Source organism: Bidens hawaiensis, unplaced genomic scaffold (assembly GCF_021521415.1).
Source record: "Bidens hawaiensis isolate Kalapana, Puna unplaced genomic scaffold, B.hawaiensis_p1.1 tig00023644_1, whole genome shotgun sequence".
Classification (NCBI taxonomy): domain Eukaryota; kingdom Viridiplantae; phylum Streptophyta; class Magnoliopsida; order Asterales; family Asteraceae; genus Bidens; species Bidens hawaiensis.
In genome coordinates, this window is record NW_027493714.1 from 86,248 (window position 1) to 158,336 (window position 72,089).

At 34.8% G+C, this 72,089-nt stretch overlaps 3 protein-coding genes, 2 non-coding genes and 2 pseudogenes across 7 annotated transcripts in view; 3 read left to right on the forward strand and 4 right to left on the reverse strand.

Annotated features, from left to right (window-relative positions):
- Nucleotides 1-19,791: 19,791 nt before the first annotated feature.
- On the reverse strand, nt 19,792-23,049 carry LOC143567828 (scarecrow-like protein 14 pseudogene; annotated as a pseudogene). Its single transcript, XR_013141475.1, has 3 exons — nt 20,985-23,049; nt 20,824-20,884; nt 19,792-19,929 (listed from the first exon to the last, which is right to left on the reverse strand). The product of XR_013141475.1 is annotated as a scarecrow-like protein 14 pseudogene (transcript).
- A 10,176-nt stretch (nt 23,050-33,225) lies between these two features.
- Nucleotides 33,226-36,945, reverse strand: LOC143567822 (telomere repeat-binding protein 4-like). The gene is made up of 10 exons (XM_077054131.1): nt 36,925-36,945; nt 35,664-35,770; nt 34,944-35,577; nt 34,695-34,856; nt 34,535-34,597; nt 34,377-34,456; nt 34,063-34,292; nt 33,695-33,982; nt 33,549-33,612; nt 33,226-33,475 (listed from the first exon to the last, which is right to left on the reverse strand). The coding sequence occupies exons 2-10, from the start codon at nt 35,745-35,747 to the stop codon at nt 33,284-33,286; spliced, it is 1,797 nt and encodes a 598-aa protein (XP_076910246.1). The 5' UTR covers nt 35,748-35,770; nt 36,925-36,945; the 3' UTR covers nt 33,226-33,283.
- A 4,984-nt stretch (nt 36,946-41,929) lies between these two features.
- Nucleotides 41,930-42,002, forward strand: TRNAR-CCG (transfer RNA arginine (anticodon CCG)). The gene has a single exon. It is a non-coding gene; the product is annotated as a tRNA-Arg (tRNA).
- A 17,238-nt stretch (nt 42,003-59,240) lies between these two features.
- On the forward strand, nt 59,241-61,645 carry LOC143567823 (expansin-A4-like). The gene is made up of 3 exons (XM_077054133.1): nt 59,241-59,402; nt 60,395-60,713; nt 61,336-61,645. Exons 1-3 carry the CDS (start codon nt 59,255-59,257, stop codon nt 61,643-61,645), a joined length of 777 nt encoding a protein of 258 aa, XP_076910248.1. The 5' UTR covers nt 59,241-59,254.
- Nucleotides 61,646-62,187: 542 nt separating this feature from the next.
- Nucleotides 62,188-66,473, reverse strand: LOC143567826 (uncharacterized; annotated as a pseudogene). The gene is made up of 7 exons (XR_013141474.1): nt 66,377-66,473; nt 65,285-65,401; nt 64,077-64,758; nt 63,359-63,458; nt 63,137-63,280; nt 62,607-62,714; nt 62,188-62,518 (listed from the first exon to the last, which is right to left on the reverse strand). The product of XR_013141474.1 is annotated as an uncharacterized LOC143567826 (transcript).
- Nucleotides 66,474-68,301: 1,828 nt separating this feature from the next.
- TRNAK-UUU (transfer RNA lysine (anticodon UUU)) lies at nt 68,302-68,374 on the reverse strand. The gene has a single exon. It is a non-coding gene; the product is annotated as a tRNA-Lys (tRNA).
- Nucleotides 68,375-70,690: 2,316 nt separating this feature from the next.
- LOC143567836 (uncharacterized) overlaps nt 70,691-72,089 on the forward strand; it is a 2,232-nt gene continuing 833 nt past the window's right edge. The window contains exon 1 of the mRNA XM_077054145.1: nt 70,691-72,089. This exon is cut by the window's right edge and continues 833 nt beyond it. Within this exon, the coding sequence (XP_076910260.1) occupies nt 70,691-72,089 (1,399 nt within the window).

Below are 72,089 nucleotides of genomic sequence, written 5' to 3' on the forward strand. Positions count from 1 at the left end.
ACATCAGAAAGTAGTCATGAACATACGGAAACTGGAAACATCAATCTAATCTAATGTTTCAAATTGTATAGTACAGCTTGTTCATCTATCCACTTAAAGATTCTCTCTCTATGAATGTGTGTGTGAGAGAGAGAGAGTCAAATCTCGAGTCTAGAACAGCTGGCAAGAAAATCAAGAAAATGCAAGGATAAAACAAATGATTCCAAGAACACTCTTGTTGGTCCGTACTGTGAAGAAAACCCTAATTAAGCTTAAGCATACCTTTTTTTTTTTTTTTTTTTAGCATACCTGCTCACACTTATCTAAGTTAGATATTAATTAGTTAATTTACACCAAAAGCAACAAACATATAAAGTCACCACTAAACAAGCAAACAAAAAATATATAGTAATATACATATGGCATAAGAACTAATTTAATTCTCTCTTATAAAATAGTAAAAATTGAAGCTTTGCTTACCATCATCCACTTGGAAGATAAACATTCAACAAAATAATATTAAATGGAACATTAGCCATTAACTGCTGCTGCAGCATCATCAAGATTCTCAAACAATACTCACCACCATAAATATCAAAGATTTGGTTTAAACAACCATAATATTATGATGGTTCTTTTTTGTGAATCTTGAGGATGCTCCAACGGCAAGAACTGACTGTTAAACTTGACTTGAGATCTGTGATGAGGAAGCCAAAAGAAGCAAATCTGTAGTGAGATAAGATGGAAAGAAAAGGAACCCTAGAAGATCTAAAAAGATTAAAAAAGGAATAACTTTTGGACTTTTGGTCAACTATATGATGATGAAAATGAACAAAACAAACAAAGGGATTGAGATATTGTATACAGGAGAAAGATAAATAATGCATATATCATGTCTTGATCAAAGTAGATGAATATGGGGATTAGATTTATAGATCTTGGGAGGTTATTTTAGGAAGAAAAAGTTTAGGATTTATTGTAAGACCATGCAGGTATATATAGAGAAAAATATGAAAGAATACCTCCCTCTCTTTGTATGTAGATTTGATGAGATAATACCGTTGATGCAACAGAAGTTTATCTCCTTGTATGTGGTTTTTCTCAAGTCTTTATAAGTAATGTATTCATTCTTTATATAATATAGACATAGATATAGTTAACTAGCATATATCACTCTTTAATTAGGAAGGAATTACCTTAATTACTTTTTAGGTTAAATGATCCAATATAATAATCCTTTATCATAAAATAGGTAAGTGACCTCATACACCATTGATTTTAAGAAACCATAAATCACCCTCTCCTCTGCCAACGAACTCCTCTTTAGAATGACGATCTATGCTCAAGCCATCCCCACCTCCACCACTCGCGGGCGCCACCAACACTCCATCACCATCAATGGCGTCGACAACGATCTCGTTGGAAAAACGGATAACATCACTCCCCGTTGTTTATAGGTTTGTTTAGCAATTGATCAATTAAACTTTGCAATTGATCCAATTAATCATCCATTCATCCAAACAAATACATCTTAATCTTCAATAGAAAATTTTTTTGACTTAAATATAATTGGTTTTAACCTTGAAAGTAACAGGTTTTAAGCTTTAACGTTTTTAGGTTTTAACCTTGAACGTTTTTAGGTTTTAACTATGAAAATATCAGGCTTTAACCTTGAACGTTTTGTTGTTTTTAACCTTGAACGTATTCGTATACGTAATATACGTTCAACGATTATTGTACGTTACCCCCCTTACTTTTTAGTAAAAGATAAATTTAAGCAAATAGTGGAATTTACACATTCAACCCGCATTAACATTACATCGTTCATGACGTGTTGTAATAAATATTACAAACACAAAAACAAACCAATATATCGGAATTTCACAAACTCAAAAACTTTCTTAATAGAGGCATTTACATATACTCCTTTGCTAAGTTACTTTATTACATATTTATCCATCCTTTAAAAATCAATTGCATATTTCCTCTCCCTAAACCATACATATTACATATCTCTCAATTTCATTAAAATTAACCAATTAAATGATTGTTTTACCCTTAATGACATAATTAAATAAGTATTTACATATATTCCCTTCTTAGGACATCAATTACATATCTCCTCATGTAATTCAAACCGAGTCGATGTAAAGACCAACATATTGAACACTAATAAACCAACTGACATCGTAATTTTTAATCAATAATTAATATAAAAAAGTTTTGAATTAATTTTTTTTTACCAACAAAAACAACTCAAGTATAATCAAAAGGTGTACATGAGACGGCATGATTCAGAGGGAAAAAAATGGTGGTAGTCATTTATGGCGGTTATGAGATGGCTAGAAGCTTGTCAGAAAAATCGAGCTTGCCGGAAATTGGTTAGAGAAGATGATTTGATAGTGTGGGTTTAACTCTATAATTACCAATATAACTTTGTTTTTAATTAATTTATTAATGATAAGAGATATGGGTAACTTGATAATTTGATATGAAAAGGGGAAATATGTAATTGTTTGTTTAGATGTGGGAAAATATATAATTAAGGGTGTTAAGTAAGGAAAAATATGCAAAAATCCCTTCTTAATAATACGAAGGATGTACGGGGCCAATCAAAGAACTAGTGGAGTCTAACATGGAGAAAATAGACGTAAAGAAACGAGGCATAAGATGAACTTCTCCCTTTTAAAGGTAGGCTCTTACCCGTTGAAACCTCCTTAATGTAGGCTTAGCTAATACACTTGCTAAAGAGTAAAGAGTTGAGTGCTAAATCTAATTAAGGATTAGATTTATACGTTGATTTCTAAAAAAATGATAGAATCATAATATATTTTGAATTCAGATTTATGTTTTCTTAATTATCGTGCTTATTTAAGAGGTATAGCTTCGTTTTATTTGATATCTTATTTTCCATTGAACTATGTATCTATTTTTCTCCGTGAGATTAATTTGTCAGCTTAGCTCGTATGATACTTGATAGATTGATCGATTTAACACTTCGATCATGTGTTAGAATCTTTAGCATTAATCGTGATATTTTGAAAAGACAATAAGGTTATCACAATGCTCATCTTCTACTGTTAAGAGTAGTCGTGACAATGTGACATATTGGTAAGTCGGTACTACAAGTTAACTTATCGAATAATCAATCTAGATAATAATGTATACAAAATCGTGAAGTGAAATGCAAATTATATATTTATTATTTATATCTGATGCCTTAGTCAGAAAATCTCTTTGAATACTTAAAAATTGGATTTACGCCACGAGATGAAATTTTGATTTCTTTAATTAATCATCATATGCTCATTAATTTGTGCCCTATTGGCCGAAGGTTTGTGTTCTCAAATGAAGACCCGTGGCCTGCTTATTTCTTTAACTTAAATAAGATGTTATTACATATTTAAATGTTATCCGGGTTAGATTAAATCCATAACCTGTGAATATTATTATTTGATTACGAAAGGGTTTCACGAAGTATGGATTGTAGAAAAAACTTACTCATTTAGTCATAACATACACAACTAAACGACTTAGACTAATGTAATAAGAGACATCATATTTGTTTATAACTGGTTTGAGTATGTACGCCTTGCTTGTGGTGCCCCTATATAATTTATGTATGCGTGAATTTTTGGGTGGACAAAAGTGAAATTTCACTAATTTTGACGTTATTTTACTAATCTCGTGAAAATAACGTTAAAAGTGGCGGAAGGTTAATCAGGCATCATGTGGTGGTGTTGATAGCCAAAAGACAATGGTGTATGCACCAATCGGCCAGTGTCCCGGTGGTTGAGTGTTATGTGCCTTATGTCCAAGGCTTGATGCAAAATTACTATCGAGCCGGGGGTCTCACCGAAAGTAGTCTCTCTATTCCTACGGGGTAGACGCAAGGTTGTCTACATCTTACCCTCCTCAGAACTTATCATAGCTTTTGCTATTGGTGGGATTTACTAAGTACGATGATGATGATGAACTGGTTTGGGTATGTATTTGGTATTGTTTACGCATAGATTCAGATATGTATTACAATTATTATTCACGTATAAAATGACAATATTAAGGTTTACATGAGTAGAATTAGATACACACATGAAACATTCATGTATCTAGCTAATTACTATATGGATGATTTTTTTTAAAATAATCATAAACTCATAACATACTAAAAAATTACTACTTTCGCTATTTTCATATAATTTCAACCGTCGGTTCGAGATCTTTTTAAGCTTCACAAGCTAATCCCGAGAGAAGACCATTGCAAAGAAGTTGTTCATGGCATTTCGAGATTACTTGGTTTATTTGAAAGGTTAGAAATGAGCTTTACTTCTCTAATAAGGAGGCTAATCCTAGGAAGATATTGGAAGTTGTCAAGACCATCGGTCCCCTTGTTCTAGTAATAAATTCAAACAACAATAATCTCTTTATTAGATTAGTATAACTTCAAATTTATGGAATAACTTCAACTTCAAACGAACTTTATGTAATATGTTATAGCTGTTGCCAACCGGAGGCGCCACTTTTTGCATGGACAGTTCTAGGGGTCAGTTCGTCACATTCTAACTTGTACCTGCAACACTGAAGAACTCGTTAGAAGGGAACCAGATCAGGTCTCTGGACCACCCTGACGCTCAACACTAGTGATGCATCTTAGAGATAAAAGAATATATAAGGAGATGATGGTTGAGACCCGACGGTTAGTAAGTAGCTAAGGTGATTTCAGGTTGCTTAACTAATAACTGGTCGTTGGGATTGGAGTAGTTATGAACTGATGGTGTTATGTCGTAGTAGCTCGTGGACTTAGCAACTCAGAGGCTTAACAACTCACTTGATGAGAGTAATGCTCTAGAGTGAGCAACCTATTCGAGAGTAACGTTCTAGAGTGAGAGAATTGGAATGAGAAATACCAAGTGCGTGGGACTCCATTTATATGCAGATTGGGAGCTTCCCCAGGTTAGCGTGACTTCTATAAGCAACAAAGAGTCAACTCCTTAACTAAGCTCCTTTTCCATGAAGGTGCAATCTACTTTGCGCCTGCATAGATGCTTTCTTGCAAGCATTTGCTTTATCTTATCTATAGCGAGATGCTACCAAGCTTCTCAGTCTAGAAGCTATGGTGATGAGGTTTCAAACTTGTCAGCGTGGTAACTAATGCTTGTAGCTTCTTAACTCATAAGCTTTTGGGTTTATGAAAGGGTAACGATACCCGCGTCATTAGCGTGGTTAGCCCTTTTTGAAGTATGTGTTTATAAAGTTAAAACTTTTAAATAAAAAAAAAGACCGTCTTGTCATTGATCATTTGATCTTACTTTTGAGAATTAGATTTGCACATCAAATAAATATATGAAAAAAAGGAAGTTGATTAACACAAAGATGATGGCAATAATTAATAAGTGGAGGAGCGTCCAACACGGACTAGTGGTTGTTCTACATCCATCACTCTACTCTTCGCTCTCCCCCACCTCGTACGAAACTCTTTTTTATTTTCTTCCTCTCTTATTTATATTTATATAACCAATACTTATATCATCGTCTCGTGTCTTTTTTTCATGTGTCTTTTCATATGGAATCTTTTGTAAATTATTGACTGTATTAGTTTTTATTAATTATAATATCAGTTTTGTTTTATGTCGGTCTCAACTAATGAATTGGCTGTTGACGGTCTTAATTTTTAACGTATTTGTTCCCAACGGTCCGCAACTAACACAATTCTAATGTCGTTACTTGTAGGTCAAAAACGATTTTGACCAGAAAAGTTACATATTTTGCCGGTAAACTCAACCTGAACACCACCAACTGACTCACGACCAACCAACCACTACCATTTGAGCACCACCAATCAATTCTGACAATGATTCTAGGATTTTGGCGAGCTGAATAATCAAGGCTTTTACTAGAAAAAGGGTCTTAAATGTTCGATCTAAGGCTACAAATTAGATGCTTGGGACGAAAACGTTGAGTTTTACGGAAAAATGTGAGTTTTCCAGCTAAAAACGTTTTTCCGGCGACCTGCAAGTAACGACGTTAGGATTCTATTAGTCGCGGACCGTTGGGAACAAATAGATTAAAAGTTGGGGCCATCAGTAGCCAATTCGTTAGTTGAGACCGACAGTGAACAAAAGATAATGTGACTATTTATTTATGTTTTATATTCATTATGTCTATATAAATTTCTAATAAATACATAAGGAGTTATATTAAAATTAGTTAATATAAACATGTAAGAGGCTCGTTTAAACCACTAGTCATGATGGACATTTTGAATGAATCATGTATATTTAAATCAACTAATTTGGATGTGTTTTTGGATAAATTGTGATGTATTAGACTTGTTTATTTATGTTTGTTAAAGTATGCTCAATTACGTTTATTTCTGTTGATTATGTTTGTTTAAGTACGTTTGTTTTTGTTTGCAAATTCATTTAGGTTTCAAACGAACGAACATAAACAAACACGAGCATGACCTTTCTTAATAAAGAAACGTGAACAGATAAAAAGTGTTTGATATTATATGCTCGTGTAGTTGTGTTAAATAAACGAACCCAAACATGCTTTTTTTCCTATTTGTCAGGTAAGTTTGCACGCCTATCATAGTATCATGAGGTGATATATGTATTTGGAACTTAGTCACTATTTTCTAAGATGATGTAATATATTACTTTATTTTATTAAGGAAAAGTTAAAATATAAAGAGAGATAAAAATGAGAAGAGTGAGAAGGGTTTGTGGTCACGCAAAAAACCCTTCAAAAAATTTTTTAAAACATTAATAAAAAAAATCACAACTCAAAATATAAATAAAAAAATTAAAAAAACAAAAATGTTTCCCTCATCATTCTCGTTCAAAAAGAAAAAAGAAAAAACCAGAAAAGACACAATGCAGAGACAAAAGACACAATAACGAAAATGAAAAAAACACACAATTATAACTAAAAAATACACAATAAATCGTAAAATATAATACAATGCCGAACAAAATATGACACAATATTGACTAATATAATACAATATCAAGAAAAAAAGACATAATGTCAAGGAAAAAAATACAATAAATGACGAAAATAAACACAAAAAACAATGATAAACAAAAAGACACAATGGTCTTTTTCACTCAACATTGTGTCTTTTTCGAGGTTTTTTTTAAGAACGAGGAAGACGGTGGAAACATTTTTTGGTTTTTACTTTTTTTGTTTTTTTATTAAATTTATAGTTATGATTTTTTATTTATTTATTTTTAAATTTTTTTAAAAGGTTTTTTTGTATGAATATAAATCTCTCATTCTTCTAATTTTTGTCTCTCTTTGTAGAATAACTTGACCCATTTTTTATATATGTTAAATATAACAAATAAAATGTTAATGATATCTCTAACCAGGTAAAGCCCATAGCACAAAGCCACAGACCCACAGGTTGTGGTTGGGACCGAACAATTTATGTGAGACGCAGGTAATATTTATATAAAATCCACCAGAGGAAACATATAGTGATAACTTAAACTGTTAGGACTAAGGATCAATCGTGTATTCCTGTAATTATTAAACCTTGAAAACCAACGGTCCAATACCTGTAAAGCACAAAAACCAGCCAAGCGATTTAACTCATCTAAATATTTTGCGTCGTTATATGTTAAACTAGAGGTGAAAAAAAAAATCCGAACCTAAAATAGGATCCGGAAAAAAAAACCGAAACCGGTTTTTCTATGCCCGAGTATTTAATGGCCGAACCGTACCCGACCTACCCGTAGGGTACGGATAGGTTATGCATTTTAGTACCAAAAGCCGGACCCGATTTGTACCCGGTAATACTAGAAATCAGAACCGGTTCCATACCCGTAACCGGTTTTTCTAATACCCGAAAAATACTCCTACAAAAGTGCAACCGCTTAAAAATCCAATCTATACCTGAAAATACCCGGAAAAAACCCGAATATAGGTTTTTTCAATACCTAAAAATAGGTTATTCATATACCCGGTTTTATAATGCCCGGTTTCTATACGACCCGAAGCCGATATATAGGGTATGGTTTTTAGAGGCAATACCCGGACCCGAACCTGGTATTACCAATACTCGATTTTCCAATACCCGATTATACCCAAACCCTATTCCTTACCCGAAACCGGGTATTTGAAAAACCTGATTTGTGCACCCTATATTAAACCGTACAAATAAAAATATTAATGATGTTGAAGTTTATCTCTAACCAGGTCAAGCCCATAGCAATATAGCATACATAGGCCACTGGTTGGGGCTGGGCCACCCATTGGGTTAATGGTACTATAAGGAGAAACAAGAGATTGACCGAAAGTATAAAATATGTAGTGTATCTTTATTTATTTTATTTGATTCAGTAATTGCCTAATTGGTGTTTATCAATATTTTTTGTTTTTCTGTGGGGCTTTAAACCATTTATTAACTTTTATTTTTGTAGGAATGCATATGTTAGTTAGGCTAACCGGTATTCCTCAGCCTAGGATGGAGAATGAACCAACGTGGTTATGACCATCATTCGGCCATTATTTAAGAAGAGAGAAAATTACTGTTTGAGTTCATGTGGTTTAAGGCAGAGACACAATGAGTCCCTGAAAAATCTTTTGAGTTGGTTGAGTCCCCGTGATTTTAGAAACGAACCATTTGAGTCACTGCCCTTACTTAACTTTCAGGGTAAAACTTTTATTTTACAGAAACCACAGGGACTCAAATTGTTCGTTTCTGAAACCACGGGGATTCAACCAGTTCAAAAAAATTTCGAGGACTCATTGTGTTTCCGCCCTAAAACCACAGGGACGCAAAAAGTAATTTTCTCTTAACAAGATGGATGATGTTAGAGGTGTACAAAACCGGTTTTAAACGCAAACCGAACCGGTTTGTTCAACGGCTGGTCAAAACCGGTTTGACTTAAACCGGTTCGGTTTATAAACCGGTTTAGATACAAGATAGGCTGACCTGGTCACGTCGGTTCGGTTCGGTTTATAAACCGGTTTAACCGGTTTTAACAGGATGGATAATGTTAGAGGTGTACAAAACCGGTTTAAAACCGGTTTCAGCCGGTTTTAAACCGGTTTTTCTCAAACCGGTTCGGTTTTAAAATCGGTTTGGTAGATCTTAAGGGGAACCGGTTCTGAAACTGGCGGTTTGGGTCAGTTTGGGAACCAGTTTGGGTGAAACCGGTTTTAAACCCAAATCGATTCGGTTCGGTTTGCCTAAAACCGGTCACAAACCGGCTTTTTTTGTACACCTCTAGATAATGTAGTGACTTGTATTTTGATTTGTGAAGACCAGGTATCTTTCTGGGCCCAAAATTATTGGGCTAACAATGTGGACTAGGCCCATCTGTTCAGCTTGCGGATAACTGGATATTACAAATGACAAGGTCGACAAATTACACCAAAACTATGAATAATAGAAACACAAGCATTATTTCATCTAGTAATTTGTTTTTATAACGTTTATAATCCACTTATGCTTGGGTTGTAGAATTGTACCTTATGTGCTCTCTATTACCCCAAGTGTGACTACTACTAGCCTACTACCACTCTAGCAACCACAACCACAATCACCATAAAAATGCAATGTCGTTACGAACAGCATGCTCAAACTGCCACAATGACGCTCGAAACCAAAACGTTATCCATTCATTTACTGATACCCGCAAATTGACACCCTAAATAAGTAGTCAAAAACTAAATCGATACCATCAAATTATCAGACATAATGCATATATCGTTACCATATCTACACAATATGAGTTAAGTGGATTTTAATTTTTTTTTGTAATTATCATCATTTTACTTTTAGAATTAGTTGATTAATAATCTACAATAGCTTACGCAGTTTTAATTATTTTATATGATATCAAAGTTAGTTTTGGCTTTATTTTTTCTCCATCTTATCAATATCTGCACCATCTCTCATCATCTACGTCCAGTGTGACTAACTTTCTTTCTCTTTTTATCCCTCTCATCATGCCACATGGACACTTAATGCAAAATCAATCTCATGTAAAGTATTGTTGGCCGCTTGTTTTCTGTTTCGATGTAATCACAACATTGCTTGTTACAATTAAAGTTTTAATGAAAAAGTAATTTCTATTTTGCTGAAAAATAAAAATTTGTAAGAATTGAATGACGTAGTTGTCAACTTGTCATATGCTACATTGTCAAAACTAAAGACAGGTGGTTTGCAAGTACTATTCGTGATATGTACGTGTCACAATTAAAACTAGTATATGTGTTTATACAATCTTGTAACTGTTTACTAAAAACAGGTAAGACCACTCGCTATCGGGCACGTGGAGGAGGGAGAAGGGCGGTGTGGAGGAGGGAAAACCGTGGTGGCGCGGTGGAGGCGGGCGCGGAGGGGGGAGTGGCCATTCAGATGACCGACGCGGAAAGAAGCTCTCTCTCTTCTCTCTCACATTTCACACATACATGTATATGCATATATATATTGGGGCTCCAAGAGGCATTAAACCATAGCGTAACGGACTTCGATGCCCCTTTTTTACGAGACGATGACGTGGTGTTGGCATGGTATTGTTGGGGGGCTTCTTAGCCCCCAGATAGCCTTATGAATCTGACCGTGTATGTATGTTGCATATGATTTATGCCATCACATTTACAACTTCAATATAACTCATTCATGGGTTGACTTGGATGACTTATCTTTATGGGTTCCTTTTCATCTGCCTACTCAAAATACAATGAGTAAAAATCGATCACTTTTGGTCACTTTTATACAAATCACTTTTGAAGTTAAACCAATCACTGAAAATGTGAAAATCGAAAGCAAACCTTTAAAAGATGTTAAAACCGAACTGCAAAACCCTTTGAAAGCTAGCGAAAACAAAAACAAAAACGACCCACAATTTAAGCAAAACTCATCAAACCGAACATCCTTTGTTTCCACTTCCTTTTGTTATAAAAACAAAAACATGATTTCACAAAAATAGCAAGACAATCTTTTAAACTTTTGTTAACAACATTTTCACCCTCCTTTTTACTTTACTTTTTTTGGAACCAAATTATTCTTTAATTTCACCTAAAAACAGCTAAAATACATACTCTAAAATAAAGTAAACAAAGAGGTGTTACCATTCCATGCAGAAACTGAAATAACTATACAAAATACAATCACAAAAAGAATAAAATTTCAAGATAATAATACTTATAATAATAATACTTATAATAATAATACCTAGAGTCACACACAAGCTCCTGTTCTAAAAGCCATAGCAAAAAACATCTCAATATCCGGTGACTTAAAGTACCCATTCACCGGTGGCTTCTACTGCTTTGATTGCACCGTTTTCTTCCTAGGCGCCGCCGGACACGTCATCGGACCACGATAACCTTGTTTGGGTGTCCGACAACCTTCCTCACCCGACAAATAACCACTGTCAACATCCATGTTATTTTAACAAACAAACAACAATAATATTAGAAAGAGTACCTAATATATGAGTATAGCTTGTTAAGATAATAATAATAATAATAAGATTGTAAGAAAGAAAGTGGTTTGGTTTATATGGTGGTTTGATGTTGTGGCTTGTTCCGGAAGCTGCTATTTAGAACTAGCATAATCCTACGTGGAATAAAAAAGGTAAATATATTCGATGATGGTGACACGTGTCGGAAGGAAGGCAGTGGGATGGTAGACGGAATTTATTCGAATCTGGGCCACACGTTTCTTTCCCGCCACTTTTTTCCTTTTTATATATCTTTTTTTTCTTTTCTTTTTTTTTTTGTAAAATTACTTTACCTTGTAAAACAAGTTTTTTTTTACTTAAAGATGTCATGTTTTTTTTTTTAGTTTTAGGACGAATTTGGACGGAAAATATCTTTTTATGTTTTTTTTGCTTCATGAAAAGTGGTGTGGTATCCATTTTTATGTTTATTGATCATATGGTGAAAATTTGTAACACTTTACCAGATTATCGATAGACTTAATGGAGTTTAAATTTAAGAAAAACGGGTTATATGTTTTTTCGAGTTGAACCTGGGAAGATGTTTAGCTGATCGGGTCGCGCTTTGTGCTAACCTCAAGTTGACCCGTTTAACATATTTTATTTTTTAATATGCTTTGTGTACATTATAAATTAAATTGATCGAAAAATTTTACATGTAAGTTTAACATTAAAAGATAAATTACCTAAGTTTTTATACTTAAAGTTTACAATTTTTTATGTACAATTGTATATTTAAAGTATTAAATATGTTATAGATAAATAAAATTTTGAATTAAACCGGTCGTGTTTGTGGTTGTATATATATCCATATAGTGCCCTAGTTCATATGACACGTTCAGGTAGGAATGAGCAGGTACCGATATCGATTTCCCAAAAAATATTGATACCGGTATCGATATCAAAATGTTCAGTTTAATACTAATACTTCTTTTGCTCATCCCTACGTTCAAGTTTGTGTCGGGTTGAACCTGTTATCAAGTGAACACAAGTACACAACTCATTTAGCACCATAATTATTTTATTGAAGATTTGATCCTTTAAAAAAATAGATTTGCAAATTATAATCGTCACTTGAAAAACATAAGCTTTCTTAAAATAAATAATAATAATAATATTATTATTATTAATATTAATTTTGAACAGAATATAGAAAAGAGAAGGTGGATAAATTATTTATTGAGTTGCTTTATTTTATTCCATTATTTGATGCTTATTCTGTATTGGTGTGACCCATGCATTGTGTGGTTTGGGCCCTGGACGGTGACTGTAGCTTTGTCTGGTTTACCCTCCCGCATCCGTCGGTACAGATAAGTGTTCACTAAATCCATATCCTGTTTGGTTATTTATTAATTAAACAGGAATATATTTTGGCATGCATGACATGTTTCTATGCTTGGTTTAATTAAAAAAAATAACCACAAATCAGTAATTCAAAATCTTCTTACGATCTCTATAGGTAGGTCATGTCAACATATGTCGACTTAGAGTATCGTATTATTTTTAAGTTAGTTCATGAGATATGTCATGCTTGTCGCAAGACGTGTTTGGACTTTTATGGGGAGCATGCAATACATTGTAGAGAACTCTCCGGGTTTAAGTACCGGCACGATTGGTTAGTGATGTGTCATTTGACATATTCAGGCGTGCTGAGATTTATAATAAGAAAGAACACTTGTGAATTTCTTAACCGGCCTGTTTAATGGATGGCTGACTCTTAGATTGGACAGCACACATTTTGGTCTTTGAATTGATAGGAAGGAAACACACATGTGTAGATCTGACATGTGTTTATCCTGTTGTGGGCTTGGGTAATAGGTTTACACGGTGGGTCAGATTGCGTTGAAAACTGTTTCATACAAGGTGACCAAACATTGATAAAGCGTGCTTAATTTGACAACCAACACGTGTTTATACCCTTCGCATTTAATATTTTTGGTTTCCTAGTGCCTGAGGCTAAAGAGCTATTTAGTCGTGTCCAACAGGTCAAGCATAGTAATATTGTGACCCACGATCTAAAATTGTCTTAGTTTTTCTATTCAAAAAGTCTGGTGTTGCAACTTGTTGCCTAGTTGTTTGCTATAACGATGTAAACACTACTTTGTTTTCATGAAGTTCTAACCAGGTTCTCAAATATAGATTTGAACTGCTTGAATAACATTAAGTCATCATGTTATGTTTCTTTAATTACAGGCATCTTGTGTCCTTTGGTCATATGTATAATTCGAATTAATTACGACATTTGAACTACAAATAGTTTTTTTTAAGAACAACAACCTTGTTGTGTTTAGACGACTGCATTCTCCAAATTTGAAAAATCATATTGTCTCACTCTGGTCGGACTATATATATTGTCTAACCAGACCCAACAAGAGCAGACAATATAGCGTAACAAACAGTGAAACTAAAACCCGAGCAGGCTCAAGATTCAAACTGACAACATTGCATAAGGTCTAGCTCAAATCCTTCATTACCTTAATTCATCAAAAAATAACACTGATAATAATCAAACTTGGTCTCTATTGAAAAACCCAAACATCATGTAATTAGACCACAAATGATGTTTGGGTCCTTATTAAAACAATGTAACATATGTTGTATTTAAAAAAAATATTATAAAGATAAATAAAAGCACGTGAAAAGTTATTTTTTTAATATTCTCTTGCAAGTTTATTTGCTTTACTTGGCAAAGATATATTCGATAATTCGAATAACCCACTTAGCGGGCCCGCAATTGTTCATCTAGAAGCGTGGTTTTAATGAGGAAGATTGGGGCAAAGAAATAGGATTCAAAATTTCAAACTCAATTGTAAGATTCTTTTTAAAAATCCATTAATTTGTCAATTTCACTCGTCTAAGTTTAATAATTTGGTCAAATGTAATAAAATAATAGCTAGTTTTAATAAAAGAGGGCATTTCGAGAATATGTTTATCTGTCTTTTGATATAAATTTAATTGAATTCGTTTTCATCATTATGAGGTGAACTGAACTTATTTAGCTATTATAATAAATTAATTTAAAAATGCAAAATTTTAGTTATAGTTTCTTGAAATGCTAAATTAGACATGCTACACCACACACACCGTTTACTATTACTAATGACGGTACCGTAACAAACCGAACCAATATCGACGGAGTTCTCATTGCGTCCGTGTCACAAAGTACGGGTTTAAAACTACTAGTTATAGTATAAAAGTGGAATGCAATACCGTTTCGTTGAAAGTAAATTATTTTATTATCTAATTTCAGTTTCAATCACTTGTCACTAGACATCATGTAGTCGTCTATTTTCGTTTCTCAATGTGACAGAAATCAAATATATATTTTCTTAACCTAATCACTATTATCATCAAAACATCACGAGTTCACAACTCATTTTTTTGTGATAAACATATATAATTGTAGCAATAATCATAATGCAAACATAATGATTAATGATTAGATAGTTAAAGCATATGAAAAATAATAAAAGAAATGACGTGTTTGTAAACTAGGATAAAAGAGAAGATGCCATTCCTTACTATTGTCCCATTAATCAAATAGGGCCGCAACTGCAACCATTTTTTTTAGTTATAAAAAAAAAGCATTGATGTGATAATTTGGATCAATTTGTTTTAAGTTAAATGACTTTGGTTTTACCTTTTCACTCACCTCTTTGATTTTAATAAAAACTAGGCAAAACATCCGCCGCGTTGCGGCGGCGAGTCGGTATCGGTTGAGTTCGTTAAGATACCGGCACCAGAACAAAAAAAGTAAACCTATAAAAGCCCAAAAAATCAGCATGCATACAACATATGACCGAAGCAACACAAATTCAATCGACATCGGTTAGATTGTTACGCTACTGACACAAAACCTTAAAAATAAGTTAGCAAACTATTAGAATAGTAACGATACTCGTATAGCCGATACTCAAAAATGTAATATTTTTAAAGCGACGTTTAATCGCGCTAAAACTTGAGTGTTAGTAAAATCCGATTGGTGTAGCAACGAGTCGACGTGAATTTGGTCTAATTGTCTAAACAAACATGCCTAAAATAAAAAGAAATAAAAATAATAATAATAATAAAGGAAAAACAAACTTGTGCATTTTAGGGGTGAACGGAAGCGAATTTAACGTTACTGACACTTAATCGTCTTAAACGTAAATTAATAAGCTCAAAAAAGAATGACTTAAAAAACAATAAAAGAAAATAGGAAAATAAAATTTCACAACCAAATTAAAACATATAGCTGCATGGAATCGAACATGCGCTTGCATAAGCAAAAGGAGTTGGGTACACTTCACAGGACCACCGAACCACTTACAACACAACACAGTGATAGCCAATTATATTACCTAAATAGTCAAATTTATGACACAATGATTATGTGGCACGGAGCTTCAATATTTATCTATACAAGGTTTAAACCCGCCGCATTGCGTCGGTGACATGACACAAATTCGGTTGGTATCGGTTAAGTTCGTCACGACACATGCACTAAATCAAAAAAATTATTTGTGAATGCCCAGAATAGTGTCAACACACGTACAACTTATGATGAAAGCGGCACATATACGGTCGGTATCTGATAGAAAAATAATTAGTAAACGTATAGCTTATGATACAAAAAATAATACAAGTAAAACGACGTTTATTCGGTTGGCAAATTACAGGCACTGTGACGAAAATTCAGTCGGTATTATAGGTTCGCCACAACACTGGAACTAAACTCAAAATATAATTTCAAAAAATTGACATATTTAAAACAAAAACAAAAGGCAAAATAAACACCGGCATTGCAGCTACATTTGGTCGGTAACGATTAGGCTTGTTATCGTACGAGAAGTAAACATAAAAAATAATTCCGTTATTGGCTAGGTTTGTTACGGTACCGAAACTAAATAAACAATAACATGAGTGTTACGGCGACGCAACATTGTGTTTTTAGTTAGTGTCGCTTAAATTCGTTACGATACCGAAACTAAATCCAAAACTCAATTTCCTTAAATTATTGTACTTAAAAAAACTTTAAAAATAATCTAGGTTGAAAGGCTTTTCGATAACATGATCTCAAACCACACCACGAATAAATAGGGCGAAAAAAAGCCACCAAAATTACAAGAACAAGCAGATAAAAAATTAAATGATGCATATGACAGCAAAGGGATTCAAACCTGGAAAGTTAACCACAAAGAAGTTAGCAGAAATCAATTTAGTCAATACACCAACACTACAAACTTGTTTAAATGATGAAACTAAAACGCTAAATATAATGGGTTTCTAAAAAAGAGTTGTGGCACCACCATTTGATCTTATATATATATATATATATATATATATAAGGGTTAGGTTATAACAGGAAGTACAGTTTTTGTAGGAAGGATATAAAGTAATCTTGTTCATTGATTTTGAACATGGAGGGTTGAGATTATTTTAGGTGGAAATCATGTGTGAAAACAAGGGGAAGGGCATAAAAGGAATAACACATTTGTTAACTTTCTCTCTCCACATGCAAGGCACATGTCAAATTTTCTCATCATTTTAAGGCGTCCATAACTTTTTTTTACGACGTTTTTATTGAAAAATAAATTCACCATAATAACGAGTGTCTTTTTATCTTTTATATGAGTACCATATTGTTATATAAAAATTAAAAAAAAATTAGTGGGTTTTTTTACATATTGTGTTTTACCAAAATTGTGTTATACAATTCTATTTATCATTGTGTTTTTTTTTCTCATTGTGTTTTTTATATTGTGCCATACAATTGTGTTTTTTATTGTGTTTTTATCATTGTGTTTTTTTTCATTGTGTTTTTTTCAATTGTATTTTTTACATTGTGTTTTTTAAATTGTGTTTTTCATAGTGTTTTTTTCGACGGCCGTTTTCCGATGACTTTTTTTCGGCGACTTTTTGGTGAATTTTTCGGTGATTTTTCCGCCAAAATTTCTCGAGGATTGTTTTCCGGTGACTTTCCGACGAATTTTCCCGTGAAATTTTCCGGCGGAATTTTCATAGACTTTTCTGGCGAGGCGGCGGCGGTGGGTGATGGTTGTGGTGGCGGTGGGCGGTGGAGTGGTGGTGGATGTAGGAGATGAGTGAAAATGTAAGCGGGTTTTATATAAGTTGGTTTTTGAAATTAATTTAAGTGGGTTTTGATATAAAAGTGTTAAGACTAAAATACCCTCCTTCCTAGCCTTTTTAAAAAAATCAAACTTTTTATTTGAATCTAACCCATATATATAATAAAAACATTGATGTGATAATTTGGATCAATTTATTTCAAGTTAAATGACTTTGATTTTACCTTTTCACTTACTACTCACCAGTGCTTCTTCAAATAAACCAAATAAAATATGTTGTCAGTTATATAATGGATCAGTAAAATAAAAATTAATACATAATCCGTTGACAAGGTAAAACATTTAAGCACCTAAGTTTGAAAGACAAGATAAAACCTTTAAGCACGTGAGTTTGTAAGGAGAGGCTTTGGATTCCAATCTGACTATCCAAAACTGATTGAAGCAAGATGAACAACTCACATCTACCTAAATTTCTGAAACTTATTATTATAATAAATGCATTTATTCGTTTACTCTTAAAATCAGGGATGAGCAAATTCGATACGAAATTGGTACTGATTTGGTATCGAATCAGTACAAAATTTTGAGTTTCGGGATCGGTCGAAATTTTACCTTCAATACCGGCACCGAACTGAATATTTCGTTACCGGTGCCGGTACCAAGAATTTGTAAATTTCAGGATCAGTATTTTCGGTAGCGATACCAGTCGGTACCGAGCTCGTCCCTACTTAAAATTATCCATACATTTTGGTTACAAAGTTTAACTTTTCACACTAATAGTTTTGTAACATTTAGTCTTGTGTACCATCAATATTTTTTGTTTTATTTACAAAAAGCTTACGAATTTACATTTTAGTTACTAGCGAGAAAACTTCCCAGGACGTCATCTATTCTGCTATTATTCCCACTTGTGCAAACATGATGGTAATAGTTGAAGTCGGGTATTTTATATGAACTCAACATTCTCAAGGTCAATCTGCATCATTTCTTTTGACGGAACCGGTTCCACATTTACCCGGTCAAAACCCGACCTGATCATACCCAAGAAAAACCCAGAAAACCCGGCGGTCAAATACCTGACTATATCCAGAAACGGTTCATACCCGACTATTCCCAGAACCGATTTCAACAAAATACTCGTGCACCTCTAAATATAGATAACATATATTGTGGACAGAGAAACAAAACAAGAATCAATAAAGATTACTGATACTAATGTTCTTCTAGGATCATATTAAATTTTAGACTGATACCGATCTGTTAACCGTGACTTATTATGCTAAGAGGGTGTTTGGGATTGCTTATTTAACTCTAAAAGTGTTTTTTTGTCAAAAGTGTTTATTGGTTTCTGGTTTTTTGAAAATGAGTTTTTAAAAAAGCGTTTGAATTAGCTTATGTGATTGGAAAAGCCATAAGCATTTTTTAAAAAATGTTTGGCTTAGCTTATTTACATAAAATGACCAAAAAGGGTAAAGGGTGAGTAGATTAGTAAAAATCCAATAAAAAAGACAAAAACATTTTTGAAAAGCCCCAAATTGAGGTTTTGGAAAAGTGTTTTTTCAAGCCAATCAAAAAAACAAAACAAAAGAGGCTTTTACATTTACCAAACACCTTTTTTGCTTATTGACTTCTTAAAAAGCCAATAAGCCAATAAGCATTTTTCAAACTCAATCCCAAACACCCTCTAAGCAGTTAGCGGAAAAATATCGGATATCGGTCAAATACCGATATCTGAGATATCGGTTACGACGGTGAGATATTGGTGGGATATCTGTAATTTTAATATCATGTAAAATTCATATATAGAAATTTAACATTAATAATTCAGTATACTCACTCACCAGTAACAAATTAACCTTTTTCAACTTGCAAAACAAAACATAGCAAGTAGGAATTAATTAAGATTTAAAACACTAACATTGAACACTAAAAATTGATAATTAAGACTTAAAACATTGATATCGGGAATACTGGTGATATATCGGTCAAATATCGACCCAACATCGGTTAAATATCAACCCAATATCGGATATCACCGATATTATCGGTACCGATATTCTGACCAATATTTTTACCGATATTTTACCAAATGACTGATAATCGATACGACGATATCTTATGCAAATCTCTTCTATAGCAATACTAAGTTCAAATTAGCTATTTCACCCATCCCAAAATTTTCCAAAACCATAACTAGTCGCGAATGTCTTAAAAGGTTTACAAATATTAGAGCCGTCCACACGGTAAACTTTCCAAAATCAAAACAGTTCAAAACTTTCACTACAAATATTAGAGCTGTTAATGCGGTAAACTTTGTCAATGTGCACTGGTAGTTGGCGGTCAATCATATGCAGTTCAGTCCCCGTTATGCCTGATTTGCATCTTCCATGTTAGAGCGAGAGCGATGAATAAGGCCAGGTCACCTTCAATAATAACTACAAAAAAGACCAGATACATTTAGGTAACTTACTAACTTTGTAAATTATGCAATTATTGATTAAACCAAAAAAATGTCCCCTAATTTTGTTAACATAATGGATAAAAATAATTTAACCAATGACAAATAAAATGCAATTAACATGATCCTAAAAACTTATGTATATATGTGCATCTGTCTATGAACATAGAATCAAATCATCCTAAAAAACCTCAACTGGTATTAGTATAATATTGTAATAAGTCAGAGTAAAGATCTTATAGAACAAATATAATAATAATAATTATTAATAATAATAATAATAATAATAAAGAATTAAAGATTTTGTCTATTGAAACTTGAAAGGGCATCCAATAATAAGATACTGGCTGACTATAAATAAACAATACATATTCTTCAAGTCCCAATACATCCAGATACATTCAACTGATACCTAAAATTAGTAACCCATAGCGTTGCCTACCGTATGAATCGCTCCATGTGACATTATTAATAAATGCACCCTCGCCTCACATCTGCTAGCCGCTCAACCGCGAGCTATGATTCAAGTCTTCGAAATTAATTATAACGTCTAAAGATATTTCTCATTGCTTCACCCCATGTGATGTTATTAATAAATGCACCCTCAACTTACATCTGCTACCCGCTCAACCACGGGCTCTGATTCAAGTTTTCGAAATTTATAATAACGTCTAAAAATATTTTTCAAAATATTTTTCGTAAATTCACCCCATGTGTATTATTAATAAATGCACCCTCAGGCCTCAACTCACATCTACTACCCGCTCAACCACGAGCTATGACTCAAGTTTACGATTAATAATAACGTCTAAAAATATCTTTCGTATATTCAATGTATCGAATAAAGTTAATATCTTACCTCAAAAGAAAAGCAAGACTTAATTTGTCAAATGCCCAACAAATTCTTCTCACTTATCCTGCTTGCCAAACACATAATAAATTAATAATATAATGCTAATTCCACATTAATAATAATAAAAAATGTAATTAAAATTTAAAAAACAAAATGATAAAGAGTACCATGACTGACAAAAGATGTATTTGATGAGAACCAATTCATAATCCCACAAATAAGCATACGTTTATTATTAAGCGGGTTTCCACGAAGATAGCGCGTATATGATACGTCCTTTCCAGCCTTGCAGCAACCAATGGCCGTCTTCATCGATCCCGAAATCTCTATGGTAGCACGACTTCACTCTCTCTTTAGCCAATTTCAATATCTCTCGATTAAGCGGTATCTGACGAAACCCGGCTCTTAAATTACGAACCTGCCACTGCTTATACGTTTCCGGTCTCTCAATTCTCTCACCGCCTTCACACGCAATAACGTTCATTGCTTCACGCCCCCAAAAGTTTTTCTCAATAAGTGTTCTCTCGGGTGTCTCACGTGTCGTGGTAGCCTCAATCATATCAAACATAGACGAGAAGAAAAACAAAGCTTCCCGAAACCTTGTGATAAAGAACGGGGCGTTGTAAGACCCGTTTATAACGCCTTGAATAAACAAGTCGGGTTTCATTTTCCTAATAAGGTTTACAACCTTACTCCTCGGACTATCCACCATCACCGTCTCATCAAGCAAGTACCTAAACCTATACGCGCAATTCACAATTAACGTCTCGTCACTATCGAGCTCGAGATCATCGATCGTGATCGTTTCCCACTTTTGAGCTATCGCTTTGAACTTAAACGGTACGTTAAATGTTTCAGCATAATTTGCTAACCGAGACCCCGTCTCCTCGACCCGTTCAGACGGTCTAAAACCAGGACACTGAAAATCAATACCCGTGATCCTAAGCTCCGGGGGCCCACCGGGCCGTTTAGATAAACGTTGAATAAAACACGGCCATTGAAACCCATAAAGTATACCAAAATCCACAATATGCAGCTTTTTCTTATTCTCAGCCGCATTGAAAATCGTTTTATTCGATAAAAAGTTCGATATTTTCAAAAACGGGCAGCAAGTGAGAAACAAATGGTACGCTTTCAATACATCTACAGCAGACGGGTGTCGGTTAAGCAGAGCTTTATATATCTCCGTTCCCGACCCTGCCATCCGTGCTTCCAGCCCGGAACAAAAATAATGCGCCATTCTCTGCATACCGTCACCTGTCGGTGACGAGTGTTCTCTTATCTGTTTAATCAAATCAACCGCACTTCTTTGATCATTACCCGCAACCGCTTGCGCGCATAAACTCAAAAGCGTCCTCAAATCCACCACATCCCTTTTCACACCCTTTTTACCGCGCCCCTTCGTACTACTCTTCGGTTGACTTTTATTGACCCCACTATGCACAAAACCGCCTTGAGGCAACTTTTTCCCATTACAAAGCAACACATCATCGAACATTTTCGACCTCACGGTCGGGTCATTATAAACCGCAGACTGCTTAAAAATCCTCCCGTCTTCGTTAACATCTTCAGAGTAATAATGGTTTTTCTTTCCTCTCGATTCAATAACAATCGAACTGGTTTCGTGTGACTTCTCGGTTTTTAAAACCGCACCGTTTTGAAAGTGCGTAACCGGTACATGTCCGCTTTGAACACTCACGGGCGAATCAGCAACACAATCTGTAACACAACTATTACTACTTCTCGAGAACCCGGGCTGCGAGTCAATATTCAAATACACCTCTGGTCCAATACCCGAACCGTAATCACTAACATCACAGCTAAATCCCGCACTCCCATTACTATCAAGCATCGGCTCGTTGACCATAAGCGCATCGTAAAACGACTTCTCGGCCGCTTGAAGCGCAGCGGGCTCGTGCAGCATGGAAGTCTTCTCCTCTATGTTTTCTTCCATAAGCATCTGGTTTATGTACTTGAAAACGACGTCGCTTAAGTCAAAATCTTCGTGATTCAAAGTCGAGCTAGAGGACGGACTAGACCTTCTAATATTATTAACCGAATTTCGACATAATAACGGTTCGTTGAGATTCATGGAACTAAGTAAATTTGGATCTGATAAGACCGTTGAAGATCCATTGAACTTAAAGGTGTTCGGGTTCGGGTTCAATAAGGCGTAATCATCAGTCCATATCCCATCCATGAACATCTATGATCTATGTATCTATCAACCACACAAAAATATAATTTAAGTTAAATATCAAATGATTCAAATAACCTAATTACCTAAATCTCTTAAAAATTAAGGCATACCAAGCAAAGTATATATGATAAATAAAGTTATTGTGGGATCTAATAACATGGATAAAGAGGGGTGTGATTGTACTGTACCTGATAAACAACAAGCCCTAAGAAAGAACGCTGTAACAGAGGAGTAAGAAGTGTGTGGAATAAAAGAATATGAGGAAAGACTTTGATGAGTCTTCACGGGTTTTAAGGTACCACAAGGGAAATCTCCACCGTTCAAATGTTACAAAATGAGATACAGACTTGCTTATAATAGAGTGATAAAAGTGAAACTCAACAGAGTTGAACAAATAAATCGGTTAACTGAACTGACCTAAATATTAAATAAAAAATAAATCGGTTTAAAATTGATTATGTAGAAACTAGTTTGGGACTGATTGAAACCGTTTTTAATTTTCTCCACCAAAACCGGTTCCAAACCAGTTAACCGACCGAAAGCGGTCAAAACCCGAACCAAAACCGATCAAAACCCGAACCGAAACCGATCGTAATATTGCAAAAAACCGGTTGCAACCCGAACTGAAACCGATCATAAATCGGTTTTGACTTTTGTTGACCAAACCAAGCAGGTTTTAACCCAAACCGGTTTTGAAATTTAAACCTGTGCACCTCTAGTTTATAATAAAAAAAAATAATAGGAAGGTGAATACAGTGTGGTTAGACGTCTAAATTTATACGATAAGCTTTTCAAAACTACGTAGTTTTGAGTAAAACTGATTAAAATTTTATTTAGTATTTTAGTATTTCTAAAACTAAGACCACCGACTTCTCCAAAAAGTCGTGTATCATTCTTCAAGCTCTGCCTAATAATATATTCATGTTATCCCATTTATGATTAATCTCAATGCTTTGTAAATTGATTTCCCTAATCAATAAAAATCTTTAATTTACTTAATAGTGGGGATTACTTATTGTAGTTTGATATTAACCGTATTATTATAATTATATTGATATATTGTATTATTATAATTTGATAATTTCTAATCAATGAAAATCTTTAATTTAGTTATAATAGTGAAGATTACTTATTTTAGTTTGATATTCACCATATTATTATAATTATATTGATTTACTGTATAATTATAATTTAATAATTTGCATCATGACGCTTATCACAGGTGACATAATTTTAGTTTGAAGACCTTGAAGCAAGTAAACATAAACTTACAAAATATTCAATGAATCTTCAAATGAAGTGTGATTATTTATTTATTTATTTTTTTGGCGTGTTGTGAACTCGATGAGGTCCAGTGACTTTTTACGAAAACATGAAAGGATATTTAGTCTTCAACGGGGACTATAATCTAGTTTTAATGATTGGGGGAAGCATTGCATTTAAACAAAATAATGACGAAAATGGAAATTATTTTAATTGAATAGTGAATTTCTATTCAAAACTCATATTTTTGATAGATTTAGCGTACACGTTTATATGATAACACCATTATATTCACTTTCCCAAAAAAATAATATATTATAAAAGAAAAATGTGTGGCAGGTAAAAGTGGGTTGGGTTGATTACTTATTAGTTAAATGAGTTAACTTTGATATATTTAACTCGTTTTATTGAATAGATTGATTTCTTATTTGTGTGTTTAAACATGTTGGCTTGTTAAAGTGTTTTAACTTTTTTTATTGTAACATGCCAACGTGTTCACAACTGTATTGCAACTTGTAAGTAGTATTTAAGTTTAATAGATTGATGTTTTTTTGAACGGATAATACGTAAGTAGTGTTTGAGTTTAATGGTTCACCTTATCAACTTGACATGGTTACCATCTCATAATACGCATACATGTACTACTTGAGTATTTGATATTTAAATTAAGTGTGAGAACATAAATTGTCTACAAATCTTTATATGATGGCTGGTGAAGACCAGGTTCTCACACTATGGCGAACTCTTTCCCGTGTAAGAAAGGCTCCTTTATGTTCACATACCTAGTTTTACTCATAGGTGCGAATATGAAGCTCATAAGCCATCAACGACATATTTTTGACCTTTCAAAACCTAGGACCGGTTTGGAAAACTTATTCTCTTTGTTTTGGTGGTAAATGAACATTTTTAAATTTTGTTTAATAGTTTGCCACTTTACTATTACTTAATAATGAAAAGTTATTATGAGATTTTTAAGATGTTACATTGAAGATATATTTGGTGGCATGGGAACATATGTTAACTACTAAAGCGAAAGGAGCCATCGATGTTGGATCATCAACACATTCAAATATCGCCCTTTCGGCCAAATGATGGTAGAAGATCAAGTTAATAAAGAAGTACGGTGTTTTGTGTCCTCCTTGCTAAATTTTACTTTTTAAAAATTAAAAATTTATTTGTAATATTTTGTACTTCCGATTGGTGTTGCTTTGATTTAAATTGGTTTGACCGGTGTAGTTTTGATTTAAACAATTTTTAAAATATTTTCTAGCTCCTTTTTCTTGCTACCTTTTTAATATATGCCGTTGTTCAAAAAAACTATATATATAATGAAATAATAATAAATTAAAGAGTGAACACTTAAAATTTAATTTAATGTAAATATTTATTCATAAACTTCTAAACAAATCTAAAATCAAATACTTATTAAAAATTATTATTTGTAGTAGTTTGGTTTCGAAAACTCAAACCGACTCATTTTTCTATTAGCTTTTCTTTGAACAGCTAATATCTTTTTCCACATATGTTTTTAAGTGAGACTATAATCTAAAATTTTTTGATTAAAAATCATACATCTTTGTCACTAAACTAAGTTAGTGGTTGTAGTTTTCTATTAACTAAATATATAAATACTATTTTGTTTAAAACCATGGTGGCTACTAAAATATAAATAATGTGAATATAGAATGTATTAGTTTGCAGTGGTAGATACTAAACGATTTAAAAAATCACAGAATTATACGATTGGATCTTAAAAAGAGTTGTTTATATGAGGTAGTCGCTATAGTGCTAAAGTCTTCTAACTATAAGCGATTGATGTTAATGTTCTTTTGTATTATCCTGTGGCGTTATATGTTATTATCTGAATTGACAAGATTGTATTTGTTTGATGAAATTAAATACAACGTTATGTTGGTGATCGAGTTATTTAAGATCTAATCATAAATTAAGCTCAACTGTGAATTAACATTTGTATAATAAAGGGTTCAACTCTTAGTTTAATGACGAACTTGACTAGGCTCGGGAATCCAAATAAGTATTTTGTTTGCGTATCTATACTATAAAATAAATAAAGGTTTCTCATATGGCATCACATAAGATATTTGTTTACAAAATTTTCTCATATCTCTCTTATAAAATACATTTCTTTTTCTTATTAATAGTTTATATTTAACTATTTTTTTTCTTTTTAATCTATTAATTTCTTTGCAAATAATTATTTTTTGATTTAATAAATTTAATACCAACATAAATATATTATTTAGTTTTATATAAATATATTGTATTAGTATTAATATTAAGTTTTTATAAGTATCGATTTTTCACGCTAATTTAGATAAAATAATTAATTTCAAGTTTTAAAGAAAGAAAATTTCACTTTATGTTTATTTTGTAGATGGTTGATTTGTTTTTGAGACAAAATGTTTTAACGCAAGGTAAGTTATGTGTTTTGTTATAAAAAATTGAAAGCAAAACCAAAACAAAACTACTAATTTTGATATGGAAGTTAAATTACAAATATTATATAAAAAAAAATATTTAGAGAATTATGATTTTTCAACAACTTTTTATTTTCATATTGTGTAATATGTAATTTATTCTACCATATATTATATCTTTATGTCTTTTGAAAATATTTATTGTATTTCACATTTGTTACTATTTAAATTAATTTATTTATTATAACACATGTTCTACACGGGTCTTAATGTCATACGCTATTACACACGAGTGATTCTTACAAAATTTTTCCACCTTTCTCTTATATTAAATATATACTCCTTTTTCTTATTAATGGTTTCATATTTTATTATTTTTCTATTTGATCTGTTATTTTCTCTTTTTAATAACTATTTACTGGTTTAAAAAACTTAATACCAACATATATATATTATTTAGTTTTATATAAATATATTATATTAGTTATTAATATTAAGCTTTTATAAGTAACAAATTTTCACATTGATTTAGATTAAATAATTAATTTCAAATTTCAAAAAAAAATTCACTTAATGTTTGTTTTGCAATGAAAATTAATAAAAGTTAAGGCCGATCGTTTTAGATGGTTTGTTTGTTTTTGAGACAAATTGTTTTAACACATGATCAGTACGTGTTCCATTATCTAGAGTTGAAACAAAAAATAAAATGAAACTGCTAATTTTATTATGAAGGATAAAGTTACAAATTAAATTACAAATATTGTGTATAAAGAAATATTTAAATATTTATGAATTTCAACCTCTTATTTTCATATTATGTATTGTATGTTTATTCTACCATTTATTATACTTTTATATGTTTTGAACATATTTTTTATATTTCACATTATGTTATTTTTTAAATAAATTTATTGATTATAACCCGTGTTCTACACGAACACCTAGCATAGTATTATAATACATAAAAGGATGTAATGACACATGCGAAATAGTGTCACGAACTAATTTATGTTTTCTTTTCGGAAATATAATATTTTCAGCAATTAGACTTAAATGAGATATTATCTATCTATACGTTTATGTTTGATGATTATTAAATGATTATCCAGATACCTGACTTCAATAATTTTGATTTTGACGTTTAAACGTATTTAGTGGCTCTCAAAAGGCATTTAATTTACTTCGTTCTATATTTCCACAACACTTTCAAAATAAAAAGTGTATTTATTATTTAAGAACTAACTAGGGGAGTAGGGGGCATATTATAGGACGTGTTCAGGTATGGAATCGGTTTTGGTTTCGGGTATTACCGGGTACAAATCGGGTCATTATTCGTATCTTACGGGTAGGTACGGGTATAAAAAACTCGGTTTTAGGTTTTTTTTGGTTCCCTAGTTGTCATATACCAATCAATCATGGCACAAGAAGAAATCATCTTAAATTAAAATCGAGGTCATAAAATCACCCGCTTTCTAAAAAGTTTTGCTTTAGAAAAAATCGTTAACTTTTCAAATTTGGTCAAACTCAAACCTTTCGAACTTTTTTTTTACTTAGTGAATTTACTATTTTTATAATCAAAATGCATTGATGCATCGAAGGTAAAATGGTTATTCTTACCGGTGACATAAAGTTCAAATTAGGAACTTTATATAACAATTAAATTTTTTTTTTCAAAACCTATTAAATGTTATAATAATTGTGATCAAGGCCAGCTCAATCTCTTTGGTGACCTAAAACGATATTTAAAAACGAGATATTGTAAAAAAAATATCTTGCTTCTCTTCAAATAAATTAAGATGTTGCCATCATTTTTTGTATATACATGAAAATGCTATTCCTCACATCTTCTAAGACCTAATTCAGTTTAAGCGCCGCTCAAATCACACATTAATCCAAATCCCATATCCCAAATTAAAATGTATAATTATATAAGTTTTGATTTAAAAATTGAAGGCCTTAAAAAGTAGAAGCCTAAATCCCTAACTTCATTTCGCTGTTTATTGAGACGAACAGAAATAAATTGAAAAATGTTGGCCTCATATTTTGGGAGGGACCAAAGTGGTTGCGCCTACGTATAGCTCTTTGTTGGGCCCTTTCAAATCCGTGTTTATTTCACATACGGCTCACATTAATTGGGCCCATTCTTATGATTTGATGGCCACTATTTGCAATTTAATACGTACGTTTGTGATTTGTGAAAAGTCAGTTTATATTAAAATTCAAAATGGTTAGAATTAATAATTATGATGTGTTTATGATGGAAAATTATTTTTCATACTAACAGACTATGGAGTTATGATTTTAATGACATGTGTAATTTCTAAACACTTATTAGTTATCTAGTTCAAATATAATCTTATCTACTAAGTACTAACAATAAACCTTATGTCAGGGCTGACATATCGTGTATACCCGTACATGATAGGACACGAACACGAAATGTGTATACTTGTACACGACATGAAAACTTATCGTGTACCTGTATCCCAAACACAAACACGAACATGCTGCTAACTGGTATACATGATAAAACACGATAAACAATAAAGATCTAAAACTAAATGAAGAATAGATAGGTAGTAAATTTGATTCCAAGTAGAGAGATTAATAACTTACTAAGTAGGGTTAACGATGAGACAGCAAGCTGTAACAACCTGAGAAGCACCGGCGGCTACGGGGCCGGAGGAAGCACCGGCGGCGGTGTTGATGGCCGGAGAGGGAATGTTGTGAGTTGTGATGGCTGAGAAATAGAGAGTGAGAATATTTTAGGAATTTAGGGTTTAGGATAACTTATTACACACACACACACACACATATTTAATTATAAAAATCTAATAAGGTACTTAACATATACGTAACAGATAAACAAGTATTTTATCTGCTCAGTACACGATACATGTTAAGGTCTTACCTGTTATATGTTAAAGTCGTGTAGGTACGGGTCGTGTATTGGCGTCTCTTGTATAAATTGCCAGCTATATCTTATGTACATCTCGATCATGCATATGAGAAATGTCACATTACATGGAGTGGACCACTTTATCATGCATGGTACGTTTGAGGCGGAAATGCGCATCGAATCTTATCACATTTTATGATTAATATTGCTTGTTAAAGAGTAATAGTATAGGATATGGCCCTCATGAGAAAGTTTAGGTTCATAAGCACTTTGTAGTTTAACATGTTTAGGTAACACATGTACAGTTGTACCATTTTACCAAGATGAGTGTGTGTTCTTGTAAGTTTTAGTATGGTCCCCTAAAAACAAAACAATGAGCAAGGGGACACAGAACACCGCAACACAAGACTGTATTGTATGCTTTATTCTAATGGCTCGCGATTAGGTGTGAGAATTCATGACTAATTTGATAGGGTAACACAATGTATCTCATCTGACATCTATTATGCTTATGGCCTGAGTGAGACTGACTTTGTTGCTACAAACAAATTCGGAAAAACACGCATTGCCTTAAAATACCTTAATTGATGAGGTCACAATGTATTAAGACCTCATTAAATATGATCTAATTTATAAAGAAAAAAAAAAGGTAAAATTAAGTATTATCCAACATGTTTTTCTTTATTATATAAATGATACAAATGTTGACTTTGTTAATTGAATGTCTAAATTGTTATTAATGTGTTTTGGGTCACTCAAAAGTTTGTTTTTTACTCAACTATACACATGTTTTTTAGGTCTAAAGTTGCAGGTCTGTAATCTAGATCTAGATCTGTAAATCAGATCTAGGTAGATCTGAAGCTCGGAGCAGATTTAAAACCATCACAGATCCGGAGACCTGATCATTCGAATCAGGCTGTTTCTTTTTGCACAGATCTGGAAGCCTCTTTTAGATCTATGGATCTTTTTGAGCTTTAATAGAACAAGCCTTGAAGCCTTTTTCTGTAAACTTCCAGATCTGGGTTTTTCTTGGGAGAGATCTGACAGCCGAGATGAAGATCGAAGGGTAGTTCGTTGCCGTCCCACGGATGGCGCCAATGTCGAAGCACGAAATGAATCTGACCTGATCCATGACGATGTTTCCACGGATTTTCGAGATGAACGAACCACGTCTTGATCTTCTTCATCAGCTGTTGGTGACCTGCGATGGCTTTTTGGGGGTGTGGAGGTGACTGCTAAGAAATCCTAAGATCTCTTGTTTACAGACACAAAAAAGTGGTGGTGGCTCTTATTGAGCATCCCCCTAATAAGGAGGTGGAGACCTCCTTATATAGAGAGCCTCATGGCCACCATCATGATACCCTAATGTGCCTAGCCCAGTTAGGGTTACCTCCACAAAACCCCCTCAGCCCAATAACATTGTATTAGTCCATGTAATAAAATAAGCCAAACATAATAGATTTAGGGTCGTAGAACCGGGTTTTAGTACCATACCCCTACACACATAATGCTAGTTTATATGTGTTTTGTTTTGCATATATTGATGTTAAAATTTATTGGAATAATTTTATCCGTTTCATTGTTTTCTTTATATTTATTAAACACATAATAATTTATCGAAAGAATTGAAGTGCTGATCATTTATTAAAGTAAAAGAAGTTTTACATTTATTTAAAGAAAAGTGAAAATGTAGAAGGCAAAGGATGAGCTGGCGTGTAGAATTGGACAAACAGAAATGCTAAGGAGTATTTAAACTTTACAGAAATAAATAAATAAATAAATAAATTTAAAGCCTTTTAATAATTATTAAATTACCAATTAATCTTCACAAGATTTATTCCCCTCTTTTAAGGTTGGATCTATGGATAATTAGTTAATTACAACTTTGAGAATTTTGGGCGATGTTCGGCGGCAACAACACCCCCCTCCGCCAACCCCCCAATATGTAAGGCGACAAAGGGGGGGGGGGTGGATTTATCGTCTGTGTGTGTATGTTAAAAATAATAAAAAAGGACTACAGCATCACTACACTCATAAGGTGAAAATTGTCCCTCAACTAACGTAGCTTCACGTACCAAAAATTACTTCGATTTTGTAAGCATTTCACTGCACATAGCCTAATTGGCTAGACTTCTGTATAATACATTTATACGCTTCATATATTCGCTTCATATATTCATTTAAAGTAGATCAGTGGATCCTATATTAGTATATTTTATCTAGTAATATTTTATGGGAATAGAAAAAGTTAAAAGAGAATCTTAATTATGACGTATTCTAATTTCACAAAATGAAAGAGACCCAAACAACCCAGTTCACATGCTCATGCCTCATCCATCTAGTTTTCTATTTCATTATCTTAGCAACGGGATCTACGTTGCGAATAATAATATTCCTGCCACCCTGTTTATTTTTGTAACATTTTATTCACCTAAATAAATATAGTTTTCACTAAAGTTAACATTGATTATCAGGTTTACATGTGTAGAGGAATGTTAACGTATAAATGAAATTAACGTGCTAATTGTGAGAATCAAACAGAGTAATTACGTAATCACATCGTAGAGTAATTATGTAATTACTCTACGTTACATAATTACTCTACTTATATATATAATAATAATAACTCTATTTGATTATCACAATTAGTACGTTAATTTCATTTGTATTTAATCCAAACCCTAAATATATAAACATTAACCAAAGCGACCAATCATGATTTGACATCTTGTACAAACAACACAAGGTGAATGAGACCCGCTCAAAACGGTGGGGACCACACTTATGAAAGGTTTGATCCTAATCGGGTTTGATTTTTCAAGTGGGTTCGAGATAAATCAAAATGTTAAATATAAAGTCAGTTTTGGTTTAATTTTCGAGTTGTTAGGTCTAGATAATTATTAGTATTTTATTTAAATGAGTTATGCTTATCTAGTTGGGTTTGATATTTATTTAAATAGGTGTTTAGAGTTTTAAACAAATAGGATTTTATATATATATTTTTTCGTGTGCTTTTGTTGATTAATAATAATAAAAAATTGAACAAGTTGTTCAAGCTTGTGTTTGTGTGTTCAATCAAGGGCCTGATTTCTAACCTTAAAGGTCAGTAGAAACGTACGTCGGTGTGATGAGCTGGCGTGATGTGCCTATGTGGTGTATTTTTATCGGTCAATAATGATCCTCGCTATTTTTATCGGCCAATGTTTAGAAACGAAAACTAAAAAGTCAATGTTTATATCGGTAAATCTGACCGAATGGTCATATGCCAATTTTGATCATATGCCAATTTTGATGATTTTCTAATTAATGCAGCATATGTAATTAGTCAATTAAGTCAGTGTTATCTATAAAATCTTATCAAAATCCTTTTGATTTTCTGCAAACAAACCAGAAACTTGATGAGATAAAAAGAAGCACAACCAAGAAAGAAAACAAGAATCAATTACATTAAGGAAAAAAAATGTTTACAAATTGCATACAAACATTACAATGTGCAAAAGAATGGTATAATAAACTGACAATTTCTAAAACATGTTAAAAACACCCTTATATCCTCTCCATCAGCCCTTTTTAGAGAAGACTCTTTAGTAAGTAAATATATTAAATATTACAGTAATTTAAACAAGTTAAAACTTTGTACTCACCATCCCAAACTCATTTCAGCCATCAAACTTTAACCGCTTGTGGAGTTTGAACCTGAATGGGTTCGGTCTGATGCTTCCCATGTGGCTTAGATTGGTTCCGAGACCAGAAAGAATGCGCAGCCAAGACTCGGTCCAGTAGACCTTGTGGTACTGGTTCGCCTCTTCTTTGCTGTGGGGATATACTAGCAGTGTGAACCAATGTTTTCCATTTATCCTGTATATTGTATACATAATTATATATAAATACTTCAAAGATACGAAATTTATGTTAAACTTGAAATGTTTACCTTCAAGTCGACATAAGTTCGGTGGTTTGCATCATCAAATGCGCGGATTTTAACGTCACGCCATCTGCAAAATTTAATAAAAGAAAAACCTCAAAACTATCGTTCAGTAATATTTAAAAATGTGTGGGATTTAGTGATTTACACACCTTCCGGTTCCGAGTGTTTCAACTGCTTCCACGAGTGCTTCCACTTCATTAACAGAAAACGGTCTTCTAGTCCTACGCTGTGAAAGTTCAGATCTTTTGCTCACTTTATGGTTCAATGGGACCATTGCGAGCGCCTCGGGATTCACTTGTCTGATTGGAACAATAGCTTTAGTTTCAACTATATCTTCTGTTGACTCTTTTTGACTTTCTTGATTATTATTCTCAGTTCGGTTGTCCACGCAAGTTACTTCCGGAATATCTACATCCACAATGGGACTAGCTGGAGAACTGAATACATACATTAACAAAAAAAGTCAAATGCTAATATTAATAAAAGTCAACTAATAAGTCAAAGGGGAATTTATTACATGGGTGATGGTAGTGGTGGTTGTTCATGATTGTCACATGGTGATGGTTGTTCATTTTGAGAAGCTTGAGGAATATTAGGCTCTAATATAAATCCCAAAGTGTCGGTGTTTAATGAAATGCCTGTTTGTTGTAGTGTTGTATTGTCATCTTTAATCTTCTTGCCTTGAAGAAGTACTCCTACATGTAATTCACCGCCTAGAATTGCTGTTACGGCTTCCACAACCGCACTCTAAAATTCAACCATAACTTGTAAATAATAATTGATCAACAAGAATGAAGAAACATAATGTTTGTGCTAAAAGCGAAAATGTACCTTTAAAGAACCTATTGTAGATGTTTCTGGCATCTCAATGTATAGTTCCGGAACTTTAAACGAGTTTATGCTAAATTTCACTGAAAGAAGAAACATCATGTGAGAAATTTGCCATATGAAAAAAATAGTAATTTATACATGAGAGACAGGAGGCGTACGGTGATCATCTTTAGATTCATAGTAACTTTTATGGTTGATAACCGAAGACGTCACTGATTTTGCTGTATGACAATATATAACACAATTGGTTAATTAAATGCATAAATAGTTATACAATCCACAAGCTATTTTACAATAAAAGTGGAGAAAATTGAAGACCTTTAGGTATATTAGATATACTATCACTGCTCGTCTCGTGAACATAATCAGGTTTTGCGTTATGATGAAGCAGCCGCCTTCTTTTAGAATCAGTCTGCGCTTGACAACGCTCTCGCGCGTATATGTTTTTCCTGTTTTGGTCAAAGGCTTTGACTCCACAATCTAAAAGAACGACATAACAACCAAATAAGAAAAATAATCACATGGCATGAAATTACAGAAACAGTGTTAACAAAGCTCTTCACTTACTGATAGACGGTTCATAATCTTTCAGCTTAGGAATTGATTTCCAGTGCCTAGTAGTATGCAGCATCTTCCGCATTCTTTTATATCCGGCACGTGACTGCAATCTATACGTCCTCATTTTGGCGATATGCTGATTAAAACTAAAATAATTTTCGTTATCATCTCTAATACCTATTTTTACATTATTACATGATTTAACTGCAGTAAAATCTTCACTTGGTCTTTCTACTGCATTTGTTTCTACTTTCATTTCCATGTTAGCATCACATAAATCGGCGTCAATTCCAGTCTTGCCATTTGAGCCTTCTAACTTCACATTAGTGCTAATTACAGAAGCATGTTCTAAAGCAGAATCGCTATCAGATTGTGGCAAATCCTTCACTGGCGGTGTTAGCTTTAACTCTAGATTCGAGTGTTCGGGAACAAACTCACTCTCATCACAACATCCCTCAAGGTAATCTAACTTTAAAGGATTGACTTTGACTTTGACTTCAAGTGGTTCCTGCTTAACATCTTTCTCCGGACCAGTTGAAGAAGCCGAACTTCCACTCTCCTGCAATAACTTGCCAGCTACAGCTGCCAGTAACTCAAAGGGGCAAATTTCGCTACTCGTTGACGATTTCTTATGTGACACCCTCTAGGAAAATGAAGTATAAATGTCAATCATAAATTCTCATAAATCAAGAGCATACTTTGAGTAAGGAAACTTGATAATTCACTCACTCGTAAGGACCTCGGAGCCTTAGGTACCACTGGGGCGACGAACCCATCAAATCCTCCATTATACAGTCTTCTCTTTGACACCATCTTTTATGCATACATGCTTAATCCTGATGTTGGATAACAAAAGAATCAGAAGCTTTATATAACATGCCATCTCTTCAAAGTACAGACAAGACTTCACATCACAATAAGAGCAATAACACAACATAATGCACATATTGCTGATCCAAATTCCAAAAATTGATTTTCCTTCCTTTTTCATTCGAAACCGAATCAATTTACAACGTATCAATTCAGCCATTTAAGGAAAATAAGCAGATAACTAGATAACTGACAATCCTGTTAAAATCAAAGTGGCAATACGGAAGCGACGCAACAAAAATAATAAACGACACAAGAATTTAACGTGGTTCTGTCCTGGTGCGGGACCTACGTCCACGAAGTGCAAACCAGTGTTTAAGGTAGAAAAATAACAATAGTAATAATAATAACATATGCTGAGACAGATCTACAGAAAGCTGGGCTATAAGTCCCCACATAGAAATCACCGCCTTGGTTAGTCAGACCAAATACTTTCAACTAAATTATAAACAAAACAAATATGGACAACAAGATGTAAAAAAGTTAAAGCACTCACCAGTCACCACCATGCAATATATCAAAATTACTATAACATAAAAAACCTCATCCACAATAAACCTTATAAACCTCATAATTATTTCAAAATTCCTAATAAAAAAATAAAATAAATCTTATAATTTTTTAATTGACATTTAGTTATATTATATCATTTCACCTTGAATTAGATCTTAAACTTGATAATTACACAAGTTATACAACCATAAACCTCATAATTATTTCAAAATTCATAATAAAAAAATAAAATAAATCTCATAATTATTTAATTGACATTTAATTATTTCACCTTGCATTAGATCTTAAACTCGACAATTACACACAGACGACAAGGATTAAAAAAAAAACTCTATAATAATGAAATTACAACACAAATATCCACATAAGTTGATAATTTGAAACAATTAGACGTAGAAACACAAAATATCCGAATCCGAAGGCGATCGGATCAAATCGGCAACAGCTGAGCCTAAATTCCGGTGGCGATCGGACAAAATCTCACAAATTCAGGCGAATCGGAATACATATATTCATTCTATTCTATAATCAATACTCAATGAATTCAAAATCATGAAAATAATAATAATAATAATAATAATAATAACAGATCGATGGAGAAAACTACCTGCGTTAATTGTAATGTTTTACACGTAACTGCAATCCGTATGTTATAATCTGTGCAATTATAAACAGCGAATTGTATTGTAATTGTAATTGTAATAATAACAAGAAATGTGATTATTATTATTATTATTATGGAGGGAGAGGCTTAGATGAAGAAAAGTGGTTTTGAAGAGAGAGAGAGATGGGGGGTTAAACTTAAACCCATGGTTTTTATATTTACAGGTGAAGGGTAAAAGGGTAATTTGAGAGAGGTGTGGGATGAAAGAGCAGGTGACCATAAACCTCTCTAATCAGTTGGAGACGGTTTTTAGGACCACTTTAGCCTTTGCCTTCTTTTCTCTTCCCAGGTTTGCGTGGATATGTGGATAGCTTTTGACACGTGGTCGGGTTTCGTTTTTGTTATACGATGAATTTCTTGAATTTATGCTACTGTATTTGAAGAGTCTCGTTTTCTTATTTTAACCAGACTATTTTGTTTTAACTGAATTTACGTTGCATTCAGATTTTGATTTGGAAGATTCTTTGGAAAATATACCGCTGGCTGCCAATTGCACTCGTTGTGCCACCACAGAAACAGAACTCTGAAGCCAGCGTAGGCAGGTTGGCAGTCGACGGTATGTTTTCACCCGAGGAACGCCCAAGTCAAACTTTGAAGCGTGGGCCGGTTAAGATAGCGTAATCTGACTAGAGTGAGACAACGAGACTATCCAAATTGGAGGGTGCGATTGTCTAACATATAAGAAAGTTGTCGATATTAAAAAGTTAAAAAAATATAGTATTACAAACACATTATTAGTCTATGGTATAAATATAAAAATTGTTTAATAAAACATGACGAATTTTAGGGAGTTGTAGACGAGTAAGGAAAACATGTTGTTGATGTTATAAACAGTGTTGTAAAAATCGCTAGTCGGACGGTGTGGTGGGGATTAGCGATTAATCAGGATTAATCAACATTAATCATGATTAATCGAATTGGACTTTAATGTATATTTTTCAGTTTTATATATACACGCACACAATTTTATATGTAATTTTCAGTTTTATACATACACAATCATATTTTGCTTGGAAAGTGGCTGCACTCTCGCTAAAAACCTCTGGGTTTTGCTGGAATCTCGCCATAAACCGCTGATTTTGGTCGGAATTTTGCCGGAAACCGCCGATAATGGCTGGATTTGACCATTGACCGATTAATTAGCATACTAGCCCAAAATTAATCAGAGATTAATCAGTGCCTAGTTAGAATTTTCGCCACACTGGTTATAAATAAGCTTTGCTTATTCTCAGCAATTTGGATTCTGAAATTTAGAATTCGTTCAAGGCAAATAAAAACAAAACTTAAGTATAGTAATGTGTTTACTGAAAGTAATTATTTTTTTTCCATAAACATGACATGTTAACTCGTAACAATTTTCAAACTTCAATCAATATGTTCACAAGAAAATAATGAAGATTTAATTCTATCAACACACAACATGCTTCATATAACTGAGCCTCTCATATACAACATTAAGGATGCTCACTTTGTCAAGATGCTTACCTTACAAGTCAAGTAACTTATGCTAAAACAACTTTTTTAATGCTCTACTTAAAAGTTTGTGACATTATTATAAGTCATTTGATATGATTGGTCATTTGTAACGACAAACATATAACTTATTTCATAAAAATTGTTTTGCCATAAGTCGACTTCATAGTTAGCTACATAAAATTAATGCATTATCTAAAATAGCCGGTAAGTTCTAAAATTCTCTTTATCACGACTTATGGCAAAACCTTCTGACCACCAAACCTGAAATGGCTAAAATTCACGACTTGAACTGCATTTTACTTGCTTTTCTTGTTTTGGAAATATCATTTTATGTGAATAAGAATTATTTATTTATTTTCCAGAAAATTAATTCTACAAATAAGGAGCCTTTATTTAAGTTTAAGAACTTTAAACGGTTGTAACTTGGAATGACTTTATAAAATCCTAAAAGCATTCCCGGCCCGTTCCATATATTTTTCCCTTTAATTTAGCTAAAATACATCATTTTATAAATTTATCTATCATTTTTAAAAGTCTTCCACGTTCTATTCCCTATACCTATTCATAAATTCTTTTATTATATATTTTTTTCTCTTTTGTCTTGTTATATAGTAAATGATGATACAGAGAGACAGTGGATATATTTAGGTGAGTCCCTATATTTAGTATTTTTTTTTTACTTAGTTGTCATATAACCCATCTATATAATGGGGAATGGATTGGATATGTGATTTTGAATTTTTGATGGCTTTCTCAAAATTTACACTAAATTTTATGGGTTTGACAACTTTAGAGAATGGGCTAAGAATGCTCTAATGCATGTCTTAGTATTAACTAAAGAAGTTTTGCTAACGCATTTAATATTATCAAGTTCTCTAACACTCTTCACGGTCTCTCTTTTAGCGTTGATAACATGATGCGCACCCAAACCAAAAACACAAAAGTACATATGAGCATGACGGTATGTGTAGATCGTGGATATAAGAAGCAGGTGTTTACTTTGTGCATAGCAGTTAAATCCGTTCTTTCCTTCATGCAATGGACTGTATCTTAGTAGCAAGTCTACAACTAGTACGTAGCGGGTAGTTTCTTGTTAGTAGAAGCTTGACCGGCTCAATCTTTTAGGCCCAAAACGGGTGATAAAATCAGGCCCTTTTCGTGAAGTGAACCTTTTAGAATTTGAGGCATTATAAACATAGAGGTTTAAACCGTACTTTATTTCACTCCTCCTTAGACCACCCCTAAGTAGGATCAGTGAAGTATGAACGAAATGAGGAATTAAGCTCGTAATCGCTCCACATAGCTTATAATTTCTCTCATTAATCTTTTGAAGCGGTACATAACACATGCATCCTTGTAATTTACTTTATATGTTACGAAACGTTTAAGAAAAGATGTTCGAGGGAAGTAATTGTTTTATAAGAGTAACGTTGCTAACGAATATTATATTAATAGTCTTATAGTTAATATTATAAACTAATGACATGTTTTGGTTCGGTGAATTAAAAATATTTGTTAGTATAAAATAATAGTTAAAGACAATGATTACTGCATTTCCATGTGAGTGTTTCAATAAGATCTAAATGAAGATGTCATGTGAGCTTTATTTGTAAAAAAATCCTTTTTTTTCTAACAAGATTAAGAAACCAATATAAAAATCAACCGTATCATTCCAATATAAATGTACAAGGTAGTAGGATAATATGTATTAGTTAAGAGTATCACATAATATATCAGTTATGATTTGGCTACGTTCATTTGTTATTTTTTTGATTATTCTTCTATAAACAAAGTTGATGTGTATGGTTTTTGAATTTTGAATCGAAAGGTTTATGAGCTTAAAACAAAGAAGACGATCTATATGTTCCATCTCTACTCAGTTTATTCAACTTCGTCAAAATCAAGGGGAACTATAGGAGATAATAATGATTTGTCGTTTGATAGCATGTGTCAACTCCTGTCAACTCAACTCTATTAACATATATTTCACGTTTTGACTTATTTAATAATTTATACAAAAGTCCTAATGAAAATTAGGGTTTTTAAAAGTTGCACAGGCAGTATTTAGTGAATAATAGTAGTGAAATTGAAACATATGAGTTTAAAAAGAATAGAAAATCATTATTTCTTTAAAGAAAAAAAGAGTTCAACTTTTAATCTTATTTTAACCTCGTCTTCATGAAAAAAAAAAAGACGTTACGGATATAAACGAATTAGAAGATCTAGCGTAACTTACCAACCTGTACCGGACCTACTGGTGATCAAGTACGTCATGGTTTAGGTCGGACTGGTTTGACTTTATTTAAACCTGTTTCCAAACCGATTTGATTTTACCCAAAATTGAATTTGGTTTAGTACACAACTAAAGCATTAAGTTAAGGACGTGACCACGTGTCTAGCAATGTTTTATATTTTTGGGCTTATTGAGCTAGCATGGTGAGCCTATTATATATCCTTTTATTGGGCCAACAATCCCATAATCTTATTTCATATGTTTTTAATTAAATTTCATTTGCTCCCTAAATTTACAGGTAAGATTAGTAGATAACTTACCTTTTAGATGAATAACTTTTTTTAATGATTAATTATTTAGATAACATATGGCAAAGTTTCAACGCAAGTTGAGTCAAAATCTTCCGGCTGAGGGCACGTCTGTCTGAGCGTAATGCATCGCGTCGAAATGAAAAAGAAGAAGAAGCTAAGTTAGGTTAAAAGTTAAAATTTAAGTTAATTTTGAGCAAAGATTTGAAATATAGTAAGTTTCATTTTCATGCATTGTGTTCTCTCAAAAGTCACAATTTTTATAAATAATTTTTATTAAAAATGCGTAATTAAAGATAAAGATGATGAAAAAAACCATAACTATTTTGCAACAAGCCTACTAGCAAGAATATGAGAAGAGAATTAGGGAGAGAATAAGAGTTTATATTATTAATTGGTGTATCATACAACGAAATACCAATAGGTATTTATAAGGGGAGGTAAACTTAAGGAATAAGCTAATACAGAGTATGTATTTAGTAGTTGATAATCATAATAATATCTATATTCATAACAATAACCTATTAGTCACAACTTTTGTTTACATTTTATGTTATATTTTATTAATAACGAAACTGCTTATTCAACAAGACGTACCTAAGTCGACAATCTATATAGTCTTAACTTCTTATTAGCTATTTACAATATACCTTTGTCATACTTACTCCTTACAGCATCAACTAATTACAAAACAATGTAGATAATACACAAATTTTAAATTGTATATAACTTTTCATTTATCATAGCTAACATTTTCATAATCTTCGTTTATGCAAATAAGGATAATATACAAACGTTATATAAATAATAAAACTCTATTTGTTACATAACTTGTATTTTTGAACTTCAAATAAGCTACTAATTATATTTCAGATGTTTTGTTTGTTGCAATGTCAGTAATAAATAAAATACCGATGCTTTAATCACATAGGATCGCGTGGCCTAATGGATAAGGCGCTCGCCTCCGGAGCGGGAGATTGTGGGTTCGAGTCCCACCGTGATCGACAAAATGTTTTTGTTTTTTTTATTCTTTCAAAACAAAACCATTTGGGCTTGTATGCCCAATAAGCCTTTTTTAACTATAATATTTTCCAAACCCAAGTTTTGAAAATAAATTATTGTATATCACTGGTTGTTGATTTTAGTTTTAAACCCAAAACTGGTTTGGGTTCCAGCTCAGTTTGGTCAACAAAAACCAAAGCCAGTATATGATCGGTTTCGATTCGGGTTGAAACCGGTTTATTGGCCAGGTTACGATCGGTTTTGGTTCGGGTTTTGACCGGTTTCGGTTCGGTTAACTGGTTTGCAACCAGTTTTGGTGGAGAAAATTCTAAACTGGTTCCAAACCTACAGTTTCAATCGGTTCCTAACTGGTTTCTATATAATCAATTTCAAACCAGTTCAATTTCGGTTTGATTTTTGAGTCGGTACGATTAACCGGTTCTTTTGCCAACCTCTAATATAAAATGCCTCTATCATATTCATGGCTGTTAAGACTTAAGAATACTCTAAATTTGGGCCTGATCCAATGAGTAGGCTCATATTATGTTAGTCCAATTGGGTTGCCTCATTATTGTGCTCTTAATCCCTATATGTGTAAAGAAGACATATCTTTCCTACCCAAGGGCTCATTTTCTACTGTTAGACAATTGGCTTTCACAGTTTGGTATAAATATAATACCTTATGTTATGCACATACATATACATACATACATACATACATACATACATATATATAGTTTTAAAGCCCGTGTCATACACGGGATGATTTAAATTATAAAATTATAAGTAAAAAAAATAATTACATAGCGTATATAAAAAAATGTATTACATCTATGCTTGTATCTATATAATGTGTACATAAATTGATTTTATTTATATATATCACGAAATGATTTTTTTAAATGAACTTAATAAAAAAAAATGTCCGTGCAAAAACGTACCCGATAATGCTTCTTTCTATTGAAAAATTCATTCTCGGTGCCATATATGTTTAATTGAAAGACTTTTGGTTATGAACCAATTTCGGAAATAAAGCTTATCATACGATAGTAGTTCTAACCACTCAGCTTGAACACAAAAGGAGCGTTACCTTTATTGATATATTTATTAATTTACCACTCATCAAAGGAAAGTATAACATTAAATTATAACAATGGATGTTCTTCAAGAGCTATGTTTTTCTGAGCTACACAATGAAAAAGATTTTGATAAGTTTCAGAGGGCTTCTCGACTTTGTTATAATGACAACATAAAAAATTACATGTTAACCCATTCAATTTTGTGAATATTCATTTTAGCATAGTTTTGCATGACATGCTTCCCATACAACATTCTGAACACCATTGAAGGAAAAATTAATGCTGACATAAATATTTCAAATTTGATAAAAGTTAGAAGCATTGATAGGCATGGGGGTGGCACGTCGAAAGTGTTCGCAATCTTTTCTTATATTTTAATAGTTGAGGGAAAAATAGTCAGTTTGCCAAATCCCGAACCTTTTGATTATTTCAAAAAATGCCATTAAAATAAATTTGAAACCCGAATCATGTTTAAACTTCTAACTCTCATACTTTTGACATTTTAAAGTCAACTATTTGAACCCATAACAAATTTGACGATAAATCTATTTTGCATTCTCAAACCTTTTAAAAGACTCAAAATTTTCATTTTTGACATGTTACAAATTTTAACCTAAATGCAGTTAACTTATACCAAACAATCTATTTACCAACTTTTGACCCATAAAATCAAATTTAAGTTCCACAAAGTACCCGAAACAATTTTCATTTGAGAAACATGATTTGTTGTTGATTTTTGAAATTCACAAAGTATTTTGAAATATATAGTAAAATAATATGTTAATATTTATATTTATAAAAATATATAGATATTATATAAATATAGTGTAAAAGAAAAGTGAATCATTATTGATTTATTCCATATATTAGGGTATATTAATTTTGGAGGGAAAAAAATTGTGATAATTAATCATAACATGACAAGTGTCCACATTTATTTTACTTTATTAGAATAGGTATGTGTATATATATATATATATGCATGCATCCATGGTAGCTTTAGGCTAAATTGATTGTTGGATGGTGGTTCGAAAGGCTTCAAATATCATGACCCCTTCTAACAGGCGTTTATGAGGTTACAAGTTAGATAACTATAAGATGAAGTGTGATTTGATCTACGATCTGGATTTTCGTAGTGACATCAAGATATATAGCTTATAAGAAATAAATATATAAATACTAGATTACATTAGAAAGTTATTTATGATCATTAATCTCTAAACGTATGATAAATGAAACATAAATCTTCGTGCTTATTTCGCCTACTTGACAAGAGTATTTCCTCATCAAAAGTAATTTTTAACAAAATATGAATATAAATCAATGTTAAATTTACAAAGATTAGTTGATTCATTAGCTTACAATGTATGTTATTAATTTATAACAAAGTATAAAGTCTTCACAAGTTAGTAAACACAAAAGTATATAAAATTTATCTGAAGACATGCTTGAAATAATATTATCATACCTTCTCTATAACAAGTGACATATTAAGATTGAAACTTTATTTGGTTCATCTTTAATTAGAAGTCTTTGTAAATCACATACACTCTAGAATGTTGTTTTGTAACATCATTTAATTTCAACAATCAATAGTGAAAACATATATCCTTTTATTTTGTATACTTGTTAAACATGTTGCATTTATTTAAAACTAAAAGGGGAGAGTGATGCACTATTGACATAATTACCATCCAAGGTTGTTGGTGGTAGTTGCTTTCGTGTACAATAAATCTCAATGGGACAGCAGGCCTAAGTGAGCAACTATGGTCCCTCCAACATGTGATTATGTCTACTACGCTAGCATGTTCTCCGGAATCAGTAGCATGTTATCCGAAATTAGTTTTAGGTTGAGAACTTTGAGAACCACCTAAATCACTTGTATTTAGTGTATTCATGATTTTAGGAGATAGCACATAGACGGTTATGTAATCAATCTAATAGCACACGAAACAGTCAAGAAACTTAGAATTTACAGATTAGTTTTGTTCTTATTTTCAGATTTCTTTCTTTTCCTTATTTATTCTGCATTTCATGTTTTTTATTTCTTATAATCTTATCTAACTTTAAAATTTCGGATTTCATTCTTTCTCATTTTTTATAATCTTACAGGTTAGTTTTGGTGTTTGGCTTTTCTATGTTTTCTTCATGTTGTGAATTTTGGTTTTTTGGTGTTCTATGAACTGTTTTAAGAATAAATGTTTTTTTCTTATTAAAATGTTCTACTTTAGTTAAATATTTTTTTTAATGTGCGCTTTTTTTAGCCGGACGCTTCTTTTGCGCTAATCGCCAGGCCCCACCTCAACGCTTTCGAGCGCTTATCGCATTTGATAACTACGTATTGAAGATGGTAAGGAAATTTTAGACATTCAAATTGTTGACTATTTAAATTTCTTAGAGCATCCACAATGTCTTGTTTTATATGGCGTTCTTGGGCTTATGTGAAGAAAAGAGGAAGGAGATGCCGTCAATATGAAGTAGAGATGAGGGAGAGACGTATGCTAGATACATGTCATATACGCGGTATCGTACCCGAATACCTGTCCAAGTATCCATCCTGAATGTTTCAAAAATACCTTTGGTGTTCCTTTGCCTCATATTTACTCCTAATGAGACGTTTTTCATGCTTTGACTTTTATTTGTGTATATTAATGTTGATTTGACTTTTTTTTGTGTATATTATATCACTCATAAGTAAACAAATAGATGTGTTATTTTAATCATTGATACTCTAGCATTAAAAAAAACATAAATAGAGTGTTGATAAAGTAAGATCAACATATGGTGCAAAAATGAGTGGTGGTAGTGGTACAAAGTTTAAAATCTTGGAATGCAAGATATGAAAAAAGAGAAGTCTCTTACAAGCTCTAGATATGGAAAATCAATTGGTCTAATTTGTTCATTCTTTAATTTACCATCACCAATTTTGGCTTTTGCTTCCATCCATGTGCTCTACTCTTCACTTTTAAAATGCTTCTTCTATATATCTCACACATATTTTAGGGTGTTTGTAGAGTGCATTTAATTTATTTATGTATGATGGTATGTGATGGATAGTGCATTTAATTTATTTATAATTACAAGATATGTTCATAATGTATTATTATTATTATTATTGCATTGAGTAATATTAATTATAACAAAATCTAATGTTTTTTTACTTCGAAATAGAAGACAAAAGGGCAAATATGTATTTTTTCAGAGCAAGCTAAATCTTACGGCGTAAACACTCTTTAGCCGAAACCTTTTAAAACTTATTATAATATAATCATAAAGGGGGAGGTTCATGTGGAAATAATATCAATTTATAAAAAAATGAGAACATAAGACACAATATCAACTACAATACCAATCTACATAAACAATTATTTGTAATAACAAAGAAAAAAACCTAAAAATTACAGCAAAAGAATCAAAATAAAAAACAAATTAATAACAACAAATACCAACATATACTTATATCAGCAAAAAAAAAATCTAATAATAGCAACAAACTATAAATAAACAAATACTTATAAACTTCTTATAATCGAAAATTAGCAAATACGAACAAAAAATTACAGAAAACACTTATAAAAATAAACCTAATAATAACAGCAAATTGGTTTTCACTATTTTCATGTTAAGAATAAAATGTATTTGATCATGTTTCTAATCATAAATAACATTTTAGACTTCAAATTAACACAAATAAAAGTTACATGATAATGAAATTAGTTATGGAAATTAGAGGTGTGAGCAAAAAAAATCAAACTATGAACGGGTCAGTGATAGACATCGTAAAATAATCTTGATTTGCAAAAACTTACGAACATTCTGATTAATTTTCTTATAAAAACTAAAAATCGATTGAGTTAATGTTTGATGAAAAATTAAATTTGTCATAAAAGAGTATAAAAGATGAGATGGATTTGAATGTATGCATGCCGATTAAGGCTAGACAAGGATAACACATGTGAACATTTTCCATACTAAGTGTTTCAGTATTGTTGCATTAAAATAAATATATTCTTCTAATTTACAAGTGCATTGGGTTACATTCAAGTTGGAGAGAAACCTGATACGAAACGTGAAGCATTTGTGGAAATTTTGTTGATGGAAAGAAATAAATTTGATACTTATTATTATTATTATTATTTATTTTTTATTTTTTTTCTTCATAATGTAAGTGATCTAACTTTGCTTAGAGTTTTAGGATTAATGGAGTAGGATTGCATCCGATACCCCATTTTTAGCAACACTTATTAAACTAGAAACAAAATAACGAGAACACACACAAGTTGATAATTAATAAAACCTATTCAATAAAATTCTAATTAGAATGTTAAAAAAAGTTGGTTTGGTAAACCAGCGATTCACATTTTACGATGTACTTGTACCGAGTGAACAATGTGGGTTACACATTAATTTTTTTATGCCTTCCTTGATACAAGTCGTTTTCGACATCTTTTGGTATTTTTCCAGTACTATTGGTATCAAACCAGTATTGTACTGCCATAATCGAGTATGTGTTTTCTAACAATTTCAGTTCTGGTGTTATATCTCGAAGGTGTATTCAAATTAAAGTATTTTTTTTTATATGGGTGAAATAATTATACACTCCGTTTACTTGACGACGGCAGAAAACATATATTTAAGTCTTTCCTTTTATATTTAACATTTATTATGCTTACTAAATGCATATATATATTTTGCAATTGTTTAAAACTGTTGATATTATTTGTTATAATTACTAACAAGCAAATAAACATAGTACACGGTATAATCTCACTCATAGCATAAGCTATCTGCTAAGTAGGGTCTAAAAGAGTGTGACGAGGGACAAACATTACCTTTATCACAAGAGATAGATGTTGAGCCTGCTCATGCTAAGACCCTTGACTCCAAAAATCTCATTATTATTATTATTATTACTACTACTACTGTTCTATTAGTAAACACTCAAACTATTTTTTCACGGCAAATTCGATTTTATCTTTTTATTGCATACTAAACATTCTTCCAAAAAAAAATGAAAAAAAAACGCACGGCAAATATATTGTTTTAATTCAAATAGGAAGTTAAATATATATGCAAGGGGATAATCAGAAATAGAGTTCCATTTAGACATATATCTGTTCTCAATATTCCAGTTACTATAGAATAGATACCTATAAAGCTAAATCCATCTAAAACAAAAAGAACACCGTTGTTATACGATTCTGATTTGGTTACTGTGAGATGATAGCAAAACGTATAAGTGACTACATATGTGGACGATCATTATGAAACGAAGATGTAAGGTTAATAGACATGCAATATTATAGCATCAAATATATTCCAATATTTCAACTTTAATATGCTTATCAGAAACGTAATACGCGTTACATGGCTATCCATCTACACAATTGAAGAGGTAGTTCCCAGCAGAGCCCAGTTGGACCCGCAGGACTCACCTTGAAGAGAGACGTCTGCGCAGAAACCAACTGGATCCGCAGGACCCACCATGCTCAGAGACGTGACGTCCTTACGTGCAGTACGCAAGCTGTTCCCGCAGGAAATGCCTCCCAATGGTGAAGTACTCCGCCTGTTCCCGCAGCTGCGGATACAAGCCATCAGGGAAGGCCACCCGCGCAGCAAGGCTACACGCACAAGGCACTTAGCTCTCAAAATAATTCAGTAGTCACCTGAAGAAGGAATGAGCAAAGCCGGGGAACAATCCCGCACAAAGGCGGGAGGGGGAATACTCCCACCCAAATGTGCCAGTCCGTACGATACTGGAGGATCTTTTGTACTGTACCTGACGAGGTATGGGCAAAAGATCTGACCAGAGATACGACAGCTCATTGACAACAGTATGGCGAGCAGCATGCTCTTGTACTGTATGTCACTATTAGCCGCTGCCTACTCACCAACTCCTGTCATACCACGTGCATAGCCTGCAGTTGGTGGAAAAGGAATAGTACACAGCAGGCCTGGTCACTGTCAGCCGCTGCCTACCCACCAACTACCAGCATGGCACATGCGTAGGCTACAGTTGGTAGAACGGGAATACTATTCAGCCGGCTATATACCTTCTTGGAAACCTACCTTCGGCTATAAATACCCCAAATGGTATGATCATCTTATCTTGTATCTTATATCTTATACCTGATATCTGCTCTAACAATCTCTTAATATACACTTATATTCAAGAGCAATCTAGCCTGATTCTCACGCCGGAGGGTGGTCACAAGGAGGTACCCCCCCTTCTCAGTGACGAGCTCACGGTGTCTGTTTTGCATGTTATCAGAAGAACCATCTTTGCCGGATCTAACCCCTCGTGGGAAACATCTATTTAACCCCCAGATTATCCGTAATCTGCCCGGGGTCGATTAGTGTTTCTTCATTGGCGCCATCCGTGCATAAAAGCTAGAACTTAATTATTTTTCAGTTCTCAAAACTTCTGGAAAGATGGTTAAAGAAACTCCGGTAACCACAACCCCAGCTACTGGGGGGAATACCGACGACTACACAGTTTTTACGAACACTACCCCGGTTACCCAAGCCGGGGTAAGTGCAGTAAATTTTACGAACACTACCCCAGTTACCCAAGCTGGGGCAAGTGCAGTAAATAATCTCTCACTGGGATTCACCGATACCCAGTTAGAGAGACAAAGAACGAGGCTCCCCCGCCAAACACTCGATGAAGTTAAAGCGTGGGCGGAAGCACGTCAAAAAGAATTCCAAGCTGAGTTGGATGAACGCTTACGTTAACTCCAACAGGCTGAGGAATTCATAGAGTACTTGGATGATGATTCGGAGGAATCCGATAGTGACGCAAACCCTCGTCATAAGGCGAAAGGGAAGCGTAAGGAAACGGACTCCCAACCGAAAAGGCATTTTGGAGAAACCTTCAAACCAAAAAACGCGGGTGGAAACCCACGTGACTTCTCCAAAACATTTACATCAATTGTTGCAAAGGCGGGAACGTCCAAATTTGCAAGGGACATTGCGGAAGCAATCGTCCCGAAAAGCGCCAAACAGATGTCCAACATCGGCACTTACGATGGTATATCTGATCCAGACGATCATTTGAACAGGTTCATAGCGGGGGCAACCGTCAGTAGTTGGACGGAACCTACGTGGTGTTACATGTTCCAATTGACGCTTGTGGGGGCAGCTAGAGCGTGGTTCGATCGTCTACCGGTCCACCACATCTACGATTGGGAAGACTTCCAGCAGAAGTTTAGCCAACACTTCAGCCAACAAAGAAAGTATACCGAAGAGCAATGGACAATCCTCAATTGCATTCGAGAGGAAGATGAATCTTTGCCAGACTTCATCACTCGCTTCAACTCAAAGAAGCTAAGTCTGGGTAATATTAGCGAAGATCTTGTTCGCGCTGCTTTCATCCAGGGCGCGAACGACCCAGAGCTCATCCGCACCTTAACGGGTAGAGATGGCATGCCATCCACATGGGATGCCATCATGACAGTAGCTAAACGATTTGCGGAAACGGAGAAGCAACTGGGTAGAGATCTCCCCCCAGAGCACAAACCTCTACACTCAGAAAACAAGAGAAGACAACGTCCTTACCGCCCGACTAAACAAAAAAGCGGAAGCTAGGTATTTGGCAGTCAAGGGTAAACTTTGACACCTCATCCGGCTTGCAACATCGGTTGGGCGGAAGGGATAACGTACAGTCGAACCAGAACTCCAGATGGACGCCACTCACCAAAAGCGTCACCGAGATATTCGCCACTGAGGAGCTCCCATGGCCAAAGGCTCCAATAATCCGACATCGTCACAATGCTGATCGGAGCAAATACTGTGACTTTCACAGGACAAAAGGCCACAACACTGAAGAATGCACAGACGTAAAGGACATCGTCGAAGCATTTGTCAGAGATTGGACGCTCGCGCACCTCGTGGCGTAACGAACGCTGAGCAGGCTGATGCGTGTAGAACCCCAGTTTGGGAAAACACGAATAAAACTGCAGCTTCAATGTTGGAGACTACATACTGCGTAAACAACGAGATCCCGAACCAGGTGCATATCGGCTCGATGGCACTCCCAACCCAACAACATGGAAGGGAGCTCAATTACACAGTGCATGTAGATCAATTCAAAACTTGTAAAGAAAAGGCCAGAGCCACTTCTAATGGAAATGATTCTCCTTATCACATTGACGCTGATGATTTTACATTTATACTTATGAACTTTCCACACGGATATGCCGGTCTTCACCGCATACATAAGTGTGAAAGAAAGTCGTTGAGTGGGGAAGGCGGCAAAACCCGCATAAACCCAAAAAACGGCAAACCTTCACGCAGGTCAGTTAAAGGTAAAGTTCAGTCATCCCACTAAATGAAAGTGCCGGTCTATCCGCACGAATCATGATAGAGGAAACTGAACACTAACCTATTAACAACCGCGCGTCGAACGGTTAATTTATTCAACACTGATATGCCGGTATTCACCGCATAATTACGTGGAAAGTCGTTGCGTGGGGAAGGCGGCAAAACCCGCATAAACCCAAAAAACGGCAAACCTTCACGCAGGTCAGTCATAGGTAAACTTTGGTCATCCCACTAAATGAAAGTGCCGGTCCTAACCGCACAAATCATGATAGAGGAAACCGAACTAACCTATTGACAACCGCGCGTCGAACGGTTAACTTATTCAAAATACTTAGAAAATTTATAACAGAAGGATGAGGAAAACCTCCACGCAGGTCAGATGTAGGCAAAGTTTAGCCATCCTACTAAGTGCAAGTGACGGTCTTACCCGCACAATCACGAACGAGGAAGCAAAACTTCAACCTATTATCTACCACGTTCAAAGGTTAACTTGTTCTAAACACTTAGAAAATTTCAAAGGAAAATATGAGGAAAACTTCCACGCAGGTCAGATATAGGTAAAGTTTAGCCATCCTACTAAGTGCAAGTGACGGTCTTATCCGCACAATCATGAAAGAGGACGCAAAACTTTAACTTATTATCTACCACGTTGAAAAGTTAACTTATCTAAGTACTAAAGAAATTGCTAAGTTAAATCAGAATATGCGTGAAATAAACAAGGCAAGGGATTGGCAAATAATCTTTATTCCATCGAAATTCAAATATTACAAAGATTGCTGGGTACATACCCGCATACAAAAGAAGCTATACAAAAATAAAAATCTACTCTAATGGTGGAAAGGGATCTTCAGGATCAAGCTTCAGGACCACTTCCACTTGGACCCGCACCATCAGTAGTGTGTGGCGGTTCAAGGAAGGTCTTTAGAATGGCTAGCCCATCATCAGCAGCAGCAACTTCGTTCACCTTCTCCACCACCGGATGCGGGAAGGCAGCATACTGATTCACTGCTTGGTCATATACAGCTTCAGTATCAACATCATATAAAGGGAAGTTGGAAGGCGGGATGCCTTTCTCAACGAACCCTAGACCAAGCAGGAAGCCGGCCTTTTCCCCATCCTCGTGAGAAGCGTTGAAGGCTGCGCTCATGGCATCGTCGTATGATGTGTCCGTGAAGACTCGATGCACAACCTACAAGAAAAAATACAAGTATCAAAACCTTTTCTATTTACAAAGAAAAGCGTGAAGACATTAGGAAGGTAAGCTTACATGCGACAACGCTTCTCGAAGAAGCCATTCCTTTGTAACCAGAGCCTCCTGGAGGGCAGCTTGAGCTTGGTTACGGGCGCGTTCGGCTTCACTTTTGTTGAGGTTGGCAAGCAACACTTCTTTAGCCGCAGCCTCTTCAACGCCCTTTAGCTTCCGCTCAGTGTGGTCAAGCACCTCCCTCTGGTCCAAGATCTCTTGGAGCTTCTTGGCGTCTTCCATCGCCAAGGCATCATGAGCCTGTTGGAGCGCCTCTAGTTTGGCTTTAAGTTCCTCATTCTCGAGGCGTAGAGGCTCAGCAACAGCTTCAGCTTGGTGGCCCTCTCAGTTGCGTTCCGTGCAGTTTCCTTAGCCAGCCGAAGCTGTTCGTTAACAGCTTGGGCAGCCTTGGAACGGGCCTCGAGCCGGGCCTGAACTTCAACCTCGAGGACCTTGAAGGCCTTCTCCTTTTCCGCAGCCACTGCGGTAAGCCTCTTGTTCTCCTCCCGGACAGCCCGCGCCTGAGCTACTTCTTGAATACGAGCTGCTTTTAACTTGTCGTTTTCACGACAGAGCAGCTCGACGCGCGGCTGCATCTGGGCCAGGAGAATCCGAAGCTCGTTGGTTAGCCTACCCTCCTGGTAGCTAGCCATTGCTTCCCCCAACGCACCACTGGGAGCTGCGTGACGAGCCCACTCCACGCACTCCACAGGCGTGCGAAGGGTTGTTCCTCGGCGGATGTTCCATCGTGGAACATACACTTCATTGGAATCCGACACTGCAAAAAACAAAAAGCATTTAGGAAAAGATGATATATATATATATAAAAAAAAAGGCCAAAAGAACCCTACGCACCTGTAGGGTCGACAACAGGCCGATAGCCGCCAAACCAATCACCTGAACCCAAGGAAATCCATCCAAGAGGTCAGGCCGATGGGAAGGAGGCAGAGGTTGGCGAGAAGCCCCAAGCATACCTGAAGGATCGGTCGTAGTTGCCGACGTCGGAGGAGGCATGGAGGCCGCCGCGGTAGAAACCAACGGAGGTGAACTAACCGGAGGTGAACTCACAACCGTGGTCGCCGCTGCGGAAGAGCCCGCATAAATAGTCACCGCCGGCTCAGTGAAAGATTCAGTAAATATGGCACTGACAGCCGGCGGAGATGTCATCACAGTTGGCTCAACTGGTGTGAGCAATTGAACCAACTGAAGTAGGCGCAGTCGCCTGGGTCACCGCCTCAGGTAGGTTGACCAAGCCTACCGTCATGGGTCCGGAGGTGCTCCCGCTCCACCTTGGAATGCGGCAGCATCCACGCCTGGACAAAGAAGATATAAGTATATTGGCGGAAAGATATGAAGTTAAAAAGTAAAGGAAGTTTGTACTTACGGGTTTTCTTGAGCCCTAAAAGTGCGAATAGGCGGGGACGAACCCGATGGAGCCGGCCTCTTCACGCCGCTCACCGTAGTTGTCTTGGGGTGCTCGGAGGTGACGGTCGTCTCAGCCTCCGGAGCAGTGGTCTTATCACCACCAGGGTTCCCCGCCACCTCCTCGATTTCGGTCTCTGAATCAGACCGATGCACTGGATCGGCAGTGGAGGCAACCTTCGCCTTCCCCTTCCCGCCGGCAGCCTTCTTTTTCCGCACCAACGGAGGACCATCTGCGGATTCCTCATCAGAAGACAAGATTAGAGGAATTCCAGCAGAGGTTTCAGCATTGAGAGGTCGAGGGTTGAATAACTCCTTACCTGGCCGCCTGGCGCTCAGGATCTCGTGGCCTGGCGGGTAGACCTCCACGAACCGATCCGCCGTCTGTTCAAGGATGGGCAACTCGTTCTCATCAAGAGCACGAGTACCCATCCGAGCGGGACCATCACTCTCCCGCAGCTGCAGGAGAGACTGCAAGTCGTTCCCCTCTGAAATAAAAAAGAAACAGTTAGAAGAAAAACCTATATCAACAAAGAAGACAGAGCATACCGTAAGGGACAGAGTTCAAACCGTATTCGAGGACGATGGGAATCTGGGACGCCTCCTTCCACACCCGGCTCATCCCAAGCATCACCATCCCAGACCCGCAAAGCGGTACACCGGAGTCTGGATCCGGGAGATCTTGGCGAACCATTCCGCCTCCTGGTAGTTTGGAGCGTGAAGGGCGGGGAGTGCTCTCCCATTCTTAAACGTCATCGCTATCGGGACGACGCGAGCGGAGATATAAAAGAACTCCCGCTTCCACGAACGAAGACTGCGCTCGGTTGCGCAGATCTTCAACCCCTTGATCCGATTGACCAAGGTATACCACCCCTGGATGCACCTCCAAGAATAGAAGGTCATCAGGCGGTCAACATGGGGCTCCACGCCCAGAATGAGGCACACCCGCTCGAAGTGGCGGATCTTGGCGATCGCCATCGGGTGTACCTCCGTCAGATGCACACCGTGCCTCTCCAAGACACGGTATACAAACTTCGTCAATGGGAACCTGAGATTCCCATAAACGAAGAATGCAGCGTACACCCCTATCTTGCCCTTCGGGGCATCGTACACCGTCTGGTGTGGCTCCGGAAACTCAGGCTCGAACGGCTCGAGCATGAACTTCCGGACGATGTACTGAAAAAGCTCGGCAGGAAGAGCGCACTGGCACTCGCCAGCAGTGCTCTTGTCGTCCTTATCAGAAGTGGACGACGGATTATCGACGAACACGTCAGACTCCTCGGCAAAAGAAGACATGTTTGGATGAACAGAAAAACGATTTCAGAATAATGCTCGACGGAATAGTGAGTATTCGCCAGAAATCGTTTAGAAGATGAAGAGAGAAGTGAAAGTGTGGATTGCAAAGGACCCTCTCCCCCTTTATATACTCATCGCAATTAATGCGATGAATTTAATGCGGAAGAGAGATAAATCGCAGGTGCAATGAAACTATGACACGTGGCAAAGAGCAAGCTGGCAACAGCTGTTGAAAGGACGCGTGCCATTAATTTCGCGGCCACGCGCCCGAAAAATCGCGCCCACGCGCCTGAAAAAGCGTCTGGAATAACCATGTACTGTCACGTCACCATAACTTCCTGCACGTCCTGACACAGTCAGAAGAAACCGTCGGACGACGTTTCAACAGTTTGGACTGTTCTTATCCTTTCACCAACTTCGAATTTCAAAATTTCAAAAAGATTCAAAAGTAAGCGGGAATATACCCCTTACCTTGGCAACCAAGTAACTATAAGACAGGTGCGAGTACAATGTTTAGGCAAAACCCTTCACATACTTAGCACCTGCAGGGAATTGAAGCCAATAATACCTCGGCAACCAAGTAACCATAAGACGGGTGCGGGTACAGTGTCAAGGCAAAACCCTTCACATACTGAGCACCCGCAGGGAATTGACGCCAGGAATACCTTGGAAGTAAAGTAACCGTAAGACGAGTGCGGGTACAGTGTCAAGGCAAAACCCTTCACATACCTAGCGCTCCACAGGGAATTGAAACCAAGAAGGATCTTTTGGGCCATGCTTGCGGAAACGGGAATAACATCCCCGCATAGCGGGAACGTCGAGAACTACATTGTTTGAAGCTCCAAGATGGAATTGGTGGTTTTAACATAATTGATCACTATGTTCAAAACTACCAAAACCTCATGGAGAATCTACACAAGTGGGACTCAACGCTCCTGACTTGCGAGGAGGTTACAGACCTACCCGCATCATTCCCAAAGATCAAGCAGGAAAGTCGGGAATTTCTGCAAGTGACATTAGGACTTCCGCGGGAAGAATCCCCATGGAAAACCTTAAAACTAAACCCTTTTCAAAACCCTTTGCTTAAGTCCAAAAGTTCACCTCACTTATTAAACATTCATGAGAAGAACATTGGACTGGGGGGACTTGAAGAGGTAGGTCCCAGCAGAGCTCAGTTGGACCCGTAGGACTCACCTTGAAGAGAGACGTCTGCGCAGAAACCAACTGGATCCGCAGGACCCACCATGCTCAGAGACGTGACGTCCTTACGCGCAGTACGCAAGCTGTTCCCGCAGGAAATGCCTCCCAATGGTGAAGTACCCCGCCTGTTCCCGCAGCTGCGGATACAAGCCATCAGGGAAGGCTACCCGCGCAGCAAGGCTACACACACAAGGCACTTAGCTCTCAAAATAATTCATTAGTCACCTGAAGAAGGAATGAGCAAAGCCGGGAACAATCCCGCACAAAGGCGGGAGGGGGAATACTCCCGCCCAAATGAGCCAGTCCGTACGATACTGGAGGATCTTTTGTACTGTACCTGACGAGGTATGGGCAAAAGATCTGACCAGAGATACGACAGCTCATTGACAACAGTATGGCGAGCAGCATGCTCTTGTACTGTATGTCACTATTAGCCGCTGCCTACTCACCAACTCCTGTCATACCACGTGCATAGCCTGCAGTTGGTGGAAAAGAAATAGTACACAGCATGCCTGGTCACTGTCAGCCGCTGCCTACCCACCAACTACCAGCATGGCACGTGCGTAGGCTACAGTTGGTAGAACAGGAATACTATTCAGCCGGCTATACCTTCTTGGAAACCTACCTTCGGCTATAAATACCCCAAATGGTATGATCATCTCATCTTATCTTATATCTTATACCTGATATCTGCTCTAGCAATCTCAATATACACTTATATTCAAGAGCAATCTAGTCTGATTCTCACGCCGGAGGGTGGTCGCAAGGAGGTACCCACCCTTCTCAGTGACGAGCTCACGGTGTCTGTTTTGCAGGTTATCAGAAGAACCATCTTTGCCGGATCTAACCCCTCGTGGGAAACATCTATTTAACCCCCAAATTATCCGTAATCTGCCCGGGGTCGATTAGTGTTTCTTCAACAATCTTTATGCCATGTAAATTCTTTTTGTCTCCTCGTATTTATTCATCCATCATCCTAGATTATTGTTATGTTCTCACACAAAAGGGTTATAGTTAAAATGATAAGCAAAATAATATTAATGCAACAATAATACACATGCACGCAATTAAATAATATTAATGCAACAAAGGTTTTCTTCTATTTTCTTTTATTATTATTTTTTTATTTTATGAAAACAGTGTTGATGAAAAACTTATTTACTAAAATGATGTTATTTGAAAAATAATTACCAAAATAATGTTTTAAATAATAATAAATGTATAAAAATTGGAAATAATAAATATAAATGAAGCGAATAGAGGGGAAAAAACTATTTTTGTCACAAAAACTTTGATATATATATTTTTGTCCCTCCATATTTTACAAACTTTTATTTATTAGATTTTTGCCACATAAGTTTTACCTATATAGTTTTTGGCCCGTTATTTTTGGTTTCTCATTTATACTTTTTGGTCTCTAAACTTTATTAATGAAAACTTTTTTCAGAAGACTCTTATCGTCACGAATCGAACCGATACCTATCGACTTCTTGTTACGTATCATCACAACGTTCGATTGCTTTCAAACTTGTAGTGTATTCGACTAGCTCCACACGCGCGGATAAAATTACTTGTATATTGATTAAAAGGTATAAAGTAAATAAGAAAAACACAGTAGCACAATTCTAGTAAAACTTTAATTGAAAAACTCAAAGAAGACCCTAATGCAACAATAATATATTATTATTGCTGAAAGCACAACTTCATTTTCAAGCAAAGGGGCAAGCTTGTGGCCCCTTTTCACACTTACATTCTTCTTTTATCCTCCCAAATCCAATAATTTAATTATTATATAATTCAATTTAACGTTTATTGAAATTCCTATATTACCCCTTGTATTTTAGCAAAACGGGGCCCGTGTTTGTTGAAGTGCAAGGGTAAATTAGACAAAAGTACGGAAAGTACAACGGGCTTCTTTGACAAGATTGGTTATGTGGTCAATGAAAATTAAAGAATTTCATTCCCCACCGCCAGTAGTGGCTTCAATTAAGGAATCACCAAAAAGAGGAAGCTAAATTAAGTGAATGGTAATGTAATTATAGTGATTAGGATTAATAATGTTAATGCTCATTAATCAAAGATAAAAAATGTTAATGCTCAAATTAATAATTCTTTAATATTTTGTAAAAAAGTTTTTATAGCTTATTTGTCAAAACTAATTTGTATGCATTAAAGAGACGCAAATTAAATTTTAATAAACCATCAATTGACTGATAACAATCTTGCAATTCAATTTCTGACTCTATTGGATTTCATTTTCGTTGTCAATTGTTGTCATACTCACATAATTATCATAAATTAATTCGATTTACATTTCACTATTACTCGATCTTACTCACAAGTTTCCCTTTTCTTCAATAACCTATGTGAGCGAAATCGAGTTTACATCAAGTGCAAATCTTTGATGCATATACGCGTAAGATTCTTGTTTGTAACGAAAGTGAAAATCAAAGTGTCACTAGTTAAGTTGTCGATATGAATTATTAACTAATAAGAAATGCAACCTGTGACTAATGTACACATCTTCACACAACATCTTAAAAAAGAAAAAAAGTTGGTACAATTTATATTAATTATTTTATTTTATTTTTTGTGTCACCCCTCTAAGCCCAATAAATAGCGGTTTCCATTTCACTATCTTCACACTTTCAAGTTTCAACACAACTTCTCAACTCTCTTTACGTGTGTGAAAATGGAAGTCAGTGCTTTAACTTCTTTTATACTTGTGTTTTCGATTTTGACGGCGGTCAACGCTCGTATACCGGGAGTTTACACCGGAGGACAATGGGAAAGCGCTCACGCCACCTTCTACGGTGGCAGTGACGCCTCTGGCACCATGGGTACGTCACCATTTTTATTTTAATAGTTAATATGCTACAACTAGGGGTGTTCTTTGGGTTTCAGGTTTTTCTGGTCGGTTTGTTTGGGTTTTTGGTTGGCAAAAGTGACCATTGGGGTTCACGTCGGGTTGTTTGGTTTTTGGGTTAAATGCAAATGAAAAAAAAAACATTCCTTCTTAATATTGTCACAAATTATCATCAAAATTTATTTGTGGTGCTAAAAATTATTATCAAAACTCAAACGTCATTTGACGCGATCATCTCAAAACTTAATATTCCAAATATATACAAAATAAAGCGGGAGAAGACAATAAATGTTCGGGTTCAGTGTTTCGGGTTGTTTGGGTCTTTTCCTAGAAAAAAGTGACCCGATAACTAATCCATAGTTCACACCATTTAAGGTTCTGGTTGGTGGAGGCGGAGGTTACTGAGGGCCCGGGGTGGCCTGCCGCCCCCCCATTTTTTGCACAATAGTGTAAATTTATCTGTTTTCATCGAAAAATTGTATACATAGTTTAAATTTATCCGTTTTCAATTGAAAATTTGAGCCCCCCCTCGTTTATGATTTTTCTAATTACATTTTGAGCCTCCCCGGACAAACTTGTCCAAGCTTCGCCCCTATTGTTTTGTTGGGTTTGGTTTTTTGGTTTTCGGGCTTAGATGAAGAATGAATTTTTTCTTTTCACAAAATATCATCAAAATACATTGTGCTACCAAAAAGTTATCCTCAAAATTCAAACATCATTAGACAAAATTATAACTCCGAAACTTAATATTCCAAATAACAAAAAAACGACAATAAATGTTCGGGTTTCATGTTTGTGTCATGTTGTTGGTTTTTGTTGGGAAAAGTGTCCTAACAACCGACCCATTTAAGTTTCGGGTATTTTTTCTAATTCGGGTTCAGATTCGAGTCCGGTTTTGGGTACATGTCGGTCCTAGCTAGAAGCCTACAGGTTCCTTTAACTAACATTAATTTAATAATGTGACAGGTGGAGCATGTGGGTACGGTAACTTATACAGCCAAGGCTACGGTGTTAACACGGCTGCACTAAGCACTGCCCTGTTTAATAATGGGCTAAGTTGTGGTGCTTGTTTCGAGATCAAGTGCGTAAATGACCCGCAATGGTGTCATCCCGGTAACCCGTCGATTTTTATCACGGCCACGAATTTCTGTCCGCCTAATTTTGCTCAGGCTAGTGATAATGGCGGGTGGTGCAACCCTCCTCGAACTCATTTTGATCTCGCCATGCCGATGTTTCTCAAAATCGCTGAATACCGGGCTGGCATAGTTCCTGTGTCTTACCGTCGGTGAGACTTCTTTATTATTATGGGTGTACATTATTTGCACGACATGAAACTAACACGAAATTTGTTTGGATTTAGTATAAACGAGTTCCTGTCTAACCCGTGAACCTACTGGCTCACGTGTTATCTGTTTAACCCATTTATTTAATAGTTTTCAAATATATTTTTATGAAAAAATAATTGCCGGGCATTTTAAGCCAAAGTTTAAAATTTAGTAAAGAAGTGAACATAATATTTTAGTGATTGTTTTATATACATATGCGATATAACTAAAATAAAAAATTCAGACTTATTTACAGTGTTACAATTAAAACTTTAAAATAATTTAAAATGTATATTTACTATTTTAGTGATTTATTTATTTATTTATTAAAATTTTCAAACATCTTGATTCTCCCACCCTAAAACCGGGCCGTGTGGGCCAACACACAAAAACGTGTTTGTAAATTTTTGGTCTTTTGGTTTCTTAGCGGCGCAGTTTGTTGCCCGCTTGTTTGTCCCTCTATTATAGTTGGACCCTTTAATTTGTCAATAAAAAAATTCCAGTTTAAAAAAAAAAAATTGCATTTTACTAAATTACCCTTGTACAAACTACAAATAATAAAAAAGCATTTTGTTCATATAGGGTGCCATGCCGAAAACAAGGAGGTGTAAGATTCACCATCAACGGATTCCGTTACTTTAACTTGGTTTTGATCACCAACGTTGCGGGAGCAGGTGACATAACTCAAGCATGGGTGAAAGGTTCAAGGACCGAATGGATGAGTCTTAGCCGTAACTGGGGTCAAAACTGGCAATCAAATGCAGTGCTAGTTGGTCAATCACTTTCATTTAGGGTCAGAGGCAGTGATCGTCGCACTTCCACCTCGTGGAACATTGTTCCCGCCAACTGGAATTTTGGGCAAACCTTCATTGGCAAAAATTTTAGAGTTTAGCCACTTGGGTGCTAAACCAGTTAATTAAAACATTTAATATTACACATTACACAAGCTTTATAATAAAGAAGTTGTGTACTACGGTACTAGGCGTGATTTTTGTTGAGGTTAGGTTTGAAAGAAAAAGAGTTATATTGTATACGAGTAAGTTTAGAAAAGAATGCGATTGGAAGGTTTGAAGTGGCTATAAACTATAGAGTCGTGCCGCGATTCCTGATGGCCCGCAACTTTCAGTTTCTTTTATATTATTATTTCATATTATTATTATTATTATTGTAAGGAATGAGAATACACTAATGAAATTGATATGATATTTTTGGAGTTTTATAAGTTTATCTTTTTTGATTTATCATCATTTATTAAAGTTATCTTAGCATGTATCTATTTGATATGTTTGCTTAGGACTATCTTTCAAACAATTACATTGTATTGATTGATAATCATATACATTTTATCTATTGATAGCATGAACCTGAAACTAATGATAGTTACTGCTTTTAAATCAAACGATAATCAACGGTACATGAACGCGTCGTTGATGACCATTTTTTTTGCGTATTTTGTTCATGAAGGCAGCAAGTATCTGAATTCATAGACATAAGGCTGAATTTCTATCATTTTAGCCGGATTGGCTTTCGTTTCACCGTTGAGACACTCCATTATTAGCCTTTTAAGCGAGCCCGATTGTGGCAACTGGCTATAAATCCATTCCAAAAGTGACTCCATGTCATCTGCAAAATCCTTCAAGTGCCATTGTAGAAGCTTTGGCACCATAATCTTTTTTTTGCTAATAACTCCCACCGACGCGTCTAGATACTCCAGTCTCGCTCTTGCTAGTTCGTCCACTATGTTCTCGGCTGTATAAACCCTCAGCTGCAAATAACATTACAAGTTACAAACATCCTAATTAATATAGTTTAAATATATAATAGTTAAATTGTAAATAGTGATTAAAAGGTACTGCTGGTGAAGACCAACTCCCTCGACAAAGAGCAAATGTCACATTGGGTTCGGGGAATCCTAACCCATACGCGTGTCTTAGTAATATTTCCCTCTCATCCGCTAGACCCTTGTAGGATTAAGCAACAATATATATTTGTGGGTGAGGTTCATCACAAAACAATAAATTATTGCGAGAACAAAGAGAAGAGACCTAAATTGTATAATTTTTTTGATTAATGGTTTATATTTATAAATATTTAATATTTTATCCTAAATTTAACCCTTTCACGTGTAGGTAATATATACATACACATGACTTATACGTACATAGGTTCTAAATATAAATGACATACCGTTCATCTTTTTTTTTCAAGAAAGTCAAATAAACATCGCATTTCAACCATTTTTTTAATATTTAAAAAAAAAAACGATTACGAAAAATGGATGATTTATGTTATTTTGCGTGTTCTTACAAAAAACCGTGTTCTGCTTAAGATTCTTATCTTAAAAGTTATTAAAGACTTGAACTATATATGTTATGAAACTTACATGATTTGAGTTGGATGGATGCCTAAGAATGAAATGTTCAATGGCTAATGCATTAACCACAATACCACCCACATTAATCACTGCCTTATTCATGAGAACTAGCAGCTTCTCTTGTGTTGAGGGCAATCCATGTTGTAAAAAAGCCTGCAACAAAGTATTAACTTAAAGAACTTGATGTATATTATAACATTGTTCATACTAGTTCAAGATTTCTTACAGTACATGCATTATGCAGGCATTGTATATATTAATCCAGAATGCTAACTTCTGCTTATATGTCAACAAGTTCAACTTCACACTGCATAGTTTCTGCATCAAAACTCTAAACAAAGTAACATGTTATTAGTTACAATGCTACATAATTAACATTTTATTAAAAACAATATCGTTTAAGTAGGGGTGGCAAATGTGACCAATTGGGTTGAATGGGTTGTAAACTTGTAATAAAATGTATATAATGGGTCAAACTAAAAAAAGAAAATGATTGAAACGGGTCAAAACGGGTTGACATTTCATGAGGTTTTTTTTTTTTTTTAGCGGAACGAGAAAAACGGAGGAAACTTTTTAGTTTTTTTACTTTTTTAGTTTTTGATTTATATTTTGAGTTATGATTTTTTAATTATTTTTTTGAATTTTTTAATAAGGGGCTTCTGAAATCTCAACCCCATTTTGACTCATTTCAAAACCCCTCATTAAAAAATTCAAAAAAATTAATTAAAAATCATAACTCGAAATATAAATCAAAAACTAAAAAAAACTAAAAAGTTTTCTCCGTTTTCCTCGTTCCATTAAAAAAAGAAACTCAAGAAATGTCAACCTGTTTTGACCCGTTTCAATCCTTTTCTTTTTTTAGTTTGACCAATTCTGACCCATTATATACATTTTATTACAACCCATTCAACCCAATAGGTCACATTTGCCACCCCTACATTTAAGTTACCTGAGCTTTCCAACTTCTACCGAACATTCGGATATGCGTGTATGGTCGAGGGTTGTTCGTGTAATTTGCGTGAAAGTCTTGTAAGGGCCAATGTCTCTAACTGCACCATCAAAGTCAAGTAATATCGAATACGGGTCAAAGTTTGACCCGTTATCATGAAAGAAAAATGTTGGTGCAGTACAATTAAAACTTGTTTTGGAAATAAAGCTTTTGGAACTCATGCAGGAAACTTGCTTGTGTGCAATATCTGCACCTTCTTCACTGTCAGGAAACGTTGGTTTAGATCTAAAAATATTGATATTAAGCACTTAATAAGCTCTTCAGATAACTTATTTGGATTTCTTGTGTTGTTGTTATTATTATTATTATTATTATAATATACACAACTTGAGACGTCGTCTGCTTGGAAGACCGAAAGCCCAAATGAAGATCGTCTTAGCTGCGTTTCATAGTCTTGTGATGTATGATTATTGTTCATGAGTTTTGGTCGGTTTTGATGTTGTCTATGTGGTTTTATTCGTGGTCGTTGGTGGTGCCGATGCAGGTTTTTTAGCTGCTGTAGTTCCCATTCTCGGGTTTGTTTCTTCTCAATGTACAAACTGAGGTTCAACTTGTGGACCTGTCTTTCAAGCCACTTGATTTCTTCCTCCACCGTCGCGAGTTCTGTAAGTAGTTCTTTTATCTGTATTTAAAAGGTAGTTAAAACAGTTTTTTTTGAGTAAACTGCGGTTTTCGTCCCTCCAAATATGCGGTTTTAGTCCGGCAGTTTCAAATTTTTGATTTTCGTCTCTGTGGTTTCATTTCACTTGCAATTAAACCCGACCTCACTAACGCCGTTAAGTTTAGTCGTTAAACCCATCAGCGTGCTCCTCACGTGAGGGGCAGTTTTGTCCATTTTCCCCCCAAATACACCCCAGCCCCTCACTTGAGGAGGCTTGTGAATTAGGGTTGGGGTTTGTTTGGGGAGAAAAATGACAAAGCTGCCCCTCACGTAAGAGGTACACTGATGGATTTAACGACTAGACTTAACGAGGTTAGTGGGGTCGGGTTTAATTACAAGTGAAATGAAACCACAGATATCAAAATCGCAAATTTGAAACTATTGGACTAAAATCGCAGATTTAGGGGACGAAAACCGCAGTTTACTCGTACTTATTTTTGAAGTAGTTATTTTTATATTATAATTTTATAAAAAAATATTGATGTACCTTAAATGGAAGGTGAGTTTGAGTAGATAAACATGGACAACAAGGACCATCCAATGCATACTGCAAGACTTTGCTCAGTTTCAACTCATCTTCCAACTCTTCTTCAAGTTGCTCAACCTTTTCATAATACACAATCAATTTAGCAGACTCAAATTACCTTTAACTATCATATATGTTTAATATTTAATAACTTGATATATATATTTTAACATTATAACACCAAAATAAGAAGCATCAATTCTAAAAGTTTAAGCTGAATTTTTCTCTAAAAAAAACTTAGGGGTTGACACTTGACACCCCATCCATTGTTACAAAGGCAATGTGTAGGGGTGAATAACCGAACGCCCTTAACCGAACCAAATTCGATGACACTAAACCGAAATTAACCGTAAATAGAACTAACTGAAAATTCGTTATTGTTTTTTTTCTTTTTTTTGTATCCTTAGTTAGCCGAAATTAACATAACCGAACCATCTGTATTTTCGTATATTTATGGCTTTTATACCTCATTTTCATGTATTTCACGTATTATACCTTCATTTAATGTATTTATACCTCCATTTAATTTATTCTTAAGCAAAAATTTTAGCCTAAGCTTGGTTTTGGACTTTGGTTATTAACCGAATCAAAAACAAACACCGGCAAACTATCTGAATAACCCGAACCGATTAACTAAAAACTGATTGGATAATGAAATAGAATAACTAGCGACTTCAAATCTGGTTTCGGTTGAGGTTAATAACCAAACCGGACCATGCACACCCCTAGTCATACGGTTGTATGAAACATAAAAAGAATGGTCATATCGGCTGTATGAAAGACGAAATGATCATACGAGTCATACGAGGTGTCGTTTGCGAAATCATACGATATATATGGCCCATATGATGTGTTTGACTGACAAAGAAATGGTTAGTGTGACAACAGTCATATGGGTGATATGATCATTTTTCGCAAACTTGATTTGACATAATACGGTCCATATGATATCACAAACACGCTGATGTGCGGATTTGGAGATACTTGAGTATTGTAGTAGTAACATACTAACATAAATTAATAGAAGATAGTTAAAAATAAGATAAATGAGACCTCTTGCTGAAGAGCCAATGTTTTTTGATTCTCTTGAGTCTCCTGCATGATGAGCTCTTCAAATTTCATTCTATTGAATAATCCAAGAATCACAAAGAGAATTATAATGATTAAATTAAAGGCTATTGTAGTAGATTAAACATAAGCTATAATATATAGGAATAAAAATCTAGATCATGAATAAAGCGGTGGTGACATGAAACCCATGAAATTTATTAAACCTTCACCGTAACCTTTTTTTGGCACGGGTCAATGTTTCATTTTGCCCGTGATACTTGTTTAAGATGTTGACTATACTGATTTTAATTAATCTTATTATTACCAAAATGTATTTATGGCTGAATAAAGCTGGCATTGGATTCCAATCCGTACATATACATTTTTGGTTAAATCAGGACAAGACATTTCATTACTTCAAAGGCAAAACAAGTTTTGGATCATTAACCTTAATTAATCACATGGCTTACGACTATTGTTGTTTAAAAAGAATCAACTGTGATTTTCGTTTATGTGATTTGTCCAAATATGCGATTTTAGTATAACAATTTTAAATTTGTGATTCTCGTCCATGTGGTTTCATTCAGTTGCAATTAAACCCGAATTTATTAACCCCGCTAAGTCTGGTCGTTAAACCCATCAGCGTGCCTTTCAAGTGATGAGCAGTTTTGTCCCTCCCCCCCCCAAAAAAAAATACACCCCAGCCCCTCATGTGTGGGGGGCTTGAATTAGGACTGGTGTTTATTTGGGAGAAAAAGACAAAATTTCCTGTCATGTGAGGGGCACACATATAGGTTTAACGACCAGACTTAACGGGGTTGATGAATTCGGGTTTAATTGCAAGTGAAATGAAACCACAAGAACGAAAATCACAAATTTGAAACTATTGAACTAAAACCGCAATTTACCCTTTACAAACTACCTAAAATAGGTATTACAAATTTACAATGGGTTACTTAGTTTTAGTTTTTCTGAAAGGCCAATGAATAAAGCTAGGTAACTCAGGGTTACTGAATGGCAAAAGGCTCCCCAAACGTCCGTGATCATAGAAAGTGTTAGGTAGTCCAAGCCCACTATATCATGTTTCCGGAAAAAACCCGTTGCCCGAAGGCACGGTGTAGTAAAACTAGGTTGATATTGGATTTGAACTTGAGACCTTGCGACCTCCACCGAGATCTTCACTTACTCTCCAATGCCAGTTGACTTTGTTAAAATTATCTATAGTGAATCTGAAATTCTGAATATTGATCGATAATCATTTGTCATTGACTCAAATCCATATCTATGGATTTAATAATAGTAAAGTGATGAGCTGATATGAACATAACATATTAACATGGTTTGGTAAACTATGTGACACCCTTTTCCTTTTATTTATAAATTTTTGTATGTTAGTCGAAATCACTATATCGAAGAGAACGAATTAATGAAAAAAGAAGTCAACAACTGAATATCTAGTGAACTGAATCACCTAATAATATTCATAGGGGGTGTTTAGGATTTCTTATTTTACCTCCTTATAACTTTTCATTAAGCTAATAAGTTACAATGTTGTAACTTATGAAAATTTTCCTCTCACAATATAAGCAATCCCAAACACCTTATTAGGTTCCAAAAAGTTAATAAGTTATAAATTGATGAAAATAATCCATCCCAAACATCCCCTTAGTAGAACACTTTAACGGTAAACAGAACCAGAGATTCAATTTTAGGCTGATTATCCTCTTTCTTATTCTCTTGCTCGTTTTTGCTCTAAGAACTCACACGCAATATGAAATGCTGTTCCCGTCTTTAAAGAAGCATGGCCTTAAACCTTCCATGTTAATCTAGTAAATTATCAGATAAATCTGTTTTGTAGATGTGTATGACAGAAACCAAGCTAAAAAGTCAATTAAACAAAAGACTAAAAAAGTATCACCGGTTTTTGACGCCATCCGTGGGACTCGAACCCACGACCACGTGGTTAAAAGCCACGCGCTCTACCAACTGAGCTAGAACGGCATTTTGTGTTAACCAAACGAAAGTTTTTATTTTCAAGTTAGGATCTTGTTACTTCACTATAATTGTTTTCCACTTTCACACATTAGTAAAATGCTCACTAAATCATTCTCTTCATGTTATTAGATGTAGCAAACTGGGAAACTTGGGTATAAGAAATTTTTGTATGGGTCGAGCTAGTTTGTGTCAAACAGTACTTTGCGTGTTAAATATGATTTGGGAGATTGTTGAGCGACTTCCTTATAATGATTTTTTTTCTTGTCTTACCTGTCTAGTTTATCATGAATTTAACACAACTCAAATTGTTCCATTCATAAATGTGATTTGGTGTTGATTTTAGTTTCAGTTGTGGTGATCATTTGGTTATTATTCAAGTTGCATGGTTATTAAAAATTTAGATTTGAGAGTAGGATCAGAGGATGTGCGTGTTAGCCATTCAAAACCAAACTAATTTGTCAATCTCTTGATTAATTAGATGATTAAAACAATGGTTTATATTAACTTTTAATCATCATTTGTGATTATTCTTAGCTATTAAAGACTACAGAAACCATCACTTTTTCAGAATTTTGTGATTATTTTGTTGCGTATGTTACTCGAAATTCGTATATTTATGAGACTGAATGGAACAAAAACTTACCAAATGAAACGTTAGTGAATTGGTCCACTGAAGAATGTTAGTAGAATGCTTTTAAGAAACGATACAATCCATCGACAAAACAATGTCCAGAGGATGTTTGCAGGTGATTGACCATTACGATGTGTGACCGAAAATGAATAAAAAAGTTACATTATTTATAAATAATTGCTTAAGGATAACGCCATCCGTGGGACTTGAACCCACGACAACGTGGTTAAAAGTTACATTATTGATATAAAGATATTGATAGAAAACTGCAAGAATAACATGCTAAGCACAATACCAAAGTGAGTAATGTGAACTTGGTTATTCATAGATGCATACACCTCCATTGTCAACACATTAATATCAATATGCTAGAGCCAAATGAAAACATATAAGAAAAGGCCTCCGCAGTCAAAATCGTCAACCAAATTCTAAAACATGTATATTATCTACTTAGAAATATGGATTGAGAGAGCCCTCCACAGTCAAAATGGCCAACCAAGTTGGTTAAGTTGTACCTATAAGGAAAGTAACAATAAATTCCAGTTATAAAAAAAGGGACAGCGAATCGTATTGATGTTATGGCAGGCATTTGAGATATCACTCTCTTCAAATAAACCAAAATAAGCATTTATACGGGACGCTCCAACAAGCGCTGCTTCCTAAGGATTCCAACGGACAAACCAAGTAGTTTACTTTCATGACTTTATTGTTACTAATCCATCAAAAGTTGCACTTATATAACAGCAAAAAATATGTAATAACTAATAAATCAACTCCTTTGACAGCATTTGAAGACAACTTTTTACAGGAATAAAATACAGTAAAAGTGGTCTTTCGAGGGCAATAAACTGCCGTAAAAACTGTAGACATCTGGCCGATAAATAAATCGAACTTTGTAAACATATTTATTACATTTACCTATTTATAAGAAGCTTAAATTTGCATTTTTTTAACACACTTAAGTATCTATAAAGTTACATTTTCTTTAATAAAAATGCGTTTCAAGTCAACAAAAGTAAAAGAGCAAATATTACACTTATTCAAAATTTGTTCAATCAAAAGCATATTATTCAAGATAAACAAAGCATGTAATACTAATACTGAAGCAAAATAGAATACGAGTTTGATAGAATTAATAAGAATTATTTATTAATTCTTATACATACATTCATATAAATTATTTATTATGACACATACGTTATATGTATATAAATATATATCATCATAATTAGAATTCATCTACTTCTAAAATCCGATCCGACCTGTAATGACCCGATAAGACTGCCGGGTTGGACAAGGTGTTTTACTTTTTGTTTGTATCTTATTATGATATCTTTCAAAAGAAATTAAATTGTCTCTTTATCTTGACTTTGAGTCAATATAGGTGTTTTATCTTGTCAAGATGTTCATTCATTTTAATTATTTATTGACATTTTAGTTCTTAATTTCTTATGAGGCCCAGTTTGCCCTACAGTGTGATGCACGTCAATAACTTTAAAGCTCTGGGTCTAAGTCGTTTGCTAAAGGACATTTGATTCTAAAGTAATAAACACTCTTAACATAACAATGTTAGCTATGTATTTCTCTTAAAGTAAAGCACACTCCTTGTGGATATATGACATAGTCCGGAGATAAGGTTAGCCGCTAATAAATCAGAGCGCACGACCCATCATTTTTTAAATCAAGAAAACATGACAAGGCGAATAATGTCTTGTTCACACTTGTTACTTTTATCTCTAGCTTTACTAATCTTTTCACCTTCAAAGTTTGCTTCGACATCTTTGGAGGAAGCCGATGCTCTTCTTAAATGGAAAGCAAGCCTACAAATCCCAAACAGCTCTCACTTATCTTCTTGGACTCCCCTCCCTAGGAATGCTACTGCTTCCACTCCGTGCACTTCATGGTTCCGTGTCGTATGCAATCATGATTGGACCATTCACACGTTGAACCTCACCTCTTACGAATTAAACGGTACTCTTGACCAGTTCCCGTTTTCGTTTCTTCACAACCTTTCTCAGTTGGAGCTTAGTGTAAACAGCTTTTTCGGTCCAATCCCCGCACAAATCCAGCTCCTGTCAAAACTTGTTTATCTTGATCTTTCAGGAAATAAGTTTTCAGGAGTCATCCCTCCGGAAATAGGGATGTTAGCTAATCTCAAGACCCTCCACCTTTTTGAAAATCAATTAAGCGGGTCAATACCACAAGATATTGGTCAATTGACCTCTCTCTCTGAGCTTGCCTTGTATGATAATTCTCTTGAAGGACAATTGCCTCCAACATTGGGCAACTTAAGAAACTTGGCTTACTTATACCTTGATGATAACAAGCTTTCTGGTCAAATTCCATATGAGTTTGGGAACCTTGCCAATCTTGTGGAAGTGTATATCAGTAGCAATTCTTTGAGCGGTCCTATCCCACCTACCATAGGGAATTTGAAGAAGCTTACTGTTTTGTACCTTTTCATAAACAATTTGACCGGTTCAATTCCACAAGAACTCGGGAGCCTGGTCTCACTTGAGAGGCTTAGTCTCTTTTCAAACAATCTATCAGGCCCAATTCCTTCATCGTTGGGTAATTTGGTGTCTTTGGATATCCTGCACCTGTACAAAAATCGACTCTTTGGAGCCATTCCTGCCAAACTAGGGAATTTGAAGTCACTCACTCAGCTGGCGCTGAGTGAAAATCAACTCAATGGTTCTATACCTTCGTCACTGAAAAACCTGAGAAACCTACAGTATTTGTATCTTCGTGATAACAAGTTATCTGGTCAAATTTCGCAAGGTGTACTGGCAAGTCAAGACATGCTTGAGCTGGAAATTGATGCAAATCAGTTGTCTGGACATTTGCCAGAAGATTTGTGCCAAGGAGGAAAGCTTCAGTATTTATCGGTAAGTCATAATCGACTCACGGGTCCTATACCAGTTGGCATAAGGAATTGCTCCAGCTTAATAAGAGGTCGTTTTGACTTTAACAAATTTAACGGAGACATATCAGATAGTTTTGGAGTGTATCCAAGTTTAACGCTCCTTGATGTCAATCATAACAATTTTCATGGACCATTGTCTCAAAACTGGAGTAAATGTAAGAATT

Bases quoted from the DNA above. Each gene is read 5' to 3' on its own strand.
- LOC143567822 (XM_077054131.1), bottom strand. From the start codon at position 35,747: ATGGTGTCAAAGAGAAGACTGTATAATGGAGGATTTGATGGGTTCGTC. The intron at 34,598-34,694 runs GTCTTCAATTTT...ATTGTCATACAG, and splicing joins TATATCTAATATACCTAAAG to CAAAATCAGTGACGTCTTCG. The intron at 33,983-34,062 runs GTAATAAATTCC...GTATGTATTCAG, and splicing joins CCACCACTACCATCACCCAT to TTCTCCAGCTAGTCCCATTG.
- LOC143567823 (XM_077054133.1), top strand. From the start codon at position 59,255: ATGGAAGTCAGTGCTTTAACTTCTTTTATACTTGTGTTTTCGATTTTG. The intron at 59,403-60,394 runs GTACGTCACCAT...ATAATGTGACAG, and splicing joins TGACGCCTCTGGCACCATGG to GTGGAGCATGTGGGTACGGT. The intron at 60,714-61,335 runs GTGAGACTTCTT...TTGTTCATATAG, and splicing joins GTTCCTGTGTCTTACCGTCG to GGTGCCATGCCGAAAACAAG.